This window comes from Miscanthus floridulus, chromosome 19 (assembly GCF_019320115.1).
Source record: "Miscanthus floridulus cultivar M001 chromosome 19, ASM1932011v1, whole genome shotgun sequence".
Classification (NCBI taxonomy): Eukaryota; Viridiplantae; Streptophyta; class Magnoliopsida; order Poales; family Poaceae; genus Miscanthus; species Miscanthus floridulus.
In genome coordinates this window covers 103,386,145-103,445,250 of record NC_089598.1, presented here as the reverse complement: position 1 = coordinate 103,445,250, position 59,106 = coordinate 103,386,145, and the positions used below count along the sequence as shown (strand labels likewise).

Below are 59,106 nucleotides of genomic sequence, written 5' to 3'. Positions count from 1 at the left end.
GAGGGCTCTAGCAATAGCCCTCGGCAAAGATTTTTTGGGAAAAATCCTGAAAATTTCTTTGCCGAGGGCAAGGGAGCAGGCCCTCGGCAAAGGTTTTTTAAAATAAATAAATAAATAAAACCATTTCTTTGCCGAGGGCCGGCCCTCGGCAAACAATTTTTTTTTAAAAAAAAAACTTTTGCCGAGGGCCCTGGCAATAGCCCTCGGCAAAGATTTTTTTAGGAAAAATCCTGAAATTTTCTTTGCCGAGGGCCAGGGAGGAGGCCCTCGGCAAAGGTTTTTAAAAAAAAATAAAAAAATTTATTTGCCGAGGGCCGGCCCTCGGCAAAAAAAATTCAAAAAAAAAATTCTTTGCCGAGGGTCGGCCCTCGGCAAAGAAACCGCCAACGGCGCCGGCGCGCGACGGCTTCTTTTCTTTGCCGAGGGCCGTCCTGGCCCTCGGCAAAGACCCCTTCGCCGTCTAAAAATTCCTCGAGGGGTCTTTGCCAAAGGCAGCCCTCGGCAAAGCCTTTGCCGAGGGTTTCTGGGCAAAGCATGCGAGTCCAGTAGTGATACTTGGAGCTTTAGTGCCAAATAAGCCATCGTTTTCATTTTTCTTGCACTGTGTGTTGTGATTGTGATCGCCTAGAAGCTGAGGCACTTGTCTATCTACGACTACCGAGCCGTCATCAGAGAATTTTTTTTTTGGGTTTCTGTCGTACGTAGCTAGTGGAGCGCTCAAGTGAAGTCCACCAGCAGTTGGTTGAGCTGAAGGCGGGCCTGAAGCTGAGCCAGGCCGACAGGAAAAGAAAACTGACGAAAGCGAGCGAAGAAAAGGCAAGCTACGGGTGGATCGCTTCGCTTTGCTTGACTGCTCCACCAAGTTTGAACTGACCAGCTGCTATGCTAGCCTTGACATTGTTATTAACTTCTAGTAGTCCTAACTAGGTCATTGGATATCGATTTGGACCCCCACTAGGATGCAAGTACACGTGACACAGGAAAAGGTTCACAAGAGTAGCCATCCATCAGCATGGCAATTGCCAATTGGCACTGTCTGTCTGTTGATTCTACTAGCTACTAGCCATTTTCTATCCGTCGACCCGTGGTGTCTACGATGATGGATGCGATCGAGAGGCATTTCCTCCATTTTCTCAGCTGCTAACCTACAACGGCGTGACCACCGCTCCGTTGCTCCGCGTGACCTGAACAGGCACCATCAAGATCAAGCCAAGGGAATACCGTAAGAAGCAAGAATTTTTTTAATAATATCTTTAATGATTAATTGCAAATCTAGCATTTGGATAGTAAGAATTGTAAATATAGTGTACTGTCGTCTTCTGGATAGCCCATAGGGACCCTATCGGCAACTGGTGGGCCGACAGGTCCCCCTCGGCGCCCCAGCCGCCGCCTTGGCACCTGACCAAGCCAGACAGGACAGCCCAGTGGACCCATATCGGCCCGACAGGCATGTCGGCACCCGGTTAGCCGATGGGTCCCTGTCGGCCTTCGGAGAGCCGACAGGCCCTAAAATATCTAACCGGCAGTCTTCTCCCTCGCGCTCGCTCTTTCTCTCTCGCTCCGCACCGGCGCTTCTCCTGGCTCGCCGCCGAATCCGGCGGAGGGCTTGCCGCCACCGCCGGCCCCTGGCCCGCGCAGGCCGCCGCCCCCCCCACAGCACCGCCGCCGGCCCCGAGAGTTCTCAAGTACGTTCTTTTTAGTTAGTTTAGTTATTATTTGGTAGTTTAGTTTTTTTAGTTTAGTTAGATTTTGTTAGTTTAGTTAGATTTTGTTCGTTTAGTTTATTAAATAGATTTAGTTTTAGGAGTACTTTTAGTTTTAAGGTTAGGTTAACTTTTAGGGTTAGTTATTAGTTTTTTCCGTTTAGGGTTAGTTAGTTTAGTTAATAATTTTTCTTCGACGAATCGGGAGGACGTTCTCGTCCATCCTAGCACGAGCCACGACAGAGAGTTCAAGTCCTAGGTAATTCAATGATTATTTTCCTGATTTCTCATGTACTACGTATGTAATATGCTCTATCTAGCCTTTTTTTTTATAGGTACACGTGCTTCTTGCAGTGACTACACGGAGGATACTATCAGCTTTGGGACCTTTCACACAGACGACACTTCACATTGGTTCCCTGAGGAGGTAAGGCCCTCCCAGCTTTCTGGTGCACCTCTACCCTGAGCATACTCCAGGAGCCGGAGCTTCAATTCCCAGCCGACCACACGTACACGACGTCCTTCATTCTCCGGGTCACGGATGCAAGCAGGCGTGCCTGCGGGCCGCCGCTCCATCCGCTGTTAGTATTAGCTGACGACGCAGGGCCAGCTAGCACCTGCGCAATAGCCTACTGGGCTGTGCAGGAACCAAACACGCAGGATGCGGACACCTGCAGCAGCCTGCATCCTTCGTATAACTAGTTATGATTGAATCCTATACTACAATAATCCATACGGAGTAGCTATCGGTTCTTTGCACAAGAAATTCAGAAACTTCAGGCACAAACTGACAACCATGAGCAGATCAAACAACGCTAGGAGATCAGATACCATGGCCGCAGGCACTGTGGTCGCGTTTATCTCGTCGTCCTCGAGGTCGGGGAGGGTACTGACGAGAGGGCACCGAGTGCCGCTGGCGGCGGCGGCAGGGGCGCCAGGTGACCTCGGACGAGAGGCGCCTGCCCGCGCCCGAGCATAGTCGATGGGAAGGGGACGTGAGCCATCTGCGGCGACGTCTATCGGGTGAGGCCCAACAGTGCTATCGGCAACTGGGCAGCCGACTTCCTGATCTGTCGGCCCTCCACGTACGTAGGCCTGTCTATCGGCCGTTGGTAGGCCGACAGGATGCTAAATGTCAAATTTTAGTATATCAGCTTCTAGATTTGCAATTAATCGTTAAAAAATATTATTTTTTTAAAAAAAATCTAAGAAGCAAGCCGAGCCCGCCCCAATAAATATTATTCAATAATTTTTTGTACTGGCCACTGAAAGGAACATTCCCAGTACTCAGCTTGTAGAGCGTGCAGATTTATCCCCCACAAAGTCTGTATTTCACTATACCAGGTTACCATTTTCTTTCACCACCGTACACATTACACAGTAGAATTTGCCGAAGCAAACAGTCCTCGGAGTTTTACATGCCACGTCAAAATCAAAGTGGCACGCATGTATATATACCATATACTAATTAATACGGGTATATACTGTACCACGAAAATTTCTGTAACCCACCACCACCATGCACCTTCTATGCGCTATATCTTGTTTCACACAAGTTATCAAACCAAACTGGTTTGCGCCGTCTGTCATCTCAGCTGCTCAGGTGGCGTCAGGTTGAGCACCATGTCAGGCCCCTTCTCCCCGGTGGCCGAGTACTCGTCCGGCACAGGCAGGCCCAGTTCTTCAAGGACGAGCCGGATGACGCCGCGCGTGACGCTCCCCAGCGACAGCTTGTTCACCATAACCGCGATGGCAAAGTTGTTCTCCACGTCGCAGAACCCGGTCGACCCGCCCATCCCGGAGTGACCGAAGTACCTCATCTTGCCGCTGCTGGCATTGTTGTACCTCCTGAACCCGAGCCCGAACTTGCCGTCCTGTTGCGCCATGCCCTCGTACTCGCCGACGCCCATGAACGCGTCGAGGATCTTGTCGCTGCTGAACATCCTGCTGCTGCCGCCACTTCCCAACACCACCGCCGCAGCTTCACTGTCGGCGTCGCTGGTGCGCAGCTGGCTGTACCCGTTCTTGTCAGTGCTGCTGACATGCTGGAGGTTTCCCGTGGAGCCACTGCAGCCCTTCTTCTTTCCAGTGCCCTTCTTCTTGAGTGGCGCGGTCGGGAACTTGGGGGTGTGCACATGGCTGCCGAGGGGCGGCTTGGAGCCGGAAGAGTGCGGCGGAGGAACAGAACCACCTGTCGCTAGCGCCGCGTAGTATCGAGCTAGCGCACGAGCGGAGCAGTGGCCATTGGCAGCAGGGATGATGGCCCGCCGGACATTTAGCGTGTTGAAAAGAGCTGGTAGGCCAGACGCCATCTGCGCGATGTTGTTCAGCAAAGCTGGTGGCACATCTGCCCCTGCCCTGATTCCTGATAGCTTCTGGAGCTCCTCGGTGTCAACTGTCAGCGCTGCCAGCCGAGATTCAACACCTGAGAATGCCATGGATGTCAGACAAAAGGGTATTAGAACAAGATAGTATGCATATCGGTAAGAGTAAATATTCCATCGAGGAGCTTGAAACTTCAAGATAAAGATTTACTACCTTTTATATAAACTGACCAAATAAGCACTAAACATTGTGAAATCATACAGAAAGGGTGACTACCTGAAATTTACTATTGCAACATGAAATGCTAAAACTGTGGCGCTGAAGCCTTAAACTTCATTAGTACAAAAATTTAAATCATTAAACCGATGCAGTACTCTACAGATGCATATGTAGTCTCTCCCACACTAGTTTGGCTGACAAATATCTGCCCTCCATTGAACACCCCCCCCCCCCCCCCCCCCCCCCCATTCCCTCCTAGGTAGGAAAATCTAATATTCGAGATATCAAATTATTTTTTCTTGCTCCTGAGGACAACCAGAAATAAATCTCGAGAGCAAATTGGATTTCTTATCATAAAATAAGCTACAGATTAAGTGCACAGTGTTAAAAAAAGGATCTAATATTTGTAGTCAGTCTAAGCCCTGATTCATAAGAGATCTGCAACATACCTGGTGGAATGCCAACATATAGCTCCCCCTCAATGTGAAGAGGACGAACAATAGCCTCTTCTAGAACCTCTTGAAACTTCTTCCCAGATGCATGCTATTATTGTCAAATACCAGAGTTAGATTCATGAAATTCAGTTACAACATTACATTGACTTACAGACCCCCATAATTAAGCTATGGGACCCAAACAAGATAACTTGATGGGGGTTTACATCTAAATTTAGCTAAGCATTAACCTTAAAATTAGTATGACCCACACAACAGTCTATTAACATAATTAACAAAGGTCAACTCTCTCATTACAAACAAGGCTCAATTTATGTGATGGCAGGAAGAAACATACCTCTATGACTCCCCCACACAGCCAACCAAAGGAGAGGTAATGGTAAATTTGTGTGGAACCAGGTTCGATCTCAGGTGTACACTTCGTAATCTGGTTTAGTGTCTCCTCCCAGTCACATACCAACAAAGGATCATTCTTCACCACATCACCCAGTGCATTGTGCAAACCGGATGTGTGATTTAGAAGATGATGGACCTTTATTAGGATTTAGGAAGTAGCCAATGAGATAGTCTATTAGCCAAGAAATGTCATGTCTCATCAAATAACAGACGCGGCGAAGTTTTATATGTTACCTTTATTAACTCCTTTCCATTAGTTCCAAAATTTGGCCATATGTTGGCAACTGTTTCCTCATACTTCAGCTTCCTGAAAGATTGGATTATGATGTCACACAATAGCTGGTGCAACTTCAACTTGTCGAATAAATGTCAAAATGCACAGTTGAAGTTCTTAACATCTATTTTGACAATTCTACATTACACTCACAAAAACAGACAGGTTAGAAATGGTTGTTGGACCATTTTTCTTAAAATAGTCCCAGGTGGACCATTAAGTAAGCAATTTTCCATGTAATAAGCATATAAAGAACGAATATCCTTGTTTTGTAGGCAAACCAGTTGGGATATTATAAAGGAGTGGAATGCCACAATGTTACAGAAAGATTCCATGAAGATGCTATAAGTAAAGATGAGAAACAATTTATACGCACACCAAATTCTGTAATATAGTGTAAACTAATATCATGCAGACAGATTTAAACTGGCAAGGTTAAAAGAAACTAGGCACTGGATTAATACTCACCCTTTGTCCACAAGCCAATGTACCATCCCAGCAGTGATACCCTTAGTCACTGAGAAAACAGGAAAGAGAGAATCAGGTTGAACAGGTCGGGGATCATACTTCCCCAACATACCAGCAGCAGTATCTATTATGACCTTTCCATCTTTATATGCGCAGACCTAGGGAAGACACAAATGTAAGTGCTCCGCACATAGATCCTAAATTTTGTACAGAATTTCTGCAAGCGTAGTTGAATAATAGATTCATAGGAGAGTCCTACTTGTATTCCTAAAATTTTGTCTCTTCCCAACTCAAGCAGATAATTTCTCAGTTTAGACTCCACATCAGAGTTAGCAGGTGAGTCAAAAATCCACTGACTGTTAGGTATTTGTCCGTGTGTCAAACTCCTGACCAAAGTGAAGACATAAAAATCAGCAATGAAAAAAATGAGCGAGGTGACGTTTTTACTATAAAGATGGTGCAACCATTGGCATGACAATGTCAAGTAAATAGCATCTCACCCTAACAAAGTTGATTCAGCAAATGGCCTCATGATGTCCAGATAAACTATCCTAACATTTAGTGAAGCTGAAAGACCTGCAGGTTTTTTTTTGAAAAAATAAATGTCATTAAGATACTGGATACCTTAGAGGAACGAGTAAGCCCAAACCAAACACATACTGTACCTCTGAGGAGATTCAAGACCCTCATAAATATTATGGCATCCCCAGGGAAAGCATCAACCTAAAGGCATGAAAATGTCCATGTGACACCCCATTTATTGGCTGTGGAAACTGGAAAGTAGCAAGCCAAGCATTCCAACTCACAGGATTAAAGCGTTGAACCTCCTTCTTGTTCAATTTCATCTTTTCTTGAAGAGCTTTTTTATTTCTCTCGCTTTGGTCATTTAGTGCCTTTATGTTCTCCTAATAAGTATGAATAACCACAAATAAACTGTTACTCCAAATATCCAAAATTACTAAAATGGAGACAAGATGACGAACAATGGATCTAGTAGACTTCAGCCTACCTTTGCTTCACTTGCTGTGGTTGACTGGCGAAAGAATATTGTGGTAATATCCATAGCCTGCTGAGGCATGTCAACCCGCAGTTTAAGCCCCATCTCTGAAAATGCTGACAGCAGTGCCACATGATCTCCCTACAGATCAACATGTTACATCAATTAACTAAAGTATGATAAGCTGGAAACTACATGGCAAGCTATTTTGTAAACTTGGGTATGAAATGTCAAAATTTCCAAAAACAAGTCAAGTGACTCCAGGTCCAGGGAGAGACATCCCTTTGAATTCGTCTAATCGTCTTATGAGAGGGGAGTATCGAACTCTTCAGGGAGGTATATGACCTTTGAGCACTTAGGTTTAAGCCTGGGTGTCCTCCCTCTCAGCTGGAGGCTCTACCAGGCGAGCTATTGCTCAGTTCTCAACTTATTGCTTACAGCTTAGGGATATAGCTTGAGGACATATCTCCCAAGGCTGCTTGATTTCACTTATTGGGGATATGGGCATCTTAATTACCAGTCTTATCACATCATGAACGAGTAATACCAAAAGACAGATAATATTGTTAAAAGAAAAGACAAGAAAGTAAACAATGCATGCTTGCATGGGTTCTGAATCTACAGTAAGAAAAGAAGGGAATAGTTTTATATTATACTAGCAAGGTACTATCTACAGTAAGGAAAGAAGGGAATGTGCATTATTTAGAAGATCAAGGTTCACAAACCTCTGCGCATGACAAAAACATTTTTGCTAGTGCCTGCGTCATAGATTTAGATATGCGCTTAGTGAGCCCAAAGTCAAGGAGAATCGGTTTATGCGGAGGTTCCTTGCTCACAAGAAAATTGCCTACAGAAGAGAAAAATGCATGCGACTATGAATTAATGTGCAATCAATGCAGAGCGGAAAGGTGAAAGAAACCTTCCCAAAATGAATATAATCTAAATACCAGGGTGAGGGTCGCCATTAAAGAAGCCATCAATGTATATTTGATGAGCGTATGCACGGGTTATCTCTTCGACCAGTTTTTGCTTGTCAACACCAAATGCCTCCAATGAATCATTATCATTTAAGCGAATCCCATCCATATATTCCAAAATTAGAACCTTGTCAGTTGACTGACACACAAAAGAACAGTCTGTCAGATGACGGTAGCTTGATTTTCGGAAATTAATATGACAAACAGTATAGAAACTGACAGATAGACCTGAATAACTTCTGGAATGAGTACATCAACAGCATTGGAAACACTGCCACTCCCACAGTCAGTTTTGCGACTAAGATTCCTGGAGACGGCCCTAGTATTCTCTAAAATTGAAGAATTTATACCATACATCATCAAGACAATCTCTTCATGAGCCACTAGGCTTTGACTCTAATTTTAAAGAGAGGGACAGAACATGGAAAATCGCGCAGAAAGCATATGGCAATATTAGCAATAACCTGAGCAAGGAAAATACCTGCTTCATGGTTGAAATCAAGTTCCTTTGGAGCCTCCTTGCACCATTCATCAATCATTGGATTAAAATCATACTGAGGCTCTGCCCACGCTATCCATTCAACCAATGATTTTGCATTCTTCAGATCCTGACCACCAATACAAAAATGTAATAGACTCCAACTGTGCTAGACAGCATACTTGCAGGTTAGAGATAAACCTCTAATATGATCTCCTTGACACCATCATGCTGAATTTTGACAACTACTTCTCTGCCATCTGCTAGAGTTGCACGATGAACTTGCGCTATCTGTTACCAAATGTTCATTGGGACGCTCAAATGAAATGAGCACACTATGATTTATATCAGATAACTAAAGTTAAAAAGGGCAGACCCAGTGCCGGAGGCTCCCACATGAGTGGGGTCTGGGGAAGGGGAAAACCGAGGCAAGCCTTCCCCCGCAAAATCTGCGGAGATGCTGCTTCGAACCCGTGACCTGGTGACTCAGTGAGATAACTAAAGTTCACTTTGATAATACAGTACTTACTGATGCGGTTGCGAGAGGGTCCACGACAAAATCAGCAAATAGATCACTCATGGGTTCTCCAAGTTCTTTCTCTATTGTTCCACGAACCTGCACAGCAGAGACAAGAACTAGGATAAGTAATTGCTTAAGTAACCTGCACGTCAATACTATATCAGGACCAGACAAGAATTATCAATCTTTGATTCTTCCATTCATTCAAGGACAAGCATGCGTACCTCTTCAAAAGGGCGTGGAGGAAGTGAATCCTGCAACTGCTTGAGGACATTTATGTAAGGTTCAGGAAGTACATCTGCTCTTGTGGATAAATATTGGCCCATTTTCACCCATAAACCTTCTAACTCTATCATCAGGTTGAGGACACGGCGAGCATTTCGCTCATGTGTTTTCTTCCATATAGCACTCTTTTTACCAGTGCTAACCCATTGAACTCTCTTCTGAACAGCCTGCTTGTGCATCAAGAAGATGTTAATCTGTTTCGAGAGAATGCAAGGGGCTGTCTTTGGACAAACATCATTGAGAACAGGAATAGAATCACACCTTATAGTCGAAGTAGATAAACAGTGCCATAGAGAAAACCTTGAGGCGCCTGGTAATGGTGTTTCCCCATCCCATTGTAGGTTGGCAAGTCAGGACAAGCAGTGGCAAAAATTCTGGCACACTCTAGGCTCCTAGTAGACCAGTTAGTTTTCTGCAGTGTCAGTTCAATAAAGAAAATCCAAATTAGTAATATTTATCAGAACTACTGATTCATTCTCAGGACAGTTAAGACAAGGATTTGACACGAAAATCAAATATATATGAAAGGTTCCATTTCTGTTAAATCAACTAAGGATGGAGTAAATAAACAAACAGCAATAGCAAGGATTCCCCCATAGTTAGTTCCAATCGCTGTCAGTGTCAGGGCAATTATTCAGAGATAATGACTTGACATGATAATCAGATTAACTTGACAACTACCATTTATGTGAGATAAACCAAGGATGGAGTACAGAAGAAAACTACAAAACCATAACTGAAGAGGATTCAAGCATCCACGCCGCACATTAAGTGACATGCCAATGACATGAGCAAGTAGTTTCCAAGACAATACACACCCAGAAATGCAACAGATGCAGCAGAAAAATGTGAGCATAACGCATGGACACATCACAGCTTGAAAACTTCAACCTTGTCCTCACTCCCCGCAGGGTTTCCCACGTGTTGCAACTTTTCTCCTTCGCAAGTAGAAGTAGGCCAAGACTTTTCCCTCATATAATTCAGGAAACCATCACAACAGCTCGCAAAATCCCTGGCCTATCAAATTTGACGTGCGGGGACCGCTGAAGGACGCTCAAGGACAGGACAAAAGAAAGACCACGGGAATGGCGTCTGAATCATGAAGCACACTGCTTCCACAACCAACACCACAAGAGAAGTAGCGCCCCCAAATTCCAAGCCGCTGAATAACACATGAACAACATGATTCGAGCAATCCTACTTATTGAGCTGAGCAAGACTACAGGCCCCGGAAACTTTCGCATGATTCCAACATCATGGGGAAGCTATTTTACCTGCTTTACTTGATCATCGAAGGCTCCATGCACGCACAACCAATCTCCACAAGGCACTAGCGCTTTACTTGATCATCAGAGGCTCTAGTGCGCGAGAAACAAAAGGAGATTTGTATATAATACCATCCGTCAGCATAAAGACGCATTTTTAAGTCTGATCGCACGAGTCATTATCCTCACCAACCACAACCCCAACCCCTCCGGCAGGCACCCGTAATCCCAACGCAAAATCGAGGCAAGAACCAGATGTAACGCCCTCTCACCCAAAGGAGGGGGGATTACACCGGAACCGACTGCAAAACCGCACAGAGCGGCAAAACCCACTCAGGCAATTGCAAGCGCAACACACGGCGAGGATTTCCGAGAACACCCCGACCCCCCAAGAAACCGCCGAGAACGGGGGAGGGGGGGTGGGGGAAGAGGGAAGAGACTATTACCTCAAATCGCTGAGCTCCGCGAGGCGAGGAGGAGGGAATTTGGCGGTTTCGGACGGGCGCTCTGGGCCGCGCGAGTCGAAACTGAACCGGACGGACGGATTCGCGAAAGAGGGAAAAAGAAAAAAAAGAAAGGAAAAAAAGGGGAGGATCAGTTCTGTTCTGAGGTGGTGGGAGAGAGGACAGAAATTTCTGGTCCTGACTCCTGAGGAGGAGGGAGGAGGAGCTTTGCGGAAGCAGAGAGTGTGTCTGTGTGCGAGGACGGACGAGAGCTATACGTACGAAGTATTTTATTCCGGAGTCCGTGACGAGGCTGCTTTGCATCCAGGCCCCGACGGTTCGTCTTCGTCCGCTACTAGTCGTCCCCTGCAGCATCTGCATGCGGTTTCTTCTTCCTCACTCACCTTCCTCTCGTGCGGACGTGCGGTGCAGGAGCAGGACAGCAGCAGCAGCGACAATGACACCGGCCCCGTTCGGCTGACGTTTTAGCTTGTTCGGTTTCTCTTTTTTATTGGGAATGATATTTTTCTTCCATAACAATTTAGTCGGAACAGTATTTCTCACCCAAAATTAGCTGACGGGGCCATCGAGCCTCACAGCGTGCTTTTCAAGTTTTCATTGAGAACGCGTTGGTCAGTCAACGGGGAAAACATTTCGCCGTGTGGTTTTTGACCTTTTTGTGCCGGATGAGATGGATGCTGACGATTCAAGTTCTGGACGAATTCAGTGCAGTGTGGTGTGTGTATCATAGACGACGCCGCCGCTTTGGTTTTAACCAGAAAGTTGTAATCATAGGACACGAAATAATACGCTTCGCTATTATATGATTCTAAACATCGATTTTGTTAAAACGACCTTTAAAACGTTAGTACTTTGTTATACATGATATTTGATCTTTTTAATCATTTTTCTCAACTAAAATACATGTAATTTTACCATGATGTGACCGTATTGCCCTCAGGGCTTCAATTGACGTGGGATGGGGCTGTTGGCCCTCTCGCCTAGCCTGCCTGGCTGGCCGCGGTCTGGGCTGGCCGGCCGGGCGCGCCTGAGTTGTGTCAGTGAAGTGAACTCGAGAAGAAAGCTCATCCACACGATCGAGCAAATGGCTCATGCTTCCTCCCTGCCATGGCCTCTAATGCTCCTGTTCATCGTCTTGGTCTCGTGGTGCGGTCAGTTCTCCGCTGGCGTTGACCCGACCCTGGGCTTCGTCGCTATCAACCTCACCGAGGACCGGTTCAAGCTGCACCACCCGTACGACCTGCCGCTGGAGAAGCGGTACGAGTTCCGCGACGGCGTGCGGCAGATGTGGGTGTACTGCACCAACAAGCCCTTGAGCCCCAGCAGCCCCACCAAGCCGCGCTCCGAGATCCTTTTAAACGTATATACTAATTAAATTAAGCCAGCAGCATCACTAATCTTCACGATCAATGCTAATCATGTTGCTAATCATGTCCTATGATCACCAGTAGTGAGCTGTCGTCGTTGCTAATCGTTTCAATTTTTTTTGGTTTGTTGTTGCTATGTGCAGGTGAGGTACACGACGGGGGTGTGGCAGTTCGAGGGCTACGGGTACGTGCCGGCGGGGACCTCCGGCGTGTCGGTGATGCAGGTGTTCGGCGCGTCGGGGCGGAACACGACGCTGATGCTGCACGTGTACGGCGGCCGGCTCATGTACTACCACGATGAGGCACGCGTTGTCGACGCTTCCATCTACGACCGCTGGTTCTGGCTCAACGTGGTGCACAACGTCGGCGCGGGGGCGCTCACCGTGTTCGTCGACGGCGAGGAGCGGCTCACCGTCGTGGGACATGGCGGGTACCGCCACTACTTCAAGTTCGGGGTGTACACGCAGACGGACCCCTCGCACTACATGGAGTCCCGGTGGAGGGACATCAAGTTCTACACCAAACACGGTTGAGGTTCAGGCTGAAGAACAGAGATCAAATCAGTGAACCAGAATAAAAGATTTGGATTGGACGTAGACATTAGTTGTTTATTTATCGATAGATTTCTAATGTGATTTCGTCCGAACTGAATTCATCTAGCTGCAATGACCTAGGCGCGGCCGGCCAGCCAGGTAGGCCAAGCGAGCGGCCAGCAGCCCCATCCCACGTCAATTGAAGCCCTGAGGGCAATACGGTCACATCATGGCAAAATACATGTATTTTAGTTGAGAAAAGTGATTAAAAAAACCAAATGTCATGTATGACAAAGTGCTAACGTTTCAAGGGTCGTTTTAGCGAAGTCGATATTTGGAGTCATATAATAGCGAAGCGCATTGTTTCGCGTCCTATAATTGCAATTTTCTCGGTTTTAACGAAACGGAGAAAGAAGAATGACATGCGTCCTAACCTAGGGCTGTTCACATAATTCGACTTATTTCAGTGTATGATACCTAGCAGAACTGTCTGTATATTGTAATGGTATTTTCTTTGTAGGTTCGCTTTGGTAGGACTCCCAAACCACTTTGTCTGTTTTTTGTGCATCCGATCATTCGGCGCTGACAAGGGCCACGACCACTCATCATCCCACCATGCCATTCCAACTCTAAATTTGATTTTTCTCGTAGTTCATTCACCATCACTAAAATCACCCAATGTTTTCTTTATACCTTTAGTTATGTTTATGGTCAACAACTATGATTCGTGACCGAAGATTCCATCTTTAGTACAATTGAACATTGTCTATAAGTTGTAGTTATGGTTGTCCTTATTTTGTCCTATTAGCATCTCTTACTCTTGATAGCTCTATCACATAAATTTGCAGTATAAAATTCATCATTGATGGATTTTTCTTATTCTAGATCCACCATTAACTCCCTTAGCTTAAAGCATCTCCAACCGACCCTCTGTATCATTCCTAAATGCTAGGAATAGAGATTTTGGTCCAACAACTTCTCTAATTGGTTATTCTATTCCGTATTTTCGCTAGCCAAAAATAGAAGACAACAATGGCTCGCACTAGATATAGAGAAACCGTTGGAGAGTGAAAAGATATAGAAAACGATTTTGAAAGTGCATTTGCCCCCTATGTGGGTTTTGATGTATTGATGACATCCAAATTAGGGACTAATGTGATCTTAATGAGATATGTCGCAGCTATTAGTCCCATGAAAGATTCAAAGAGTTGATAAAGATGAAATGGTATCCCTCAAATCTTGAAGTTGTAAAGGTGGATGAACTCAAAACGCTCTCCAAAGGTTTTATTTTTGTTTTTGAATTTAGGATCCACCACACTATAAAGAGGGATGCAAACTTAGTTGGTCTAAGGAAGATAGAGTGCTCAAGCATAAAAATAAACTCAAAAGAGAGACACTCTAGCACTCCACGAGCACATAGAATATTTTTCTGTGACTGTCGGTGTTGGAAGTCCCGACGTAAGCCGGAACTCCCGACCGTCGGAAGTCACGACTCATGCCTAAAGTTCTGACGCCAGTCACTTAGCCTGCGCGGTGACTGTGGGTGTCGGAAGTCTCGACGTGAGTCGGAACTCCCAACAGTCGGAAGTCTCAACCCAAGTCAGAAGTCCCGACACCTGTGGTTCTGCTGGCCGGTTCTATGCGTCCGACGGAAGTCCCGACCCATGTTGGGAGTCCCGACACCTGAAGCATTGCTGGTTGGTTGACTGTCTGCACACACCGGAAGTCCCAACGTACATCGGAAGTCCCGACCGTCGGACGTCCTGACGTTTGTTGGGAGTTCCGACATTGACTTGCACGTGCGGACTTCTGACCCTGTGTGAACAGTGCTTTCTGTTAACGTCGGATTGAAGCCCTGTGGGCAATACGGTCACATCATGGAAAAATACATGTATTTTAGTTGAGAAAAGTGATTAAAAAAACCAAATGTCATGTATAACAAGGTGCTAACGTTTCAAGGGTCATTTTAGCGAAGTCGATGTTTGGAGTCCTATAATAGCGAAGCGCATTGTTTCGCGTCCTATAATTGCAATTTTCTCGGTTTTAACGAAACGAAGAAAGAAGAATGACATGCGTCCTAACCTAGGGCTGTTCACATAATTTGACTTATTTCAGTGTATGATACCTAGCAGAATTGTCTGTATATTGTAATGGTATTTTCTTTGTAGGATCGGTTTGGTAGGACTCCCAACCCACTTTGACTATTTTTTGTGCATCCGATCATTCGGCGCTGACCACGGCCACGACCATTCATCAGCCCACCGTGCCATTCCAACTCTAAATTTGATTTTTCTCGTAGTTCATTCACCATCACTAAAATCACCCAATGTTTTCTTTATACCTTTAGTTATGTTTATGGTCAACAACTATGATTCGTGACTGAAGATTCCATCTTTAGTACAATTGAACATTGTCTATAAGTTGTAGTTATGGTTGTCCTTATTCTGTCGTATTAGCATCTCTTACTCTTATATACGATAGCTCTATCACATAAATTTGTAGTATAAAATTCATCATAGATGGATTTTTCTTATTCTAGATCTACCTTAACTCCCTTAGCTTAGAGCATCTCCAACCGACCCTCTATATCGTTCCTAAATGCTAAGAATAGATATTTTGGTCCAACAACTTCTCTAATTGGTTATTCTATTCCGTATTTTCGCTAGCCAAAAATAGAAGACAACAATGGCTCGCACTAGATATAGAAAAATTGTTAGAGAGTGAAAAGATATAGAAAACAATTTTGAAAGTGCATTTGCCCCCTATGTGAGTTTTGATGTATTGATGACATCCAAATTAGGGACTAATATGATCTTAATCAGATATGTCGCAGCTATTAGTCCCATGAAAGATTCAAAGAGTTGATAAAGATGAAATGGTATCCCTCAAATCTTGAAGTTGTAAAGGTGGACAAACTCAAAACGTTCTCCAAAGGTTTTGTTTTTGTTTTTTATTTTAGGATCCGCCGCACTATAAAGAGGGATGCAAACTTAGTTGGTCTGAGGAAGATAGAGTGCTCAAGCATAAAAATAAAATCAAAAGAGAGACACTCTAGCACTCCACGAGCATATAGAATATTTTTCTGTAACTGTCGGTGTCGGAAGTCCCGATGTAAGTCGAAACTCCTGACCGTCGAAAGTCGCGACTCATGCCGAAAGTCCTGACGCCTAGTCACTTAGCCTGCGCGGTGACTGTGGGCGTCGGAAGTCCCGACGTGAGTCGGAACTCCCGACAGTCGAAAGTCCCGACCTATGTCGAGAGTCCCGACACCTAAAACGTTGCTGGTTGGTTGGCTGTCTGCACACGCCAGAAGTCCTGACGTTTGTCGGGAATTCCGACATTGACTTGTACGCGCGGACTTCTAACCATGTGTGAACAGTACTTTCTATTAACGTTGGAAGTCCCGAGATGTGCGTTGGAACTTCCGACGTAGATCTAAACGGTTATATTTCTACTAAGATTATAAATAACCCTCTCTTCACTTCTAACCGTTACAGACTCATTCACAGCTGACCTAACTTCGTCTCAACAGCTCCCAAGCAAGAAAAGCACCCCTCTCCTTCCTTCTTTGCTCCAATCTTTGATTCCCTTAGGGTTTTGAGTAAAAGAAGAGTGGATTAAGTGAGATAATCACTTTGGCAAGCTTGAGCACTTGATTTCTTCGTTAAGCCGGTTGGTTTTGCGTCTATTACTTTTGGGGCTTTGCCCCTAGCCGGCTAGGCGTTGCCCAAGAACTTCCATCTTATGGAAGAACCTTGAAAAATTTGTATTACCCTTTGATTTCTTAGTGGAAAGCTCAAGTGACCTTTGTGGTCGCTTTGAGAGAGGCAAGGAGGTGGAATAGACTCCGATCTTTGTGGTCACCTCAACAACGAGGACGTAGGAGCTTCTTTGTGGGGTTGTCGAACCTCGGAATAAATTCTTGTATCTCGTGTGCTTGTTGTTGTGATTGCTAGAGATTACTTGTATTTGTTTGTTTCTCTCTCTTGAACATTATTTTAGGGTTTGGACTCGATCTACGGTTTGAAGACATTACGGCGTCAAGGGAGTGGCCCAACCTCTTCACCAAACCACAAGGAAGTGGGGTTGTAAGATTATTTATCCACAAAATTAAATTTGGCACTGCTTTTGTAGTTCATGTAGACGTCGGGACTGCTGACGTTTGTGCTGGAACTTCTGACGACGTCGGGAGTTTCGACCCAAACGCCGGGACTTCCGACATTGACTGGCAAATTTGAACTTAACATTTGTAGTTAATTTTTAGATACGCCTATTCATCCCTCCTCTAGGCATTGTTAGATCCTTTCAGATTTTTATATAAATGACTCTCCAAATAATAATTTAGAGAATGAGATTTAGAGAGACTCCTAAAGATGCTCTTATACTGTTATACACCACCAATAAACTAGGAAGTAACCAAACATAACGCTAACCTATGAGTTGACACGATAAGTACTCGCTCCATTATAAATTATAATACTATTTTTTTTTGGATATATTGCTTTTACAACTATTTGAAGGGCGGGTCTGGTGCAAGCGGTAGAGTCTTACCGCCTATGACCAGAAGGTCCTGGGTTCGAGTCGTAGTCTCCTCGCATTACACATGCGAGGGTAAGACTTGCCACGGACACCCTTCCTCAAACCCCACACAGAGCAGGAGCTCTCTACACTGTGTACGCCCTTTATTGCTTTTACAACTATCTTATGATTTAGAACACAGAGAATAATTCTCGATAACATATAGAACATGCACGATGTATTTTCTATCATTGTGTCGTGAACCCCAAGTCTTCTAGCACCTGTCCTCTTCTTGGACCATGCGTGCAGTTCATATCTGTGTGCTTCGGGAAAAAAAATTATGCGTGATTCTTTTTAGAAAAAAATCATATCTTTAAGATGCTTGTAAATATTAATTTAAGGGGTATATTAATTGTGTACCAAAGCTTATGTTTTTTTAATAAAATTATATCTTCCGATACTTTTTATACTAGCTCTCGACAAGATCAACATCTTTCATTTAAAAAGGTACTTTTATGGGACCTAAAATATGAAATATATAACTTTTCTAAGAAGACAAGCTCTGGTATGCTAGTAATATGTTCCTCAAAATCTATATTATTTTCTTGAGCATCTTAGCAATCTTAAACGAAAGACTTCAAAACTAAAAAACTTGTATATCTCATCGATAGCTATAACTTTAATATAAAAAGTATCTTCAATTGACACCATACAAGAATAATATAATTTTCGTGACATGACAAGCCTTGGTGCACGATTAATACGTGTTGAAACTTTATATTATTTTTTCGAACATCTTTAACGACCTCAAATGTAAAAACTCAAAACTATAAAGTATATCTCACTAAGAATTATAACTTTTATATAAAAAAAGTATCTTCATTTGACACCATGCAAAAAAAGATATTATTTTTTAATGCGACAAGCGCTAGTACGTGATTATTATGCTGTTGAATCTTATATTATTTTTTAGCATATGAACATACTCAAATGAAAAAACCTAAACTAGAAGTTGTAAATCTCATCGAGACCTATAATTTTCATATAAAAATCATCTTCATCCAACTCGTATCGACGAGTTATGATTTTTCTAAGTTTGAGTCTTGTCATGCCACTCTAGGTGGGACAAAAAAAATATTGTCACGCCAACAAGAGTGGTGTGACAAGGTTTGTCACGTGAAAAACGCCATCCAACGTGATAGATCTTGCCGCATCAGCACATGTAGCGTGGCGGCGTGATTTTGTCGCGCTAACCGCACTGCTGAAAAAAATTAACGATGGTTATTATTAAAATATTAAATAAAAAGGTATTAAAAATAAAATAAAAAACCCACAAGGGCATAAGGTCTTTAGGAATGACAAAGGAGTTGGGCCGGCAGTAAAAGGCCGTTGACGTGCCATGCTAGACCGGACACGATGCCAAACGTTGCTGGATGCTACACGACCTTTCTTCTCCTGTGTTTCGCCGTGTCGGCGTGGACATCTCGTGCGAGGAGAGGCCCCGTCCTGTTACGAAACGGTGTCTCTCAACATACACTCGTGATCTCATCAACGACGTCATGAACAGACACATGTTTATAAAGTGATCTTATCCATCAATTACAAGATTAATAAATAGAATTAGACAATTAGTTTTACTCCAAATGATATGTCCTATCCCTTCGTGACACATCTTTACTTGTATAAATATATTTTAGAGATCAATAAAAGAAAACAGTTTTTCTAAATCTTATTCATTTACCCTCACGCTTTAACACGTTATCGGCACTTTGCTCTGCAAACAAGAGGAAGAATAGAGGCATGCATGCCTCTCGACCATCACCGTTCCCTCAGAGTTCGCCGAGAACAAGAAGGGAAAACGACGCATATGACTCGATTGCCAGAACTGGAGGCCGTCGATCTCCATCTAGGAAGAAGAATTCGAGGCCCTTCGATGAAGAAAGAAAACAGCGGCCATACATCTAGCCTCACCGGCGACGACAACAGCCAGCGGCCGTCAGCGCTCGCTGCAACGCTGGCAGTATCGGCATCGGCATCCTGCATGAAGAAAGAAGGCACAAAGGCCTGTGGCAGGAACTGAAGCATCAGGTCTTGTACGAGAAATTGGAACGAGATGCTACTGGCTTCAATCATCGAACAAGAGTACAGAGCTGTAAGAAATCATTGTTATTTATTAATCTACGATGGTCTTACCTTTCTGAGAAACAGCAAGATTCTTTCTTCCAACTACTCCTTCGCCGGCGAGCCTATTGCGGCTGTGCGACGGAATCAGGACCCGAGCCCCGACAGATGCCTGGCCCGTGGATCCGACTGACGGCAGCGGCCGCGCGTCTGCACAACGGCGGCCCCTCCCGCGACTGCGGCCTTGCGCCTGGCAACTAGGAGCCACGCCCGACGGCTAGGCTCTCGAGCGGCCCCCACGCCCGACGGAGGCGATCCTGTCCTCGCCTCACGCGCCTGGCGGCTCGCGGCTTCGCGCCCCCGCGGCCGGCGTTCGTGACGGCCAGGACCGCAGCCACGGCAACGAGCTCGCTGCCGAGGACGTTGCACACCTCCTCCCGCGCCTCGCTACGGCGGCCAGAGGCCAGCCCGGCGGCGGCCGGTCCCCATGGAGGCGGCCGAGAGGCCCCTGTACGAGAGGACGGGCGACGAAGAAACCGTACCGTCCATGCCTTCGCGTGGAAGGGATAAGATTCTGCGGTTTTTCAGAAAAAAAACCCCTTATTACTTGTGAATTACATAATGATTTTCATGAATTATTATTGTAATCTAGATTCATGATTAAGCCCTCAGGTTTTAACATGTCTGTAGCATACTATATTTACCTCATGTAAATATTAACTTTAGACCCTAGGTTTAAAATGCAATATGATGCATAATATTTACCTCGGTAAATAAGTAATTTTGGGACCCATGTGTCATAAAAATAAAAGCATCATGGCATGTACTGCTGCAGATGAATTTACCACTATAAATTCGCTTTCCAGATCCTATGTTTTCTAGAAAAAATTTTAGTACTGTTCAAAGCGTTTGTCCAAATTAGCAAACCCAATAAACATGTGCTATTAATATTGCATGTTCAAAGTGTTTGTCCAAATTGGCAAACCTAATAAACATGTAGTATAATCATTACATTGTTCAAAGTGTTTGTCCAAAATGACAAACCCAATAAACATGTAGTATTACTATCATGACCTTATTATTGTAATTACTTTGTTATTTGCAATTTTTATTTTATGTTAAGCTCATTTATGCTTTATTTAAAGCTTATAGCGCTTACATTTTTAATGCAAAATCAATTAAGTGTATTACCTCATTATTTGTATAACACAAATGTTCCATATTGTATGTTGACCATACACAAGGTAGCGCCATAGTTGCTACTGTGGGATCTACACTAAATTCTCAGTGACTATCCTCAATGTGCGTACCTAATATCACAAATTGGAACATATGGTCTACATCTTTTCACAAAGATGACTATCATTAATCAACATTTCTATTGGCCATACACAAGGTAGTACTATAGTTGCTACTGTAGGATCTACACTAAGTCAACAACTTAGTGACTATCCTCAACGTGCGTACCTAATTCGTTTGCGAATTAACTAAGGTCTACATCAATCTTTTGATGATTACCTTAAAACGTGTTTATACAAATTGCATACACCACTAGACATCTACTGTTCAACAGACTATGTCCATATTATTAGAGGTCTACATCTTTATGATGAATACCTCTAATATGTTAGCATAAATGAGGTTTACACTATTAGTGAGATAGATCTTGTCTCCTATTTATTTTGTATTAATTAATACAGCATCACCATAGCAATTTTAAATTTACCCTTAGCGTAAATTCAGAAAATCTATGTTTTAAACCTTGTTAGAATAATAGCCAGCAAAGAGTTTGATCTCTTGCTCTTGATGGTCATCATTATCTAACATGGTCAATGGACGTAATGTTAAACTTGATGTTCTATGGATTCATATCAATATTTGATGCTCCTCATAAGAAAGCATCACCACTTATGATCAATTTAAATATAGAGTTTTATTGAAATAAAGCACCATTTATATCCAGATCACACGTATGTGTATCTCAATGGGTGCAAATCGAAGCACTATATGACTAGCTCTTAATGGGTGATATGAACAATACAAGGCAGTCATTCTGCCCAATGCCGACTAAGTTTGGCCACAACTTTATCTCTAGGATCTTAAGTCCACTTGAGAATAGAATTATGTTGTTCCTAAATATCCTCTATATTGCGTTTTGCGATTCCCGCGACTTACCATATGTATTCTAGATTAATTCCTACATTACTTCAGGTCTAAGTGTATGATAAATTTTTATCGAGAAATCACCATTAGCATTATAGTGATGCTCTATCATCTGAAGTACATTGAATTTTCAGAATCATAACAAGTTCGATGCCATGTAATAATGCCATTCATAGAACTTTAATGGTAAGATTTAACGCAAAAAAAATAGCAGCCTCGTGCATTCTTTAGGGTCAAGGCATTTCCTAAATATGACAGAACCATATTTTGTCCCAATTATGTATGTTACAGCCACACAACTTGAAAATATCATGCCTTGAAACATTTAATTGATCGGTATTACAAATCCATTGGACATAAGTTTCCGGCGCAACAATAAAGATATGAAGCACACTTTATCTTCAACCTGACACCACCAGGAAGGCCAATTGTTCACAACAAGTTTTATGAAAAAACCAAGTAGCAACCAAACACTTAATTAATAAGTGGGTCTTATGAGTATGGAGAGCACGATCATCGAATTTACTTCGCTTGATCCATTTTGGGGACCAAAATTTGTCTCCCATTTACAAACATACCTAGTATCTACGTCCCATTTTGGTGTTGTAATATAAAATGTTGTCATCAATTTCAATTGAATATCACAATAATGTGCCATCACATTTGATATTCCATTAATTAACTTATATGTAATCTATATATCTGCAAAGAATGTCATTATATTCTTCATGCTATATATAGACTTATACAGGAGTCAATCCAAATGCAAAGAGGAATTTTGCCTAGTGGATAGTTGCACTACAAACTCTATATATAGGAAAGCAAAATATTCATAAACTCTTACATAGAGACAAGAAAATATTTTGTTAATCACTTGACGCGATGTCATGATAGTGGGTTTTAGTCGTCCTACTATCATACTCCCTATTGGTACTTAAATAATAATCATGAATTCATTCTTGTATTCTAATTTCAAAATATACCTAATTAAAATTATAGAGATATCCGTCAATGTGGTTTTTCATATGGAAACCCCAAGATGACAACTAAGAGGAGTATTTTTCTCTTAACAACGGATATGGCAATACTTAAACAAAACATCCTCAGTTGGATTTGACTACATATACATAACATGTATCTAATGTTGCGTACAAATAATTCTCTCTCTTGATGTCAACATGACTTGGCACATTTGCCATAGTTATTCAACTATAGAGATAACTTGAGAATTATTGTCAATTCTATTGGTCATAGCATCAATATGAGCCACTATATTTCTTGAAGAAATTCAAGAACATACATGTGACTCTTTACCATTTTATGGACCATAAAGATACTATGTAATGCACATTTATGCATCCATCATATAGTCCCAGGTGTGTCTCTTAGTCATGAGAATCATCACTATACCAAACTCATTGCTCGAAATCTTCAATTTAGAGCAAATTATCCTGGACGTGGGATCAAATCCATTTTATATGGAACAATTTGGTTTTTGGGTACTATATATCTAGTACCTTATGTCCATACCAATAATGGTTTTATTGAGTCTCTTATTGAGAATCAAATTGCAGGACATATTAAAATAGAATTATAATTTACCAGAATTAAGTTGTTTTCATGCGGCCTTACACACCGCATCATTAATTTAAATTCATCAAGCTACACTTATACAACTCCCTCTATTGCAGTATGTACGTGAAACTTTGGCCGCATCCAAACATTTCCCATCTACGCATCGAGTATGTTTTCACATACCCGTATCACCACCCCAACATACCAATGGGCATTAGGGGTCCCAAGAGGTAACTCTACAGGGGATTTATAAATTGTCTGTATGTTGATTATATTTGAGGATAATTTCAGGCATTAGGGAGAGATTTATACCACATTAAGAATGCTAGGAATCAAACGAGCAATCCTCACATCCACGTACCAAAAATTCTAAACCTAATCGTTTAGAATATCTTATATTTGCATCATATTGTAAAGAATCTGCCAGAAACATTTACTAATAATAAGGGTGTCACAAAATCCTCTTATCCTACTTATAATGCACCCAAAAGAATGGAGGTACCAATTAAAACCATTCAACTCCCACTTCCAAAGAAGAGGGGGAGAAGTACGACCGCTCTTAAGGATAATGCTCCAAGTAAGCGTCCGAGGATACCGAGGACAATATCCTCCAAATTAGTAAATCCAAGCCAACATCAAGTTGGTAGACACCCAAAATGGATGAGCATCCAAAACCCGGATCAAAATCCACCCGAATCAATGGTGCACCCAAATTCTGATCCTAGGACATTGGAACACCTGGACTCTATATGGGAAATGACTCGGAGTCCAAAAGGGTTAACATTTTCACATGCTATATTGATTTCAAGAACTGAATCAATCATTTAAAGACTATAAATTATCGCGGCATATACTCCTCAAAGATTGCCTTTTTACCTTACTGGATCCAGACCAAAAATCCTAGGTAGAGTGTCTTCACACTCAAATTTGGTCAAACTAAAAGATAGCAATTAAGAAGATTGCTCTTGTTCAATGATGAGAAGTATTACCACAGTAATATCTTCCCTCACAGAGTTTCTTTTCAGAAGCAATGTGGTGAATAATGAGAGCTTGTAGCATATGGTTTCACGCAGAGACCTAGCATAGCATACCCCATGGTATGTGTGAAAATGAAGTTTTCCAAATTCAATAATTGGCGGATCAAATGAATTTGATAGATTCGGACGTATAAGTCTCAATAGACTTCATATTCTGAATCCAAATACAAATCGCAACATACATTGTATATAATTAAGCATGATTACGCATATTAGTTATTTTGATATCATCATGATACAGAAATAATTATGCAGTCATTTGAGATACAATTTCCATCATGTGGATTCGAGATGGAGAATTTGGATAAGACCAAATGTTGCTTAGGCTTACAACTTGAGCACCGTCCTTCAAAGATTTTAGTGCATCAATCAGCCTATATCCAGAAAATATTGAAGAAATTCAATATAGACAAATCATATTATGATAAAACCCCGATGGTTGTTCGTTCTTTAGAAATAAAGAAAGATCCATTTAGACCACGAGGTTTTGAAGAAAAGATATTGGGACCGAGGTTCCATATCTTAGTGTCATTGGAGCATTTATGTATCTTGCAAATTGCACCAGGCCTGATATCGCATTTGCAGTGAACATACTAGTTAAACATAGTGCCAATCTAACTCACCGTCATTAGACGGGAGCGAAGCATATCCTCAGATATCTTAGTGGCACAAAGGATTTTGGTTTACTCTTTAAGAGAAATCATGATCCCAATATGATTGGATACACGGATGCTGGTTACTTATCTGGTCCCCGTCCTAAACTGGATTTGTATTCTTACATGGAGGTACATCTATTTCATAAAGTCATCTAAACAGACTCTGACGGCGACCTCTACTAATCATTATGAAATTATTGCTCTATACGAGACATCACGAGAATGTGTATGGCTTCACAGAATGATTAACCACATACAACAGTCATATGGTATTGGTTCAATTGAATCACTTATAATTATCTATGAAGATAATTCCGCTTGTGTTACACAGATGCAAACATGTTACACAAAGAGCAATATCACTAAGTATATTGTTCCTAAACTGTTTTATCCCCATGAATTATAAGAAAACAGAGAAATAAACATCTTGCAAATCCAGTCATGTGATAATCTCGCTGATCTATTTACTAAGTCCTTACCAACTTCTATGTTTCAAAAATTGATACATGGAATTGGTATGCGGCGACTTTGAGATTTATCAAAATCAGGGGGAGACATCTCCTAAATGTTGACCTGTACCAGTATCATATTATACTCTTTTCTTTCACAAGTTTTACTTACAAGGTTTCTTGTCAAAGTTTTCAATGAGGTAATATTAACATAAGCATGTGTCATATTTTCTATTTTCCCCACCGGGGTTTTTGTGGGAAATATTAAAGACACATATTGCCCTCACAACTCATTTATGGTTTTTCCTGGAGAAGGTTTTTCATGTGAGTTATCCAAGAGGCAATACCAATAATATGTCGTCATATTTTCTCCTAATTTTCCCACTGGATTTTTACAGGAGTTTTAGCGACATATCACTTTATATTGCTCCTCATATTTTTCCTAAAAAGGTTTTTGGAGGAGTTATCTTTATGTCGTATCTCCAATATTTTTTCCCCATTAAGGTTTTTAATGGGATACCAATAACATAGTGGTTTACTTAAATCACAAATAAATATGTTATTTTCTCCTTATTTTCTAATAAGGTTTAAATGAGTTTTTATGGCATATCATATATTCCTCAGATTTTTCCCATAGGGTTTTTCGAGGAATTTCAGCTTATAGCTGTATTGATCTCAAAGAAAATTCGATCAAGGGGGAGTGTTACGAAACGATGTCTCTCAATAGACACCACGAAGTGATCTCATCCATCAATTACAAGATTAGTGGATATGATTAGAGAGTTAATTTTACTCCAAAGGGCATGTCCTTTGAAAACAGTCATGTCCCTTCATGATACCCTTTCACTTATATAAATATATTTCAGAGATCAATGAAACAAAACAGTTCTTCCCCATTTACGTTCAGGCTTTAACACATCCCACGGCGATCTCCCTACGCACGCACGTATACTCAGGCAGGGGCACCGCCGTCCAGGAACCCGTCCGCAGTCCGCACATCGCCCATTCCAGCGATTTTCTGGCGGGCGCCAGGTGACGCGCCTCTCAACCGAAGGCGAAGACGGCGAGGTGCCGCACCGCACGCCATGGCACAGTTCCAATTCCAGAGCTCTCTCTCCCTCCACGGCTCCACCCCACGCGGTTGCTTCAAGCATTGACTGACGGACCCGTGAGCCTGTTCTTGACCCCTCCTCTTCCTCCGCCTGTCTCTGCCGCGAAAGCTTGTGGATTGAGTGCGCGGCTGCGGTAGCCGAAATCCTGGTGAGGTTGGGCTGTTCGCGTCGCTCGCTTACGCAGAGTTTGAGCTGTTTCGTTTTCAGCGTGTGTTATGCTTCGGTTCCCTTGCTGCATCTCGCGGCATTTCTGACTTCTGAGGCCATGGTTCAACAATCAACAACATATTGATTTTGTACCATTTGTCTGTAGCACGAGTAGCAATAGAGTAGTACTAGTTCTGAAGCCAACCAGTTTTGAACTCACTTGATGTGATTGTGTATATGCCATGATATTCTATGGACCTGATGCTATTATCGCCTATCGGTAGTCCCAGTAGCACTGTAGCAGGGTTGGCATGGCTCATCATCACAACCTGCACTCGGCCTGTTCGTTTCGGCTGAATTGGCTTATAAGCCATGGCTGAAAGTACTGCTGGCTGGTTTGGTATGAGAGAAAAACACTGTTTAAGCTGTGGATTATAAGCCATATACGAGCGAATAAGCCGAAACGAACAGGCCAAGTTCGACATTAGCATGAACACTGTGAACACTGAACAACCTGCTTGGGAAGGAAAACAATTGTTCGTGCACAGAGAAACGTGATTCCCCAAGTTCGATCCGTTGATCGTAACTGCCCAATGTGGTGATGAAATACTGTCAAATGAAACCTTATTCCTTTGTCTGACACGTTTAATCTTATAGTATGTCTCTCACATTCACATCTCTAAAAAGAACCAACTTGAAAATATGTCATCACTATTTCTTAGCAAATTCCATCATTGGAATTGGATAGGAGCTGGTCAATCGTAAAAATCTACTGGCCTTTTGTTTTCACCATGAACAGAGGGGTCAGCTGATTAATGAGTGTGCCATGTATAAAAAACCGATTGATAATTCTATATTCAGTTTTCCCTTTATCTTGTTCTTCTATCATTCTAGGTTTGCTCTTCTTTGCCTTGTCACCTCATACCACGGGCCATGGCACCATCATGAACATTTGGTTGACACGAAGGATCAGGCTTTCAGGTTATTTACATGGTAACCAATTGTGATTGTTTTTTTACCACTGCAGGACTCAAGTTTGGATTCAAGTTAGTGAGGATGCCACACAACCAGTATTAGCTTCACACAAGGTGCAAGTGCAACAATCAGTTCGTCTACATCTTTGTGCATTCCAAGGCCAAAGATGGGAAGGCGCAGTTGCCGCGTTACCATGCTCTTATTTTGGAGGTACGCATCATAAGATTGAAACACCTGGAGATACAAATCATCTTGTTCGTTACGTCGTAAACGATCGTGGATTATTTACTGCTGGCTGGTTTGATGTGAGAGAAAAATACTGTTCCAGCTTATAATCCACGATCGTATACGAGCAAGCGAACAGGCTGATGCAGGCGTATTGTGTCAGCGAATGAAGGCAGCACTCTGCAGTTACAGTTAGTACATAGTCAATCAAGCACGGTGTAATCCACTTGAGCATCAAGTCCAGTGCAAGCTACTTCATTTTTTTGTCACCATTTTAATACTTGATAGTGTCCAGAGTCCAGACTCCAGAATGACTGAATTATATATTAGCTATTTTAAGCATGTACCACATTCTGGTATGTTGAAGTGTTTATTTTTGTTTTATGTGATACTGAATATTAGTACAATACTGTCTACTCAAAGGATGCTACAGGCTAATTTAGACTATCATCCACTGCTAATGTTATTTATTAGGATTAGGATCTGGTGAGTGAGCACTCACGTTTGTTTGGTCTAGGAATACAAATTTGCATGCAGAAATGGGTGGATGGATTGGGTTTTGGTATGCACGCTGGTGAGTGAGCAAGATTGTACTGCTGTTGAAGTCACAACTCACAATGCTTAGTTTGGTACCTCAAAGTTAGGTATGTATGTGCTATGATCTATGGCAGGTTAGGTGTGCGTGCCTTTGCTGCTCTTAAGAGCTTTGCACTGCATTTTTTTTCATTTTAGTTATAGAAGAAAGTTTACAAGGGGCGTCTTTTGATCTCCTTAAGTATGCTGCCTGATGTTAGATTCCAGAGCAGAGAGATTATGTTTGTATGCCACCTGCATTCTAAATAGTCTCAAGTGAGCAGTGAGCTAAGTGATTATGAGACAGTTAGTCATTGCTCCTTTCGATGCTTTGTGGTCAGAGCTCTGGCGTGCAGGTTCATGTTAGAGAGAATTTCTTATTTGACACTGGAAAAATGAGTCGTTCTTTTTTTGGTCTTGAAATTTTCTTCGTTCCCTATTTGACACTCACCTTAACTTTCATCCCTAATTTGACACTACCGTCAAATCCGTTAGCTAACGGTGTTAACTGACTGTTAAAAAGACGTTTTTGCCCATAGAAAAAAAAGCGGCGAAGCAAATTTGAGAGGAAAAAAAATCTGCGCCTTTTTTTGCAGCTGGGCGCATGCATCAGAGGCGGGCGCAGGTTTTTTTTCCTCTCAAATTTGCTTCGCCGCTTTTTTTCTAGGGGCAAAAACGTCTTTTTAACAGCCAGTTAACACCGTTAGCTAACGGATTTGACGGTAGTGTCCAATTAGGGATGAAAGTTGAAGTGAGTGTCAAATAGGGAACAAAGAAAATTTCAAGGCAAAAAAGGAACGACTCATTTTCCCAATGTCAAATAAAGAATTCTCTCTTCACGGTAGGCTTTGTGCTCAGAGCAGTGAGCTAGGCGTGATCACTAGGAACACCGCTGATCTGCCCAAGACCCCCTGTCCTGTGCAAGCCCAACATCGAAGCCATGGAGGCTGGAGGAGGATCCTGTTCGGCAGGACCGAAAAATAAGTAAAAATACTGTTCTGACTGATTGTTGTGAGAGAAAAATACTGTTCTGTCTGATAACACTGTTCACGTGGACAATGTTTTCGTGAGTTGGCTGGCCAGCCAGCCACAAGCCAGCCAGCCGAACACCGCAGAGTGCCAATGTCAACCGCCTGTCCTGTATAAGTTTCAGAGTTCTGACAGCCGAACGCAGTTTAATCGCTGGAGAACACATTCATTATTTCTGCTTGACCATGTTCTAGTGAAAGCTTTCCACTTGATTTCCCTTAGGTTTTCCTGGACGACATTGTAAATGCTGGTATAGTTGCATATAATAGTTCTATAGACTTTGGGCAAAAAAAATCAGCTGTCTTTTTGGAATTTCTGCAATAGCTAATTAGTACTCGTGCATAGGCCAGAAGTGCTCTAGATAGTAGATAGTGAATGCTACCGGTGGAGTGCAAGGCACGGAGCGCACTAGCATCATCAAGGAGGTACTGCCGGAGATGCGGACAACAAGAGGACGTGCTCGTCGGCTCGTCGCCATCTGAGACATCACCTCACCGTGTAAAAAGCCGGATTCCTCCTGTGCATCGTCAGCCACTCCTTCCTGAGATGGGAACTTGCAACTGTCTATCACACGTTACAGCCAAAGCCAAGACCAATGATCTCACTGTGGGATCTCGACTCGGCATTGGCCAGGCCAGCAATTTCGGACAACAGAACGGTGTGCACTGTGCAGCAGCATGTAGGATTGAGTCATCCTATGCATCCAAAATCGGACACCCGCCTGGCACGTTTGCCTAGGAAGAAAGCAAACACGCTCTTAGAGCATCTCCGAGAGCTTGTAAATCCTCGTTTGGAGAGCCATTTGCATAAAAATCGTTTTGTATATTTTTTCACTCTCTAATAGTTTTTCTATTTTTCATGCGCACTCTAGAGAGCCATTCTCGCCTTCTATTTTTTGCTAGCGAAAAATACGAAATAGAAATTGACTATATTTGGATGACCATTTAGAGAAGCTGTTGAAGGGTAGTTTTTCACTAAAATCTATTTTCCTAGTATTTAGGAATGATATAGAGTCTCTTGGAGATGCTCTTAGGGCATGTATAACCTACAGACAGGGTTCGTCTCTAAACGCCTCGAATGTATCATTCAGACACATATAAAGACATGTCATACAACCCACAGACGGGGTCCGTCTCTAAACTGTTTAATGCTTTGCATGAAGCTATGATCAACTATAAATAAATTTTTGTATATCCTTGTGTGGCTATTTGATAGAAAATGTATCAAGGATAAATAAAAGCAATATGATTACAATAATTCTTAGAAACCATCAATATAATAATTATATTATAAAGGGGCGTACCCAGTGCAGAGAGCTCCCGCTCTGTGCGGGGTCTGGAGAAGGGTGTCAGTGGCAAGCCTTACCCTCGTCTGAGCAATGCGAGGAAACCGTGACTCGAACTCGGGACCTTCCGGTCACAGGCGGTAAGACTCTACCGCTTGCACTAGGCCCGCCCTTCATAATAATTATATTATACATTCAAAAAATAGCAGTGAACCATAATCAGATAACAGCTACCATTGAGAACTTCAGATAACAGCTAGCAAAGCTCTGTTCACATTCAGACAACAGCTAGCAAGTTCCTGGACACGTTCAGATAACAGCTAGCAAACGCAGGTTCACATTCAGATAACTGTCTGGACAGGATAAAGTTTGACTAACAGATAGGATCAAGTTTCTAGATAGAATCAAGTTCACTAACAGATAGGATAAAATTTCTAGATAGAATCAAGTTGATGCAAGAAGGGCGGGCCTGGTGCAAGCGGTAGAGTCTTACCGCCTGTGACCAGAAGGTCCCGGGTTAGAGTCGCGGTCTCCTCGCATTGCACGGACGAGGGTAAGGATTGCTCCTGACACCCTTCCCCGGAACCCGGGAGCTCTCTACACTGGGTAAGCCAATCAAGTTGCTGCAACATTCATATCTGCAAGTCCTCATAGCCCAGGTCCGCCAAAAAAACCTACACAAAATAGTGCATATATGTATGTCAAGTTGGCAACACATGAAAGTGATTGTTTAACATGTACAGGTTGCTCAACTTACCTGTTCAGACAGTTTCAGGAAGAAGGGCCTTCCTAAGACACTTCATGGCAGCAACTCGCTACTCCTTTTCCGCATCGGACGAAGGAGAAGCCGGATCAACGCTGGCCGGATCCCACCAAGCAGTAGATGGTGAAGGGGGGAATGGAAACCCACTGTTCGACGACGATGGAGCCGTCGCAGCGCCGGGGAAGGCACCTCCACCAGATCTACCAATGGAGGATGGGGGCGTCGCCGAGCCGTTGCTGAGGGAACCGGAGATGGGGCACCCCGCCAACGCCGCCGCCGATCCGCTCCGGCGGCCTGGGGTTTGGCCCGCGGCATCCGCGCCCAACGACAAGCCTCCACCGCGACTGAGGTTGCGGATCGCCGCCGTCGAGATGGTTCCGCGACCGAAGGTGTGCGCCGGGAACGACGACGACGCCGCCGCCGCCGCCGTTGACGTAGCAGCCGGGGCGCCCTTGCTCTTCTTGTTTGCGGCGACTAATAGCTTGCTCTTCCTCGCCGAGGCGCTCAACATCGCGGAGATCCAGGCGTTGGGGCACCCGATCGAGGAAGAAAATTGGAGCTCTGTTGCTGCTCACCGGTGATACAGAGGACGGATTTGGCGGGACTGCTCCCTCCCGCGCGCGCGAGCGCCCGGGATCTGCGCGCCGTCGCGACGAGGAGACGGCTCCTACAACGCTGCTCGGGTCGTCTCGTCCGCCCCACGCAGCCGTCCCTTCGCGAGACGACGGACGCGGCGTCTTCAGGCTTCGACAGGTTTTTTTTTTAAGTGGCGATGAAGGGACGGGTTCAACCCACCGTTGTACGTGCCCTTAGAAACTTAATACAGTCCTAATACATTGTCAATCCTTTGATTATAAGTTACCAGTACAAAGTATGAAAAAGAAAATGGAGTTGACTTGTATTTAAGCTCGCTTGTACCTAAAGGTTTTCGCATGAAGCGTTTCGTAGTTTTACATGTATACACCGTGTACAGGTTGATGCCACGAAGGATCCTTAATAGAAGAAGACAGGGGATTAGTTTCGATGGTTAAAAAAGGCAGATTAGTAGTATAACTTTAGTTTAATTTGGTGGTAGAAAAGGCCAAAAAATGTCTTTATGTTAAATCTGCACTGAAAACTAAGAAATTGACATTTACTTCACCAGGACCATACGTATGCAGCAAGGGATTAGTTAAGGATCACACAGTTGTTTGGGAGAGAATCATTATTTTGTGTGCCTGTTCAAACGCATGGGCCATTAACTAGTAGTCCTTAGAAAGATGTTTCACCAATGAAACGTTGAGACACAGCCATCAAATGATAGGATGATAATGACCGCATCAGATGAAATTTGGTGACCACTGATAGAATAGAAAGAGAAGGTAAAGGGGGGCTTTATTGGTAATGGCTGAGGTCCATGAAAGAATCGCTGGAGCACATCAAGCGGGCAGAAGAATGAGATGGCTGATACACAGATATGGGTTTTATTGGCCAAACATGGAAAAAGATTGCAATAAATACGCCCGAGGATGTGATATACAGGTTAATTAACAGAGGTAAAACCTTTCTCTTTCAGAATAAAGAAAATGCATGGTTGCATTAAATACGTTAGAGTTTTGCATGGAACTATGGATGAAACCTTGAGAAAGCGAAAAAGGGCAGGGTAGGTAGATGTCAAGTAATTAGAAATGGAAACCACAGTACAGCGCACCAACCAGGAGTTATGTGGGCCACCAAACTATAGTAGGGCCCTGAGGATGTTTGAAACCATGAAGAAAATTTAGAGAGGAACCTAAAGTTGCGGTAATCAGTAGAACAGTTATAAGTAGATTGATAAGAAAGAACATAAGGAGAGGAATCGAGGACTGCATCCTATTCCATGTTCCTGATTTGAATTTATCCAATTTTGCAGAGCAAGAGTTTATCAACTCAACAACAGAGCACTTGCAGAGCAGAGCAGAAAACGGTAAGGAACATGAACAAGAACAATGGGAAAATCATCAAGAACAGAGTACGGGGAAATCATCTAGAGCAGAAAACGGAAAGGAATAGGAACATGAACACAGGGAAAATCATCAGATGATCACATACACATCTGCTCCACCTTGGCAATTCAATTTCAATCATAGCCGAATCACCAAGAACAGAAGAAGAATCCACTTAAATTTATTATTCATTCACAGATGAGAAATTCATTCATGTTTTTGAATCATGCAATAATCCATGACCACAATCAGTTTAACAGTCACCATATGCACATGGACGGACACAAGCAATTAACAGAGCAGTAGTAGTATATACACATACACACCACCGACAGAGGATGGGCGAGTCTTATTCGCAATCTGGCATCGAATTCCCAGATCGACTGAGATGGGATGGGGTTGGGATCAGATCTCCTCCACCACGATCCAGTCCTCCTCGCCGTCGGAGAACTCCACCGCGATGGTGATTCCGACCATGCAGAACCCCATGTCGTCGTCGTCTTCATCCTTCTCGTCATCCCCATCTTCCTGGCCATCCAGCAGCAGCCCCTGCTCTCCAATTGCTTGAATCTCTCCTACATCATCTACGTCAGTATCACGCGCCGCCGGATCAGGATCGACTTCGAGGCCGTCGGCGTCGTCGTCGGCGCGGCGGCCGACGAAGATGTCGTAGAGGTCAGAGAGCCCGGCGTCGGGCGCTCCTATCCCGCCTTCGCCTGCGGCGTCGTCGTCCTCCTCGTGCCAGCTGTTGCCGCCGGCCAGGTAAGCGAGCAGGGAGGAGGCGGACTTGCCCCTGTACTCGGGGACGCCTTCGCCCTGGTCGACGACGCGCCAGGACACGAGGCGGTGGTTGAGAGCGACGTCGCAGGCGCGGAGCTTGTGCGCGCCCTTGGCCTTGTCCCGCGCCTTGGTGACGGGGTGCGCGTGGCACCCCGCGCACCGGGGCCGCCGGCACTTACCCGTGCTCCTCGACGCGTTCGTCAGCTTCGCCGCCGCCTTCTCCGTCGCCGCCACCGCCAACGGCTCCGCTGCCGCCTCGGCGTCGGCGGCTGCGGCGGCGGTCTTCAGCACCTTGCTGCGGCTGATCCGGACGGTGCCGTGCTGCCGCCCTTCCCTCTTCATCGTCCGGACGGCTTGGCGCTTGCGGGTTTCTTGGGGGGGAGGTTGTTGTTTGGTTGGAGAAGAAAGAGGGCCGAGGAACGAGGAGGTGTGGAGGTGGTTGGCAATGGCAACTATACAAGCAAGGGGAAAGGGGAGAGGGGGAGGACCACGCGCATGTGTGGTTGGGCAAGTGTGTGGGAGTCGCCAAGGGGAAGGCGGACCATGGCCGGTGTGGTGCCGGCGGGTGGTTGGGGACTTCTTGGTGTAGAACTGTAGAAGTAGAAGTAGAAGTAGAAGTAGAAGTGGTGGGCAAGCAAGATTCACTTTCTGGCTGGGTGCCGCTGCATCTGGCAGTGGACCGGGTCAGGAGGATCGTGGGGTCAGGAAAGCCAAATTAATGAGAGGTCAAGGAAGCTAATTCTATTCTGCACTGCACTAATAATACAAAAAGGAAACTTTAACTAATTGTATTCTCGCGAGGATATGGGATACCTACGCGGTTGCTTGCTTGGAGGAATGGACGATCCAACCTTTTCTCTCTCTTTTTTTTTTAAAGAAGGAAATGATACGCTTTCTTTATTTCGTTTTTATTTGTTTCTCGATCCAAAGGCATGCTGCAGGGAGCCCTTGTGATTTTAGGGAGGAAAGGGTCGTTTGGCTGTGGCATGTCGCAAACGATCGTAAATTTTCAGTTAGAATAGTATTTTTCTCTCACACAAACCAGACATCAGTGCTTCTTCACAAACCAACAACGATATAAACCAGCAGGCTAACCGACGTTGCAATGGGTTCGGTCACAGTTCACACACCGACACACGGATATTCACGAATCACGACGCACCTTTTGCAGAGATGCTGAGATGCCAATGTGCCTCGCGGTCGCCATCACGTGCCTATACAAAGGCTAAAGTTGTGTAGAGTAATATACAAAGCCTGTAGATGATTTTGTTATTAAAAAACAAGAAGAAAAGAAGAGAGGTTCAGGTTTTGTAACAATTGAAAACAGGGTTACACTCTGGAGGCCGTCTTAAGCAGACACAGACAGTAGACTGAAACTCCTTGCAAGCAAAGCAGTTGCTAATATAATAAGACCCTGTCCGGCTTACCTCATATTCGATTTGTTCGGCTTTTTTTTAGCTGAGTGTTTTTCTCTTACAACAATTCAGCCGAAACAGTGTTTTTCAGCCAGTTTAAGCCAAAATTCTGCCAGCGAACAGAGCCTACGTGAGCAACCCATGTTATGATCCCTACGACAATGGACAACCACAAGGTTCTGAGTTCTGACACGATCTTGCTTGGAGGAATTCAGCCTCCTCGGCAGGCACGGCACCTGTCGGAGGAAGAGGAATTGACAGAATTCCACCCTTCCTTCTTCTCTTCGTCCCGTGCCGCAAGGCAATTCCTAGGCCTCTGCGTGCAATGTTATTTTTCTTCTAGAATTCGAGCTGGCCTCTGCGTTTCTGACTGTATGTATATGATGACGGTGCCACAGCAGTCAGACGAGGAGAGCTCCTTCCGTTACCAGCGGCGCCTATCGCTGACTTGCCTATGCAGTCCGCCAGTCCGGTATCTCTGCATGTTCAACCGATAATGCTTCGTCACGGCGCGGTTCACTCCGCTGACCGCCCGTGGTCATCCCACTCCCCCCATCCCACCGCGCGCGACTCACTACTCAAAAAAACAAAAACAAAAAACAAATCCTGCTCGTCCCACTCCGCTAGGCGCGACGGCCATCCCCGCGTGTCCCCATCCTACGCTCGGCCACTCACTCTGCCTTCCACCCCGCGCGCACTCATCCTACGCCCGCAGCGCCCCCGCGCCCACTCCGCCTCGGGCCGGCCATCCACTCGGCCTCCGCGCACCCCACTCCGTCTCCACGCGGCCATCCACCGCTGCGCACCCAATCCGCACTCACCCATCACGGCCACGGTGTGCATCGTCACCACCACGCGTGGCGCCACCAGGAGAGGTCATCGTCAGTCGGGACATCGTCTCCCGTGGTCAGCCGAAGACACCACGGCAGAGAGGACCGGTATGTTGCAAATGCATGTTTCAAGTGTTTCAGACGTTTCAGAAGTATGTTGCAATTGTTTCATCTTGTTGCAAAAGTAGATCGGGAATGCTACACATGTTGCAAGTGTTTCAGAAGCATGTTGCAAGCATTTGTTCAAAATATTTCACATGTTTCTAGATGTATGTTGCAATCGTTCTGATCTGGATGTTTCATATGCTTCACACAAATATTGCAATAATATGTTCCAAAATTTCAGCTGGTTTGTCTTATGTTGCAGCAACTTGTTCCACGTTGCAAGTCATTTTATTTGAGCGTTTATGCTGTTCGGCCGGGGTCTCGCCCCTCGAGGGGGCGGAGGGGGACGAGGCGCGCCGGCGGACGGGGGTGCTGCGGTCGGGGGGGGGGGGGGGCTAGGGGCGTGCTCGCCACGCATGTGGGGCGGTGCGAAGGCAAACACTATGGGCCGCGAGGTGACCTGGGGGCGTGCGGCGCGCGCGGAGTGCTAGCGGACTGGGCCGTTGGGGGCTGACGGACGGGGGTTCTACGTTTGGGGGGGCGTGCTCGTCAGCGCGTGGGACGCGGGCGAAGACGGACATGCACGTCCCACTCCGCTAGGCACGACGACCATCCCCGCGCATCCCCATCCTGCGCTCGGCCGCTCACTCTGCCTTCCACCCCGCGCGCATTCATCTTGCGCCGCGCAGCGCCTCCGTGCCCACTCCGTCTCCGGCCGGCCATCCACTCGGCCTCCACGCGCCCCACTCGGTCTCCACGCGGCCATCCACCGCTGCGCACCCAATCCGCACTCACCCATCACCGCCACCACCACGCCGGCGCCATCGAGAGAGGTCATCACTGGTCGGGACATCGTCTCCCGTGGTCAGCCGAAGACACCACGGCAGGGAGGACCGGTATGATGCAAATGCATGTTTCAAATGTTTCAGACGTTTCATAAGTATGTTGCAATTGTTTCATCTTGTTGTTGTAAAGTAGATCGGGGATGCTACACATGTTGTAAGTGTTTCAGAAGCATGTTGCAAGCATTTGTTCAAAATATTTCACATGTTTCTATATGTATGTTGCAATCGTTCTGATCTGGATGTTTCATATGCTTCACATAAATGTTGCAATAATATGTTCCAAATGTTTTAGATGGTTTATCTTATGTTGCAGCAACTTGTTCCACGTTGCAAGTGATTTATTTGAGCGTTTTATGTTGTTTGGCCGGGGTCTCGCCCCTCGAGGGGGGGGGGGGGGGACGAGGGTGATGCGGTCGAGGGGGGGGGGGGGCTAGGGGCGTGCTCGCCACGCACGTGGGGCGGTGCGAAGGCAGACACTATGGGCCGTGAGGTGACCTGGGGGCGTGCGGCGCGTCGGAGGGCTAGCGGACTGGGCCGTTGGGGGCTGACGGACGGGGGTTCTACGTTTTGAGGGGGGAGGGGCGTGCTCATCAGCGCGTGGGACGCGGGTGAAGACGGACGCGCGCGACGCGCCGGACGTCCAGACGTTAGCCATTCTATGTTCAACCGGCATCAACTTTTGCCTTCATGCTTGCTTCAACTGATTTCCTATATAACTGTGCAAAAAAAAATACAATTTTAATTCTGACCAAAATCAAATTATTTTAAGTTTGACTAAATTTATAAAAGATAATAATACCAATGTGTGCCTCATTATGAACCCATGCGTCATGCCAGAAGGGCGTGCGCATGCCGCCTCCAATGGTGACCGCTTGACTTCCCAGTGTGACCCACAAAGATCGCCATCCAAGTTGCCGAGACATGTGTGCAGCCTAGCCCACGAAGCCCAGGCAGAGTCATCCGCAGCATGAAGGCGGTGAAGAAGCTTTAACAGCAGGGCTTTGCTATGATATCCCTTAATAATTGTGGTCCATCGATTTAGATGTTAATTAAGAGGATGTTTGGCATAGCTCTTTCTGAGGGACTCCTCTGCTTTTTAGTGAAAAACTACTCTTCCAAAAAAAACGTTTGGCAGAACTCCTCTGGAGGAGCCGGAGCCAGAGCCGGAGCCGGAGCCAAAGAGAAACTCTGCCGAACATGCCCTAACACATTACTTCCTAGGAGGTAATGATAGAAAAATAGAAAAAATAAGGAAAATATCTTAATATTAGATCTAGCTGAACTACATGATCTTACTTTCCTATTTGATGTAATGTGACATGCGGATATAAGATCTAAAATAGCTTTCTTCTCACGTGTTCATTTTTTTGGTAATATTTTTAATATAAAAAACTAACGTTTGACAACTTATTAATTGCTCTTAACATGAACATATCTTGAATGTTCCATTTATTTTTTCTTTTTTGTTTTGAGCCGCATGTTGCTGTTTTTCTTATAATTTCCCTAGTATATCTGGTACAGTAGTTGTCATCCCAAGTTGGATCGTAGTAGTGATAATATGATTAATAAGTGGCTGACAATATTTTACTTTTTTTATTAAAAGTGTAAGCTTTTCAAATGTACATACATACTGTCACGTGTCACATTTCTTGCTTGCAGGATGATTCGCAGGATGTAAAAAAGGAGAGCATCAGCTAGCTTGATAAGGAAAGAAGGGCGCCACTTTGCTAGCAGGCATTTTGTTTCTTGATTATTTTATTGTATAATTATTTTTTTCTATTCTCAAAATGAAGGGTTTTGATTTGCTCAAACTCTTACCTCCTAAGTCCTAATAAGTGGTAATAGTTGTACCATAGCGAGGCCCTTAACAGCAAGCATACATTTACCAGGCTTAGATCCTTGATTCCAAGTTCACTTTGATCCTTCAACCAGCAAACCTTCTCCCAGGTGACCGGACTTTGAGCGCCAGACATCGTGCCGTCCCCGTTCCAGAGAAAAGAAGAATCCAAAACAGCGTTGACCAGCACCGCACGGGCATTGCGTCGAGTAGCCCCGCTTGCCATCCAGCAAGGTATCGATCGGCCTTGGCCAGAGTGGGCGAGAAGGCGGTCACCGACAGCTTGTTTACTGAAAGTGGGAATGCTGCTTGTCTGCAGCCCAGTGTGTTGATCATTGAGATGCAGTGGCTTCGACCATGTGGATTGGAACTGCCGTGCTCTTTGAGTAGTTGATTCGCAAGCCAGTGGCCGCTGCAAATCTGTCAAGGATGATCTTCAAGTTCAGAATGTCTTGGAACTCACCTCGAATGACGACTAGAGTGTCGTCCTCGTAGTGGAGAACAGGGCATGGGGCGTCATCAACAAGAGGGTGCCTAACCAAGTCGCGGCTACTCTTGATCAACTGTTGTAAGACGTTTACCATAATGAGGAACATATACAGTGACAGTGGGTCACCCTACCTAGCCCACGCTTGCAAGAGAATTATGGTGTTGTTCGCTTATCTTATAATCCGTACTTTTCGGCTTGTTTTTTCAGTCAGAACAGTGTTTTTCTCTCACAACAAATCAGTCAGAACAGTGTTTCGGCTTGTTTTTTCAGCGAAGCGAACGGGGCCTATGGACCTGGGCATCCATTAACTAGAATCTAGAACAGCTGAGTGCGACGACCGAAGGAGTTGTAGGATCCACTGTCTCCACAACTAGTCAAATCCTCTGGCTTCTAGAATCTTTAGTAGACCGTCCCAATTCACCGTGTCGAAGGCTTTAGCAAAGTCCAGCTTAATGGTGAGCGACGGTCTTTTACGCTTGTGGTAGTGTTGTGTGAGTTCCACTTCCACCGCGTGAAGAAAGCTCTCCGCAATAGACCTTCCCTGGAGGAAGCCTGTTTGAGGCTGTCGAGCTTGGCAATCATCTTCTGCAGCTGGAGTGTCAACACCTTTGCTATAATCTTTATTGAGGAGTTCTGGAGACAGATTGGGCGGAACACATCCACCACAACCGCACCTGCGTTCTTAGGGATTAGAACCATATACGACCAGTTGATCCTTGTTAGATCAACATGTTAGATTGATCTCCACCAATTGGCCCGATCCACGTCCTGATCGGAGGCGCCCAACTGTTCCATGGTTGGTGGGCCCCCGTCGCACAGCACCACAAAAAGAGAGGTGGGGGCCGGGGCACAAGACACGAGAATCACCTGAGCCGCTAGACGCCCCACCTACAGTCCCTAAACCCTAAGCCGATCTAGTGAGGGGGCGTTGCCAGCGACGGAAAGACCGCCACCAGCCACCGCCGCCTCTGCACCGCCGCCACTACGTCTGCGACTTCACCGCTGGACCTCACCATGTCACCGACAAGGACGCCACGACAAGCTCGTCTTTTACGAAGGCGGTCGATGGTTTACACCTCAGTAACCTCTCTCTCTCTCTCACTCTATCTGTAAATCTCGTACTAGTTTATGTTCTAGGACTTGCTATTTATCGCAAATATCAGTATACATGCTAGATCTATGGCTAGATGATCCTGTCAAATACATCAATGGTATCAGTCGCCTAACTAGGTGTAGATCTAGTCTTCGGGGGTAGAAATCACGAAGAAAACAGAAGGAGGGGACTCGATTCGAATCAGATTGAAACCCCACCCGACTCGACCCAAACCCTAACCCTAGATCGGACTTGCTCCGGGAAGAAGAGAAAAGAAGATCCAAACAGAGAGAAGAAGAAGGGAAAAGGGGAAGGGCTAGGGAGGCGGCTTACCTCACCGGCCTCCACTCACCAAAGCACTCTGGGAAGGACCTCCACGCCTCTGCACCATAGCCGTGCTAGCGCACCGCCGCTAGGCCGCTCGACGGCGGCACGCTCACCCACAGGGGAGCGCGCGCCGGCGAGGGGGCCGACGATGGTGCCACCATCTCTCTGCCATCTCCGGTGGCTCTCTGCGCTCACTCGCTCGGTGGCTGCCGCTGAGAGAGAGAATGGAAGAGAGAGGAGTGAGCTAGGGTTCGGGGGAGCATCGCCGTCGCTAGGTTTTTGATCCGGCGAGATCAACGCGCTGTCGTCGATCTCCATCCAACGACTTAGAGCAATCGGACTGGATTGAGCCTAGGCGGGCGCGCACAGAGGGCCACTTTGTCAGCGCAGGCCCAGGTTGCGGCCTGGGCGCGGGGAGCAGGCGCCCGCGCGTTGTGTTGGGCCGCGAGCGCGGGCGGCATTTCGCCGCTGGGCCGAGCACCGTTTCAACGGGCTAGGCCAAATGAACAATAGAAATTAAGTTATTGTTTTATTCATTTTCAGAAGCAAATTTTGATGATTTTTTGTCCAGTTTCAATCTCTGTCAAAATTTAAACCAACGGGATAATTTTTGTAGAGAGTAGATTAGTACAGTAAATTGCTTATGAAAAGTAGATAAATATTTTTTTCATGTTTCCGCTGCAATGTTAAAGTTTATTATCTTCTAATTAAATTCGAACCAACGGGAGAATTTAATTTGAAGAGCAGTTGAATTTTATTCAGTAAATTATAATATTGTTATTTTTCTGACCAACATTGATAATAGCAATATTATAATGATTAGTCATAAGTTTTTCCATGCATTAATTCTATTTCTGCCCAACGGTGATGTAGAATTAGTGTATAAGAATGTTGTATGTTTTAATTTTGACTAACATTAAATTAAAGCATACAATTATGATGTCATATTTTCTCACTACCTCTGACGGTGTTTTTCAGTACTCAACCCAATGGCTTTTATCTCGCACATGCCGCCTCTTGAAGGGGGCAACTATAGGGTATGGCGAGAGAAGTATGAACTAGCACTTGCGCTGTCTGAAAATGACCTAATGCTTACCTCCCCGTGTCCTACTGAGCCAGTGGACCTAGTGAGGGAAGAAAATGAGTCTGATGCTGATTTCACTTCTCGGCAGCGAGATCATGCAGAAGTGCGGATGAAATATGATCTCGAACGCAAGAAATGGGACATTTTAAACCGCAAGTGCTTGATGGTGGCTTAGTCCATAATTTTAGATGTTATAAGGGGGTTTATCCCAGATTGTGATACCGCCACAGAGTATCTTAAGAAAGTGGAGAGTCAGTTCACTAGCTCTTCAAAGGCTTATACCAGTACTTTGATCAAGAAATTATTCAATGAGAAATACACTGGTGGCGGTATTAGAGAGCACATACTGAAGATGAGCAACATGGCTTCGAAGCTGAAGCCAATAGATTTGGGGATCAAGGATGAGTTCCTGATTCATTTGGTTTTTGCTTCCTTACCTATGGAATACGCATTTTTTGTTGTTAATTACAACATGCAGCCCGACAAATAGGATATAGAGAAGCTCATTGCAATGTGTGTTCAAGAAGAGGAGAGGCTAAAAAGCTCACAGGGTGACTCTGCTAACCTTGTGAAGGACAACAAGAAGAATAACTTCAATAAGAATGTCAAACCTAAAAAAACCTCTCAGAATGACCACCATCAGAATAACAACAATGCTCAAGTTGAGAAAGATCAGTGTAAATAGTGTAAGAAGCATGGACATTACCAGAGGGACTGTCTAGATTTCCTGAAGCGCCTTCTGAAGAGAGGTGAGGATTTCATTATATTTACAGATGAATCATTGTATTTAAGTTATGCAAAATCTACTTGGTGGATTGATTCAGGTACAACTGTTCATATTACAAATTCATTACAGGAATTCTGTACGAGGAGAACCCTGCAAAGAGGAGAGAGAAGAATTAAAGTTGCAAATGGAGTTGAAGCTGAAGTTGAAGCCATTGGAGATCTTTCTCTAGAATTAGATGATGGTTTTAGACTTCAACTTTCAGATATTCTTTATGTACCCTCTTTGCGTAGAAACTTGATAAGTGTTTCAAGATTAGATGATAATGGATATGATTGCCATTTTGGTAATGGAAAATGTCAGATTGTGATTAATAATAAGTGTGTTGGTCTTGCCTTCCGACAAGACAAGCTTTATTTATTATCACTTTCTAAGAATGTGAATAATGTGAACACTGAGAATGAGAATGCTTCATCGTCTATGAATGCAACAAATAAGCAGAAGAGAGTGCATGATGTATCTTCGAAATTATGGCACTGTCATTTAGGCCATATTTTGAGGGGGAGAACAGACCGATTGATTAAGAACTCAATTCTTCCGCCTTTAGAATTTTTAGATTTAGAGTAATGCATTAATTGCATAAAAGGAAAGTACGTTAAGAAAATATAGAAAGATGTCAAATAAAGCACAAGAATTTTAGAAATAGTTCACACAGACATCTGTGGTCTTTTTCCTGTGAAAAGTGTGGATGGTTATGATTTATTTATAACATTCATAGATGATTATTCTCATTTTAACTATATTTATCTAATTAAGAAAAGATCGAAAGCGTTGGATAAAATTAAGATATTTAAGGCTAAAGTAGAAAACCAGCACAACTAAAGATTAAGGTGGTAAGGTCTGACCATGGGGGAGAGTACTACGGTCGATACGCCCCATATGGCCAAGTTCCTAGACCCTTTGCAAGGTTCTTACAGGAAAATGGTATAGTAGCCCAGTATTCAACACCGGGCGAGCCTCAGCAGAATGGAGTAGCTGAAAGACGCAACCGTACCTTAATGGATATAGTGAGAAGCATGATAAGTTACTCTACCCTACCAATAAGTTTATGGATAGAGGCGTTAAAAATCGCCATTTATATTCTTAATCGAGTGCCAAGCAAGTCGGTGCCCAAAACACCGTATGAGTTGTGGACAGGAAAAGAACCCTCACTTAACTATTTACATGTGTGGGGTTATCCAGCTAAGGCAAAAGTTTTTAACCCAAACATAGGGAAGCTAGACTCCAAGACAGTCAGTTACCATTTCATTGGCTATCTAGAAAAGACAAAAGGTTATCGCTTCTATTGTCCTGGCAGACAAACAAAGTTTGTAGAAATAAGACATGCTGTCTTCTTGGAGGATGATATGATCAGGAGAAGCATGATAGCGCGAGAAATTAGTTTTGAAGAGAAGCGACGTGCCCACTCCTATAGTTTAGGAGCTATTCTTCACGCTACCTGTTGTTGTTGTACCAACAGTGCAAGACACTGTAGTAACAACATATGTTGTTAGTTCTCCTGTAGCAACAATAAATGAACATGAGGAACCTGTCCTTCAGGATCCCCTAGAACCTGTTGTCACACATGAGGGAGAGCAACAACATCCTCATATAGAACAAACGTCATCTAACGAGGCTCCTAGAAGGTTTCAAAGAGTCAGGAGATCAGCCATTCCTAATGACTACGAAGTTTATGAATGTGAGGAATTTCAAATGGAGGGTGATCCCACCTTATTTGAAGAAGCCATGAGAAGCGCTCACTCATCCAAGTGGCTTGAAGCCATGGAAGATGAAATGAAATCAATGAAAACCAACAATATTTGGGACTTAGAAACCATTCCTAAAGGAGCCAAGACAGTAGGCAGTAAATGGGTCTACAAAACCAAACATGACTCCAAAGGTAATATAGAAAGATTCAAAGCGCGACTTGTGGTGAAAGGCTTCACGCAAAGAGAAGGTATAGATTATAATGAGGCATTTTCTCCAGTCTCATGTAAGGATTCTTTTAGAAGCATAATGGCGCTTGTAGCACATTACGATTTAGAATTACATCAGATAGATGTAAAGACGGCGTCCCTAAACGGGGATCTAGAGGAAAATGTTTACATGGCACAACCAAAAGATTTTGTTGTGAAAGAAAAAGAACGTATGGGATGCCGTCGTAAGAAATCCATTTACGGATTAAAACAAGCTTCAAGACAGTGGTATTTGAAGTTTGATAGTACAATAAGAAAGTTTGGGTTTCAAGAAAATGTAGAGGATAATTGCGTTTATGCAAAGTTCAAGAATGGGAAATACATTTTCCTAGTCTGGTATGTGGATGACATCTTGGTCGCTAGCAGTGATGTTAATCTTCTACTAGAAAAAAAGAAGTTCTTGTCCTCGAAGTTTGATATGAAGGATCTCGATGAAGCTTCGTTCATCCTAGGAATATAGATTCATCGAGATAGAGAAAAGGGGGTTTTAGGATTATCACAAAAGACATACTTAGAAAAAGTTCTAAAGGAATATAGTATGCAAAATTATAAGTCTTCATCTGCTTCCATAGTCAAGGGCGATAGATATAGAGAATTTCAATGTCCCAGGAACCAATATGAGATCGATCAAATGAAAGCGATTCCATATAGTTCACCTGTCGGAAGTTTACAGTATGCTCGAGTGTGTACTCACCCTGACTTAGCATTTGTTACCGGGTTACTTGGCAGATATCGGAAAAATCCAGGAATAGAACACTGGAAATTAGTAGAAAAAGTTTTGCGTTACCTGCAAGGTACGAAGGATCTCATGCTAACGTACAGAAGATCTTATTTCCTGCATATAGAGGGGTATACATATTCTGATTATACGAGAGATGACAGAAAGTCCACGTCAGGATACATATTCACTCTCGCACGAGGAGCTATATCATGGAAAAGCTCAGAGCAAATCGTCACTACATCGTTCACAATGTATACCGAGTTTATAGCATGTTATGAGGCCATAGGACAAGTGAATTGGCTAAAGAAATTCATGCCCGGGTTAAAAGTGATAGACGACATACATAAGCCACTCAAGTTATACTGCAATAATAATCCAGCAGTATATTATGCTCACAACAATAAGTCAAGTGGTGCTGCCAAACACATTGACATAAAGTATTATGTTGTGAAAGATAAAGTCTCAAATCATATAATTAGTCTTGAGCATATAAGAATAGAAAAGATGCTCACGGGTCTGCTTACAAAAGGCTTACCACCCAACATATTCAAAGAACACTTAGCCGACATGGGTTTAAGGGAAAGTCTATGATTCCTAGATAATAAGGGCCTAGTTGAGAATCTGTTTCAAAACATAGAGGTGCATTGTAGCTGTTTAATCTAATGGCAATTGACCGTGACGATGAGACACGCTTTATGCACTGATCTGTGATGGAATAGGAACAAGATAAAGTAAGTAAGTTAAGTTTAAATCATAAGGTAAGATCAAGGCGGCCAATTGGGCCCTTGGATTCGAGCCCTGATCAGGGGTGCCCAACCGCTTTATTGTTGGTGAGCCCTCGTCGCACAGCGCCATAAAAAGGGAGGTGGGGCCGGGGCACAAGACACTAGAATCATTTGAGCCGCCAGACGCCCCACCTACAGTCCCTAAACTGATATGAACCCGCTAGGGTTTGTTTCCGATCTTTCGATGAGAGGTGTGGGATAACTCGATTGATGGGTGGAGATGATGTTCACGGCCTGACTACAGCATTCCAAGCTGTGCCTTAGCAACCGATACACCACCTCCAATGGCTATCGCGATCTTGTGGAGCACGTCACCCGACCACTAGGGCACTCGTCCTGTAAGCAATCGAAGAACTAACAAGAACAAGTATAGCAAGTACTGAATTACTAGATGTAGATGAAAGTTTCAAACTCAATCTCAATTAAGGTGGGGTTCCGAAGACAAGAAGACGGGCGGCTGATCCAGCACGCGCGCTTACAAGCAAGTAGCGAGAGCTAAACTTGATCTAAACAAAACCCGCCTATTCTTGGTGGCGGCTAAGGAGTATATGAAGGTGGAAGGATGACCAGGGGGGTGTTGGGGTTGTTCTCCAACCCTAGGACGCGTCCATAATGGACCCAACTTGATACACGGCCCATTGGACCAAACTAAGGTGACGCAGCACCTTTGGACAGACAAGCTCTCAGTAGTAATTCAGTCATTGCGGCCACCTCAAAATAGATATGGACTTGATTCTAGATCCATATGAAAATAGACTTCATAAGGATTCCATGAAGTACTTGAACGCCCCAATCCGAGTCCGTATGCGACCGTGGTGACCATCACAAGTTGGAGCTGTCCTGGAGTCCTAATTCAGCCTCCGCGAATCCTTGTCCCTTTCGGTCCTCTCCCTGGTTCCTAACCAAAACAAGAGTGCACGCGTCTCCATGGTCTAAATATGATGGACAGGAACTCAAGAGTAAACTTACTTGATGATTCATGTAACGAGCACGGGCGCGAGTAATAGGACTAGAAACTGGTACTCGTGTCGGCGTGGATGTATCATTGGTGTTGATGTCCTCATCATCCTCCCCTTCTTGCATTTGAGGCGTCCTCGACTCAAACTCATCTTCTTCTCCCAAATATGGCTTCAAATCTGCAATGTTAAATGTGGGACTAACCCCAAATTCTGCAGGCAGATCGAGTTTATATGCATTATCATTAATTTTCTCTAACACTTTAAATGGTCCATCAGCCCTAGGCATCAATTTAGACTTTCTGAAATCAGGAAACCTATCCTTTCTCAAGTGCAACCAAACTAAATCTCTAGGTTCAAATATTAGTTCCTTTCTACCTTTATCACCAGCAATCTTATATTTAGCATTCATACGCTCTATGTTTTCTTTAGTTGTTTCATGCAGTTTTAACATCAATTCAGCACGCTTAGTAGTATCAAAATTTAGTTTTTCAGAAGAAGGCAAAGGCATCAAATCAATAGGAGCATGAGGCAAGAAACCATAGACAATCTGGAATGGGCACATCTTTGTAGTAGAATGCAGTGAACGATTATAAGCAAATTCAATATGAGGCAAACAATCTTCCCACATCTTAATGTTCTTCTTTAAAATAGCCCTTAACATAGTAGACAAAGTCCTATTGACAACTTCAGTTTGACCATCGGTTTGGGGATGACATGTAGTAGAAAACAAAAGCTTAGTCCCTAGTTTTCCCCATAAAGTCTTCCAAAAATGACTAAGAAATTTAGCATCACGATCAGAAACAATTGTGTTGGGCACACCATGCAAACGAACAATTTCTCGAAAGAACAAATCAGCAATATGAGTAGCATCATCCGTTTTATGACAGGGTATGAAATGTGCCATCTTAGAAAATCTATCAACAACCACAAACACACTATCACATCCCTTCCTAGTTCCTTGGCAAACCCAACACAAAATCCATAGAAATATCTTCCCAAGGGGCACTAGGAATAGGTAGAGGCAAATACAAACCGTGTGGATTTAACCGTGACTTAGCCTTTTAACATGTCGTGCAACGAGCAACAAACCTCTCCACATCTCTTCTCATCTTTGGCCAAAAGAAATGACCAGCAAGTATGTCCTCCATTTTCTTAGCTCCAAAATGCCCCATGAAGCCACCTCCATGCGCTTCCTGCAGCAACAACAAACGAACGGAGCTAGCTAGAATGCATAGCTTGTTAGCTCTAAACACAAACCCATCACTAAAGATGAAGTTTGTTCCAACCTTTCCCATCTTTACAATGCTAGCAACACATCTTTAAAATCAGCATCATTAACGTATTGGTCCTTAATTGTTTCTAATCCAAAGATTTTGTAATCAAGTTGATTCAGCAAGGTATATCTCCTAGACAAAGCATCAGCAATAATATTCTCTTTCCCTTTCTTGTGCTTAATAACATAAGGAAAAGATTCAATAAATTCAACCCACTTAGCATGTCTACGGTTCAATTTCCCTTGACTACGAATATGCTTCAAAGACTCATGATCAGAATGAATAATAAACTCTTTGGGCCACAAGTAATGCTGCCATGTTTCTAATGTGCGAACAAGAGCATACAATTCCTTATCATATGTAGAATAATTTAGAACAGGCCCGCTCAATTTTTCACTAAAATACGCAACAGGTTTGCCTTCTTGTAACAAAACACCACCCAGTCCAATTCCGCTAGCATCACATTCAAGCTCAAAAGTCTTATTAAAATCAGGAAGTTGGAGGAGAGGTGCATGTGTCAACTTATCTTTTAGCATATTGAAGGAGTTCTCTTGTACTTTGCCCCAACTAAAAGGCACTCCCTTCTTTGTAAGGCTCATTCAAAGGTGCAGCAATGGTACTGAAGTCCTTCACAAATCGGCGATAGAAACCAATAAGTCCTAGGAAACTCCGCACTTGTGTGATAGTCTTTGGTACAGGCCATCCCTGTATAGCTTCTACCTTGGCTTGATCAACCTCAATTCCCTGTGGAGTCACAACATAGCCAAGAAAAGACACTCGATTGGTGCAAAAGGTGCACTTCTCAAGGTTGCCAAATAAACATGCATCTTGTAAAGCATTAAAAACAGCATATAAGTGATCAAGATGTTCATCCATAGATTTGCTGTAAATCAATATATCATCAAAGTAGACTACAACAAATTTTCCAATGAAAGCACGCAAAACCTCGTTCATTAACCTCATGAAGGTACTAGGTGCATTAGTTAACCCAAAAGGCATGACTAACCACTCATATAAACCAAATTTAGTTTTGAAAGCAGTTTTCCATTCATCTCCCAATTTCATATGAATCTGGTGGTACCCACTTCGCAAATCAACTTTGGAAAACACATTAGCACCACTCAGTTTATCAAGCATATCATCCAATCGTGGAATAGGGTGTCGATATCGAATGGTGATATTATTAATAGCTCTACAATCAACACACATACGCCATGTTCCATCTTTCTTAGGCACTAAAATGACAGGAACAGCACAAGGACTAAGGGACTCACACACATAACCTTTGTCGAGTAGTTCTTGCACTTGTTGTTGAATTTCCTTCGTTTCTTCTGGATTAGTCCTGTATGGAGCACGGTTTGGCAAAGATGCACCAGGAATAAGATCAATTTGGTGCTCAATCCCTCGTATTGGTGGCAGCCCTGCTGGTATCTTACTTGGAAAAACATCCGAAAACTCCTGCAAAATATTAGCAACAGCAGGGGGCAAAGAATGCTGCATATCATGAACTGAAATCAAAGCACCCTTGCATACCAAAGCATAGGCAACAGAAGTGGAAGCAACCAATTCATTAATATCAGATTTAGTAGTAAGCAAGCAATGTCCTTTCAATCTTATCTCATCTTTGTTACTACTAACATATTTGACATTTTTATCGATCTCAGACTTAGTTTTCTTAGCTTTAGCAACATCATCACGCATAATGGCTTCAGGAGACATAGGGAGCAAAACAATTTTCTTATCATGGTGTATGAGATAATACATATTTGATCTACCATGATGCATACAATCTGTATCAAATTGCCATGGTCTACCTAGCAGAATATGACAAGCTTCCATAGGCACAACATCACAGTCAACAACATCATGATATGATCCAATAGCAAAATGAATTCGTACCAATCTCGTTACCTTAACCTTACCACTATTGTTGAGCCATCGAATGTGATATGGATGTGGGTGCGGTTTGGTTGTAAGTGCAAGCTTCTCTACCATATCGCTGCTAGCCAAGTTGTTGCAGCTACCTCCATCAATTATCAAATGGCACGAACGCTCTTTAATGACACACTTTGTTTGAAACAGTGTATGCCGCTGATTTTGCTCTGCCTTCTCCATTTGTGCGCTAAGCACACGCTGCACAATGAGGCTCTCATATTGATCTGCATCCTCTGCTCCAATATGCTCTTCTGGTTGTTCCTCACTTCCAACATGGTCAGCAGCAAGCAAAGCAAGTGTATCTTCATCAAAATCACTAGCAGAGGAGTACTCACCATCATCTTTGACGACCATAACACGCTTGCTTGGACAGTCACGCATCACATGTCCATATCCCTTGCACCAGTGACACTGAACGTCTCTGGTTCTACCTGTAGATGCCATGGATGAAGCACTCGCAGCAGGCTTCTGGGTCGTCTTCGCCACTGAATTTGCGGAAGTAGCATGAGGTTTGTCACTGGATGTTGGCATAGGAGCACGTGTGGTTGGAGTAGTAGTCGTGTGGGGCTGCCATGAATTAGTTTTCCCTGTAGAAATATTATTCTTAGCACTGGCACATCGCCCCTGCACTTCCCTTTCAGCTTTACAAGCAAGATGAAACAAATGGGTTACGTTAGTGTATTCTTTATAATCAAGGATGTCTCGGATTTCACGATTTAACCCACCCAAAAATCTTGCCATAGCAGGTTCCTCATCCTCATCTAAATTACAACACAACATACCCATTTGCAATTCTTGATAATATTCTTCTATACTTTTAGCACCCTGTCTCAGTTGTTGCAATTTATTTAACAAATCACGTGCATAGTAAGAAGGAACAAATCTAGCCCTCATGATTCGTTTCAAAGCATTCCAAGTTCGTGGTATGTTATTAGGATTTTTCTTGCCATACTCTATCCACCAAACAGTAGCAAAATCAGTAAACTCACTAGTAGCAGCCCTAACACGTGTATTCTCAGGAAATTCATGACATGCAAACTTTTGATCAACAGCAATTTCCCAAGTAATGTATGCATCAGGATCACATTTACCATCAAAAGGAGGTATCTTAAATTTTATCTTACTGAAAGCATCATTATTATTGGGTACCTCACGTCGGCGGTGACCACCCATACCTCTACGATTATGGCGTAGGCGACGCCGGTCACGAGTGTCATGAGCATCATGTTCAGTATCAGCAGTATAATCATCATCATAATTATCTTCGAATCACTCTTCATCCTTGTTGTCTTCATTATGCTGCTCTTTGTCTTTCGTGTGGAAGTCATCAAAACGCTTCAGAAGAGCAGCAAGGCTTCTGTCCATACGAGCAACAGATGCCTCCAATCCTGTAAGCTTGGTGGTGGAGGCAAGTTGGGTGGCCTCCAGTTGCCCAGTCTTGTCATTGGTCACCTGTAAATCTTGATCAAGTCCTTCTGTATGCTGCTGCACTTGCCTTGTAAAATGTTGAATGATGCCCTTGGTGCGAGGAGATTGTGGCCTCTTGTTAACATCCTCTGATCCTGACATGGTTTAAAAGACAAGGGCAACAAGAAAAACAGGTGAAGAAATAAAAGCCCTACAGCTATTAGGATGTAGCTACTGCAAGGCGCTCACTCTCAACCTGTTACAAAAGCTCTTACCAATTCTTACCTTGCTCAACAGGAGAGAATGGCAACCAACAAGTCTGCAACCGTGGAATGAAGTGTATCGGTGCCGCAACAACAACACCTGTCAAGCTGTAGTCGAAATATATGGAGCTATAGGTGGGCTGAAGCAAGGAAGTACTAGCACCACGTTAGTCACAAAAACAAGCTGAATAATCGTTCAACGGTGGTACTGTGCTGGTCCTAGCCTAGACCGTGCTAGAGACACGAGCCTGGGCACAAAGGAGGTCACAACACACCACCGAAAACAATGGAGAAGCACAACGAACAGCCCCTTTTTTTTTTTCTTTTTTTCCCTATTTTTTCCTGTTTTTTTCTTTTTTTTTCTTTTTTTTTCTTTTTTCTGGGGATCCTCAAAACTGATTATATAAACAAAAAGACTTCACAGGAGTCACACACCACACAAACTTTTTTTTTCGAAGGACAGGGGTATTCCGGTAAAAAAACTAAACCAAAACGTATATGCAGGTCATGGAGAGTTGGAGTATAAGTAGAACTACTGCTGCACAAAGATGTACTCAGATTCGGTCTCACAACAGCAACCAGGCCGCTGTTAATTCGAACTAAAAACCGATTCCAACTCGAACTCAACACCACGTGGGATTCGGTCTCAAACTCAGATTCCTACTCGGTCTTGAACACAAGGATGTATTCGGATTCAGCCAACAGAAGGTTTATATGTTAGCACACGGCTGTGACTAGAACGTAACAAGAACTCGAAACTCTAAAGGACAAAAACTAAGACCAGCAACTCGACACAACCGATGTAGCCGAAAACTCAACAAGCCCTAACTAAGCAGTGCTAGCAAAGGCTCAAAGGGTTTATAGGATCACGAGTAAAACTAATCTACTATATATTTTTTGCTTTTCTAGACTATATGAAAAATTAGAACAACGAAAGGATTGGAAGACTCTCACCGATAAACCTTGCTCTGATTACCAACTGATATGAACCCGCTAGGGTTTGTTTCCGATCTTTCGATGAGAGGTGTGGGATAACTCGATTGATGGGTGGAGACGACGTTCATGGCCCGACTACAGCCTTCTAAGCTGCGCCTTAGCAACCGATACACTACCTCCAATGGCTGCCGCGATCTTGTGGAGCGCGTCACCCGACCACTAGGGCACTCGTCCTGCAAGCAATCGAAGAACTAGCAAGAACAAGTATAGCAAGTACTGAATTACTAGATGTAGATGAAAGTTTCAAACTCAATCTCAATTAAGGTGGGGTTCTGAAGACAAGAAGACGGGCGGCTGATCCAGCACGCGCGCTTACAAGCAAGTAGCGAGAGCTAAACTTGATCTAAACAAAACCCGCCTATTCTTGGTGGCGGCTAAGGAGTATATGAAGGTGGAAGGATGACCAGGGGGGTGTTGGGGTTGTTCTCCAACCCTAGGACGCGTCCATAATGGACCCAACTTGATACACGGCCCATTGGACCAAACTAAGGTGACGCAGCACCTTTGGACAGACAAGCTCTCAGTAGTAATTCAGTCATTGCGGCCACCTCAAAATAGATATGGACTTGATTCCAGATCCATATGAAAATAGACTTCATAAGGATTCCATGAAGTACTTGAACGCCCCAATCCGAGTCCGTATGCGACCGTGGTGACCATCACAAGTTGGAGCTGTCCTGAAGTCCGAATTCAGCCTCTGCGAATCCTTGTCCCTTTCGGTCCTCTCCCTGGTTCCTAACCAAAACAAGAGTACACGCGTCTCCATGGTCTAAATATGATGGATAGGAACTCAAGAGTGAACTTACTTGATGATTAATGTGACGAGCACGGGCATGAGTAATAGGACCAGAAACTGGTACTCGTGTCGGCGTGGATGTATCGTTGGTGTTGATAATCCTTATTAATACCTAGGGGAACGACCAGGGGGGTGTTAGGGTCGTTCTCCAACCCTAGGACACGTCCCTAATGGACCCAACTTGATACATGGGCCATCGGCCCAAAATAGGGTGACGCAGCACCAAAGGCAGAAAAGGTCCCGGCATTGAAATGATAACTGCGGAAGCATCGGATAAGATATAGCCATGAGTCTAGATCCATTGGAAAATAGACTTGATAAGCTTTCCAAAAAGTGCTAGAACGTCCCAATCAGAGTCCGTATGAAGTCATGGTGACCGTCGCAATTTGGGACTATTTTGAAGTCCGAATTCAACTTCCAAAACGTGTTGGACTTGGACTCTTTCTGTCCTTGGAACCAAAGTGACGTGGTGGCCTAGCGGAGGACATTAGGAATACTTGGATTTGGTCCCCAATCAACTTCATTAACCTTCCATGCTTTCCATATGCAATCAAACCTTCCCTTGATCCATATAAATAATTCTGAAAATGAGAATGAATACACATCATGGTGCAGCATCAATTCATCAAATGCATCAATGATAAGCCTCATATAGAATGAAAACGTGTTGCACCTTTGGTATAGAAGTGGTTGGCATGGTCATATTTGAGCCAATGATGTCATCATCATTCTCCCCTTCTTGACAGCAAACCGTCCTCGGTTTGACCTTTGTTGGAGTATGTGTTGTAGGTAAAAGTGAACCGTGCTCCCCTTCTTGATATTTATCCTGTTGCATATGGGAAAAACTAGGAAAACTTTGCAAGACATCATTAGTGTTAGTGCAGCCCTCAATTTGATCATGGTATTGTGGCCCAAAAGGATATTTTAGATTAGAGCAAATATAAACTTTATGCACCAAATATTCTCCTTTGCTGTCATATTTGCCAATTGCATGAAGCGAACAATGATTAAAACTCGGCAAACCAGAATCAAATTTAAGTTTCTCTTTTAGACAATTGAGATTACACAAAATATCAAATTCAATATAACCCAAAGTATTTAAAGAGGACAGCAAATTCAGTTCATCTTGTGCACATGTAATAGGATGAAAAAGCTTATCTTTAGCACATTTGTATGGTTCCAAACCAAAAGTATCACACTTATTCGCTACTTGTGGCATAGGAGTAAAAGAATCATCAGCACACAACTCCTCTTTATCACAACGAACAGCGAGTAATTCATTTTGTGACAAAGGAAAATCAGTAGTGGGTTCCACTATTTGTTGCTCTTCATTAGCATGCAGAGTGGACAAATTTTGGACATTATGGGTCACATCATTCTAGCAAGTATTCACAGATAATAGAATCTCTTTTTCAGCATTGAGAGCCAGACAAAACAATTGACCAATATGGCAATATGATTTGCTAATTAACAAGGTTCGAATTTCAGAATTGAGCCCTCTCATGAATCTACTCATAACATCTTCCATGCATTCATCCAATCCACCAAACATGATACAAATCTTAAAATTATGGTAGTATTGTTTCACAGTCTTACTACCCTGCTTCAAGTTGTCTAATTTTGCAAGCAAATAATCAACATAATATGCAGGAACGAATGCATCTCTAAAAAGAAATTTGAAGTCTTTCCAAGATTCTAGAACTTTGTTGTGCCTACAAATGTGTTTCCATTCTAGCAAAGCATATTCAATCAAAATATTGGAGGCAATACAAATCTTTTGTTTCTCGGACAGGTCATGTTCATCAAATTCATTGTCTACTTTTAACTCCCAATCAATGTAAGCTTGAGGATCAAACTTACCATCATATAACGGCAAGTGTTGAATGACATCCTGAATATGAGGGTCTAGTTTCAATAGCTCAAAAATCTCCATATCACCTGCCATGATTAGTAGAAAACAAGAAACACAAAAATAATATGTATCCTCCTATCAACTACTAGGATGTGTCGGATGTAATTCTCTCAAACTCAACTTGTTAAAACAAGCCCTTACAAGTTCTTACCAAGCCAAACAGAAGGTGACGGCAACCAACAAGTCTACAACCGTGGAGTGAAGTGTATCGGTGCCGCAACAACAACACCTGGAAGGCTGTAGTCGAAATATGTGGAGCTATAGGTGGGCTAAAGTAAGGAAGTAAACCATGTTAGTCACAAAAGCAAGCTGAATAATCGTTCAACGGCGGTACTGTGCTGGTTCTAGGCTAAACCATGCTAGAGACGTGAGCCTAGGCACAAAGGTAGTCACTGAAAAAGAACAACTAGCACAACATGAAGAAAACAATAGATTCAGCCCCTTCTTTCTTCTCCTTCTCTTGCAGAGGCCTAAATGTTTTATTTGGTACTATAACAACCCAAACAATAAGGCTATTATACACAGCCCCTTCGAATTCAGATTTAACAACTCTTGTTAATACCGCAGATGCTGAAATCTCTAAGATGATTGTGGAGTGCTCAGATCGAATTTCGCTGCAAGGTCAGATCTGTTGGAAAGAAGACAACTTCAAGTTTCCAGATTGTATTTAAACTCCCAAATCGGACATCATATGGATCCGTGGTGGCAGAAATGCAGCAACGATGTATATGGTGATGGTGGATCTCGTGGTGACCAAAACGTGATAGAACTCAAAACTCTAAAGGAATAGACACTAAGACCAGCAACTCGACACAACCGATGCAACTAAAAACTCAACAAGCCCTAACTAAGCAGTGCTAGCAAAGGCTCAAAGGGTTTATAGGATTGTGGGTAAACCAATCTTTTTTTTTGGCTTTTCTGGACTATAGGAAAAATTAAAAAACAGCGAAGGATTCGAAGTCTCTCACCGATAAACCTTGCTCTGATTACCAACTGATATGAACCCGCTAGGGTGAATCCCGATCTTTCGATGAGAGAAGGTGGATAACTCGATTTGGGGATGGAGATGACGTTCACGGTCCGACTACAACTATCCAAGGATGCTGCGCCTTAGCAACCGATACACCACCTCCAATGGCCGTCGCGATCTTGTGGAGCACGATCAACCAAACCACTAGGGTAATTCCTACAAGCAATCGAGGAACAAGCAAGAACAAGTAGAACAAGCAACTCAATTGCAAATGTGGAGATGAAAACCAATCTGAAATCACAAAGTTGGGGTTCTGAATCGAGTAGAACGGATGGTCTAGTCGACACACGCGTCTACAAGGAAGTAGCAATGGCTAAACTTTCAACAAAACAAAACACAATTTGTTTGTGGCGGCTCTAATCCTTATTAATACCTAGGGGAACGACCAGGGGGGGTGTTACGGTCGTTCTCCAACCCTAGGACGTGTCCCTAATGAACCCAACTTGATACATGGGCCATCGGCCCAAAATAGGGTGACGCAGCACCAAAGGCAGAAAAGGTCCCGGCATTGAAACGATGACTGCGGAAGCATCGGATAAGATATAACCATGAGTCCAGATCCGTTGAAAAATAGACTTGATAAGCTTTCCAAAAAGTGCTAGAACGTCCCAATCGGAGTCCGTATGTACAGTCCCTAAACCCTAAGCCGATCTAGTGAGTGGGCGTTGCCAGCGACGGGAAGACCGCCACCGGCCACCGCCGCCTCTGCACCGCCGCCACTGCGTCCGCGACTTCACCGCCGGACCTCACCGTGTTACCGACAAGGACACCATGGCAAACTCGTCTTCTACGAAGGCGGCCGATGGTTTGCACCTCCGCAACCTCTCTCTCTCTATCTGTAAGTCTCATACTAGTTCATATTCTAGGACTTGCTATTTATCTCAAATGTTAGGATACATGCTAGATCTTTGGCTAGACGATCCTGTCAACTACATCACAGCATCCCCCTGATGGAATTGCTGGAGGAGTTCCATCACCTGTTCCTTGACAGTTGACCAGGCAGACCTGTAGAAGCTCGGGCCAAAGCCATCTAGGCCCGGAGCACTGTTACGATTAACGCCAGAGATCGCACGATTCGCCTCTTCTTCACTAAAATGGAGTACCAGATCAACACCCGGCCACTCGGTCCCTTAGTAGAGGGAGTAGACATCAAAGTCCCAGCTGGAACGACCAGACGCCCCCGAAGAGCTCCCACTTTTGCCCCATGTTTGAAACCAAGGATCCCTGAACTTCAATATGCCTTATGTAGTTGTGTCTCACGCAGATGGTCGCCTGGGCATGATGGAAGGCCGTGTTTGCTTCGCCTTCGCGCATGACACGATGTTTGCTGCGTTGCTTCCAGTAGGCTGCGTGTGCTTTGAGGACCTCCGTGAGCCTGGCCCTGCATTGCTCCCTGACCTGCAACTGCATCTCATTCTCATGAACAGAGAGGCCACAGTGTTCTTCGAAGAAATCGAACAACACAAGTAGGAACTTTCAATTTGGGATGATAGAAGGAGGCGCTATGACATGATGAGAAGGGAGCGAATGTTGCTACTCATTACACACAGGATCTGCATCCGAGCTAGAACAAAGGCCAGGCACGGCCAACACGGGAGACAGACAGAGGCGAGGTGCAGCCCGTCGGAGATACAACAACAGCAAAAATGACCTAAGACACCGACGACGAAGTGCTCCTGGGCCAACAGACTAGCACCAGAGCAGGTACGGGATCGAGGGACACTGGTCGGTCGCGCGCGATCAGTAGTGGGGGTAGAGCGGCGGGATACAAAGATTGGCCGTTACATGCATACATATATGTACACTTTGGCTTGCTAGTTAGTTCGATTATTCGATCAGAACGAAGGTGGCACCACATTATGTATATGGGGTGGTGACAACTAGGCCACACGACGGTAATGAACAATGTAGCTAGGATGACTTCAACTGCGAGGTTTATTTGTGTCCTTCAGTCCTAAACAATGGTTGTAGAAGTGGTTGCAGCAGCAGCGCTGTGGCCGCTGCAGCCATCACTTCCGAGCATTGCCATCTCAGGCGGACTTTTCGTACTTGCACGTTTATTGGTTGTTAATGTAAGATTAGCCATGTAAAAAAGAACTAATCAAGAGTATGAATGAACCAATAAGAGATATCTATGGACATTCATGTTCTCCATGACCGGTTGC

The 59,106-nt window shown here is 43.9% G+C and overlaps 4 protein-coding genes across 8 annotated transcripts; 1 reads left to right on the top strand and 3 right to left on the bottom strand.

Annotated features, from left to right (window-relative positions):
• Nucleotides 1–3,033: 3,033 nt before the first annotated feature.
• Nucleotides 3,034–11,133, bottom strand: LOC136525149 (uncharacterized). 5 transcript variants are annotated; one of them, XM_066518148.1, is made up of 20 exons: nt 11,088–11,133; nt 10,809–10,889; nt 9,359–9,509; nt 9,037–9,264; nt 8,822–8,908; nt 8,494–8,583; nt 8,296–8,422; nt 8,043–8,143; nt 7,785–7,953; nt 7,563–7,684; nt 6,850–6,978; nt 6,647–6,745; nt 6,506–6,563; nt 6,341–6,416; nt 6,100–6,226; nt 5,841–5,998; nt 5,333–5,405; nt 5,040–5,234; nt 4,697–4,790; nt 3,034–4,128 (listed from the first exon to the last, which is right to left on the bottom strand). In XM_066518148.1, exons 3-20 carry the CDS (start codon nt 9,431–9,433, stop codon nt 3,290–3,292), a joined length of 2,847 nt encoding a protein of 948 aa, XP_066374245.1. In that variant the 5' UTR covers nt 9,434–9,509; nt 10,809–10,889; nt 11,088–11,133; the 3' UTR covers nt 3,034–3,289. The 5 variants fall into 5 exon arrangements, with proteins under 5 accessions (XP_066374245.1, XP_066374249.1, XP_066374244.1 ...); XM_066518152.1 differs by lacking the exon at nt 10,809–10,889 and having other exon boundaries at nt 11,088–11,107; XM_066518147.1 differs by lacking the exon at nt 11,088–11,133 and having other exon boundaries at nt 10,809–11,076.
• Nucleotides 11,134–11,784: 651 nt separating this feature from the next.
• LOC136526525 (citrate-binding protein-like) lies at nt 11,785–12,726 on the top strand. The gene is made up of 2 exons (XM_066519166.1): nt 11,785–12,186; nt 12,337–12,726. The coding sequence occupies exons 1-2, from the start codon at nt 11,785–11,787 to the stop codon at nt 12,724–12,726; spliced, it is 792 nt and encodes a 263-aa protein (XP_066375263.1).
• Nucleotides 12,727–33,479: 20,753 nt separating this feature from the next.
• Nucleotides 33,480–34,583, bottom strand: LOC136528260 (uncharacterized). The gene has a single exon (XM_066521192.1). The coding sequence runs from the start codon at nt 34,438–34,440 to the stop codon at nt 33,724–33,726; it is 717 nt and encodes a 238-aa protein (XP_066377289.1). The 5' UTR covers nt 34,441–34,583; the 3' UTR covers nt 33,480–33,723.
• A 4,879-nt stretch (nt 34,584–39,462) lies between these two features.
• On the bottom strand, nt 39,463–51,710 carry LOC136526524 (uncharacterized). Its single transcript, XM_066519165.1, has 4 exons — nt 50,418–51,710; nt 49,886–50,060; nt 40,042–40,253; nt 39,463–39,693 (listed from the first exon to the last, which is right to left on the bottom strand). Exons 1-4 carry the CDS (start codon nt 51,708–51,710, stop codon nt 39,463–39,465), a joined length of 1,911 nt encoding a protein of 636 aa, XP_066375262.1.
• Between the last annotated feature and the right edge of the window lie 7,396 nt (nt 51,711–59,106).

What these genes read in the sequence shown, in the direction of transcription:
- LOC136525149 (XM_066518148.1), bottom strand. Translation starts at nt 9,433, where the DNA reads ATGGGATGGGGAAACACCATTACCAGGCGCCTCAAGGTTTTCTCTATG. An exon ending in CCACAGCAAGTGAAGCAAAG is followed by an intron (nt 6,746 to 6,849) that starts GTAGGCTGAAGT and finishes CATACTTATTAG; the next exon opens with GAGAACATAAAGGCACTAAA. An exon ending in CATTGGCTTGTGGACAAAGG is followed by an intron (nt 5,406 to 5,840) that starts GTGAGTATTAAT and finishes CCAATCTTTCAG; the next exon opens with GAAGCTGAAGTATGAGGAAA.
- LOC136526525 (XM_066519166.1), top strand. Translation starts at nt 11,785, where the DNA reads ATGGGGCTGTTGGCCCTCTCGCCTAGCCTGCCTGGCTGGCCGCGGTCT. An exon ending in GCTCCGAGATCCTTTTAAAC is followed by an intron (nt 12,187 to 12,336) that starts GTATATACTAAT and finishes TGCTATGTGCAG; the next exon opens with GTGAGGTACACGACGGGGGT.
- LOC136528260 (XM_066521192.1), bottom strand. Translation starts at nt 34,440, where the DNA reads ATGAAGAGGGAAGGGCGGCAGCACGGCACCGTCCGGATCAGCCGCAGC.
- LOC136526524 (XM_066519165.1), bottom strand. Translation starts at nt 51,710, where the DNA reads ATGGGTGGTCACCGCCGACGTGAGGTACCCAATAATAATGATGCTTTC. An exon ending in GCAAGAACTACTCGACAAAG is followed by an intron (nt 40,254 to 49,885) that starts GTTATGTGTGTG and finishes ATCTGTCTCCAG; the next exon opens with AACTCCTCAATAAAGATTAT. An exon ending in TTGCTAAAGCCTTCGACACG is followed by an intron (nt 39,694 to 40,041) that starts GTGAATTGGGAC and finishes GTCTTACAACAG; the next exon opens with TTGATCAAGAGTAGCCGCGA.